Below are 72,089 nucleotides of genomic sequence, written 5' to 3' on the forward strand. Positions count from 1 at the left end.
ATATAATAACTTTCACTTAGGACTGCCTATGAGGAACGTTCTCTGCCACTGCACACTGAGGATATGCTGACCTTTATCTCACACTAACCCCACATACATGTTTCAGACATTCAAACTTGTGGTGTCCAATTAATAAAAACATTCTATATGGCAGTCAATCCAGAGGCAGTTTCTGCAAAGTAAATACCTTTACGTTATAAATACGACATATAAAAACATATGTACTCACATGGTAAAGATTATTGATTGAGGCATTAAAGAATGATGTTAACATTCTAAAGAAAATTCTTACTTCTGACACAACAGGTGCACCTAGTAAATGAAAATATCCTTAAGAAGTTATTGTATTTAAGTAATTCAGTTCAAAAAGTTAAACTCAGCTATGACATATATCCATTATGCAAAAGTAATATTTTTTTTGTGTTGATTTTGATGATTATTTTTTAGAGCTATAGACAATCCAAATGCTGTTCTTCCAAAACCTAGAATATTACACAAACTCATATATACAAACTCAATAATTGCTTGGAGGTTGTTTGTATAAATTACTGCATCAATGCAGCGTGGCATGGAGGGGCTCAGCCTGTCGGTCTGCTGATGTGTTAGAAGCCCAGGTTGTTTTAATAAATAATCTGCATTGTTTCTGGTGTCTACCATCTTCCTCTTGACAATACTCCAAGGGTTCTCTATAAGGTTTAGGGTAGGGTAGTTTGCTGGTAATTTAGGCACATTGATACCATGGTCTTGAAAGCAGGAATTGGTGTTGAGAAGTATCGAGTTTTGTTGGGAAATTAAATTTGCCTGTCCATAAAACTTCCAAGCAGAAGGAACCATGAAGTGCTTTAAAAATTCCTGGTAGATGACTGTGAAGACTTTGGACTTGCTTAAAACTTTCTAACACCAGCAGATGACATGACACCCCAAATCATCACTGACAGTTGAAACTTCATACTGAACACCCAACAACTTGCATTCTGTGCCTCTTCACTCCTTCCTCCAGCAGAGCTTTGATTTTCAAATTCAATGCAAAATTAACTTTTGTCTGAAAAGAAGACTTTGGACCACTGAGCAACAATCCTGACCTGGATCTCTACTTCAGGAATGCCCCGAAACAACGACTACAACAGTAGGAGCCCATGTCTGGCATACCTCTGTGTCTGGTGACTCTTGAAGGACCAAATCCAGCTGCAGTCCACACTTGATCATTCTCCCCAAACTCTTTACTTCAAAAAAAGCCTCAAGACTGCACTTTTCCTTGTTACTTTTTCTGTTCTACTTTTATTTTTCCACTAAACCGGTATTTGCATACAGGACTTTGTGAACAGTCCATTTATTTAGCAATGACGGTTTTTGGCTTATTGCCATTGTGGGTGGCAGTCCTCCCTATAACTGTGTAGGCAACGGGTGCCTATACAACATAAAAAAGAAATCATTACTTGAGAGCTAACATCTTAAACTTTTCGATGCATCCCTTCTCCAACATACCTGAATAAAAAAATGGCTCATTGCCAGGTCTCTACAGAGTTCAATGGTATTATGATGTGGGAATTCAGGTATTTAATTCAGGTGTGTTGGAGAAGGAATTTATCTACAAGCTGCAGGATGGTAGCTATTGAGGACTCAACTTTGGCATCCCTGGTTTAAGCCATAACATAACTCTAATAAAAGTCCATTTTTATCAGTCTTATGTGTTATTTAAATTTTCTGACAAACCAAGCTTTGTTTATTTTATTATTAGCTGTAAGCCACAGGGAATAAACCTATATATTCTAATATATCAAGCATGTGTAAACAATTACCAAACACTGAAAATCTTTATACTGAAGTCAACCTTTTTTAGTTTAGCAGATTTAGTTCCCTTGAATTTGTGTTCTGTAAGATGAGGACCAAAAGGATTATAGCATCCTGATATATCACGTCTCTTATCTTAGACAGCTGTCTTTGCAAACATAAACATGTAGACACCTACAGTTTGAACATACACACAAACTGCCAATGTGTGCAATATAATCGTGGCTGTCTGCCGGCACACATGCCCCTAAAGAGAGTTGTCAAGTCTCTCTGTTTGACGGCCCCTGCAGGAAAATAAATGAGCTCCAGCTGGTGCCTCTCAACAGTCCACTTTTTCTTATATCGTAGTGACATATAAAGAATTAAAATTTAATGCGCTATTGTGTATTGATTGAAAAAAATACCTGCCACGGTAATGGGCCAGTTGATATTTCTGAATAAAACAATGACAAACTCGTTATCAAAGGGCATTTTTTAAACATTTATGACGACTGAGTGGCTGTGGAGCAAAAGGCCTCACGTGGACAATAAAAGCATGCAGATGAAGCCGGTGCCCATTTATGTAGTTCCTCCAAATGAGAGGTACGCATGATAAACAATGCCTGTTAAACTCTATTAACCTCAGAAAACCCGACACTATTGATTCAAAGGTGGTTATTTTGCTGGATTTGCCAACACTTTCCTGAATGCATACAGTTAAAACCAGATATTTACATGCAGTATTTTGTATAAAAAGACACAAAACCTTTCTTTTATTTTTGTTTGACATTTAATCAGACTAAATCTTTCCTGTTTTAGGTCAATTAAGATTACAAACATTACCTTTGCTTGCTATTAGCCAGAAGAATTTTCATCATTTTATTTTTAATTAATACAGTCAAATTACTATGCATTTAAATCATTTAGTAAAGCTCACATAAAGACTTTGTAAACGTCTGAGTTCAATGGAGTCAAACTTGTGGATGTATTTTAGGCAACACTTCAAAATAACTGCTTCCATGTGTTACATCATTGACAAGTTAAACAAGCAAGATGGCTCATACCTGGGTACAATTTCCTAACGTCTAAAGGATGCTGCCTCTATCTGCTCGAACAATTAAATGCAAGCGTAAACCCCATGAGGAAGGGGATGGGTTCTATGTCCCAGAGATCAACGTGTTATGGTGTAAATGAACCCTAAAACAAAAGCAAAAGATCCAGTAAATGTGCTCGGAGAAGCTAGTAAGACTGTGTCATTATCCACAATGAAACAGGTCCTTTTCTAATATGAGTTGATTGGTCACTCAGACAGGAAGACGTCATTACCCCCAAAAGCAACATAAAAAGCCAGGAAAACAGTTTGCAAATACAGTCATTTTTAAGACATGTTCTGTGGTCTAATGAAAATAAAAGGGAAGTGCTGGGCCAAAATGATCATAGTTCAATTTGGCGAAAAATTGGGGCAGTTTGTTATCCTGACAACAACTTCTATAGTAAAATAAGGGGGTGGCCACATTATGATGTTTGGGTGTTATTTGCTGGAAGGACTGGTGAGCTTCACAAAATAGATGGCATTAAGAGGAAAGAAAGCATTAAGGTAAAAATATTGAAGCCACATCCCAAGACATCAGCCATGAGATTTAAGTTTGAACACATATGGGTCTTCCAACTGGAAAATTACCTTATTCATAACAGACAAAGGGTCAATGTTTTGGAGTGGCCTTAACAAAGCTCTGATTTCAGTCCCATAGAAATTTGTGGTAAGAGATGAAAAGGTGTGTGTGAACAAGCTGGTCTACAAACCTGACTAAGTTATAACAGTTCTGTCAGGAGGAATGGGCAAAACCTCCAGCAAACTATTGTAAGAAGCTGTGGAAGGATAACCAAAATGTTTAATCTACGTCACACAGTTTAAAGGCAATTCTACCAGATACCAAGGAAACGTTTGCAAACCTCTGAATTTGCATAAAGTAAAAAGAAAAAATAATAAATCTTCATTATTAATTCTCCCCTATGCAAGCAGAAATAATTTTTGTCATCCTGACTGCCATGAAACAGGAAAGGTTTTGTCAGGCAGTGAGAAAAAAAAGAGTCTTTTTATACAATGTGGGTTTCAAATGTTATGTCATTAAACACTGAGTTACTCCTAGAAAAAATTTGATTTGAAATCCACACAGAGAAAAAAGTCCCATTGAAAATGGATAAGGGACTGGACTGGAAAGTTTTTAATTTTTAAAAAGAGGCTAAAGTGTGCTGCACTGATGCTTCCTTTGTTCGGCTGACTCATGCCTAGGGAATGGAACTTTTGTGTGTGCGTAAAGATTTCACCACAAAAAGGGAGAGAGATTCCTCTTCAGTCGGCAGAAACCAAACAAAGAACGTCTTTAGACATGCCAGTCCAGGCAGTGGAGAGTCCAGTGGAGCTGAACTGTCAACAGTGGAGTACAGATCTACTCCTAAACATGAGAGGACTATGGTGTGACTGTGAGAAGCCACTGAGACCACTTTTCCTTCAGGGGAGGACTAAGTAAGACATTGGTCGTCTACTGCACCGGCTAGCAGGTCCTCGGAGGTGTTACCTCCACACAATGTGACAAACCCCTCTGGTAGGACCCATCTTCACACTTCCCCCATTCCCTTTCTTCCCTGTTTGTAGACAAATGAGTGAAGACCCCGGACTGGGCAGTACCACAGGCAAGGACGGATTCGACCAGTCACAGCTTCTCGCTCCATCACTTCACACTTAAATCCCCCCCACGCCCCTCTCCGTCCCCTTCCTTTATCTTTTCCAGGCCTTAGGCTTTCCTTGCTCATTTTGTGACTACAGGACTTTTACCAGGGTCTTGTCCAGACATACGCCACATGTCACCCTTCTGTCTGCAGCCACGCAGCCTGGAGCCAGAAGTTGGCTTGAACTAGATAATCATCACATGTCCATTACAACCCTTTCATTGTTTCTATCTCTTACAGTAGAGTAAGAACACACTTATCATTAAAAAAACATGCATTCCATGTACATGTTTAACAGGGATTTCACAAAATAATAACATGTAGGTAAACGATATTCTCTGTCATGTACCATGCTGGCAAGAATTATTGATCCTTGGTAAAGATGTGTAATATGCTTTAAAATGAATTATGCCAGTTTTGTTAAACTGGCATGGTCTCATAGAAAAGATTTTGGAAAATTTCAACTTTTAATTTGTGTACATTTATTCAGTGGGGAATATTCCAATAAAAAGAAATAACTGTTTTTAAGAAAATCAGATGTTTCAAAATATTTTCTGTTAATCCCTTGCTTAACCCCCCATTTGCCATTATTGCAGCACTTAGTTCTCTCTTCTAACATTTCCCAAGTTTGTAGCATACAGACAGAGGGATTTTTAACCATTCCTCATAGTAACATCTCTCTAGACCATCTAGATTCCTGAATCCTTTTAGGGTTTGCTTTTCATCAGTCTGGAAGGATTTGGGTCTGTGGACCAAGATGGCCATAGAAATAGGTTGATTTACTGCTTCATAAACCAGTTGTCTTCATTTGGCTAAATGTGTTGTATCATTGTGCTGCTGAATAGCCCTATTTCAATTAAATTTTCTTTCAGAGTTCATGTTGCCATGCACTGTAACAGGGTTCACAAGGCATTTGAAAAAGAAGCAGACCTACATCATCATACATCCTCCATCAAACATATCAGTGGGCATAAAGTGTTTTTCATTTAAACTTTGTTTCACAACAAACCCACCTGGATTGTTTGTTGATGAAAACTTCACACTCTGACCAAAGCAAATGGGCTTAAAGTCCCAGTAAAGTCCCAGGAGTTGTAAGTATTCATTTCAAGTGGTTCATCTCCTGTTCTGGACAGAGCTTAAAGTTCTGTAAACTGCAACCAGTTGAAAAACCAGTGCCAGAGTCCACAATGAGGCTAATATCCCCAGAACCCTGTTAGTCTATATTGAACATCAACATGGACTTAGAGTGTGCCAAACAAATTTATTCCAAAACTGAGATCTTCAAGACTGACTGAAATTTACAGCTGTCGACATGAACAAGCCAGTAAACAGTGAAACCTGGACAGTAAAACTTAGGCATATTTGATTGTTGAAATAGTACAAAGATCCCAAATACATCTCTAAGCAGTTTTTTTAATTAAGGGATAGCTAAAAGAGACTAACTTAAAGCTGTCGTGAAGCGACCTTTTGGACTTTGTTGTAGTCTTGTGTTTTCAATCGTTTATTTAGTTTGAGGTTTTGGTAGTCATGTTTGTTTATTTCCTTTTGCTCCCTGTTAGTTTTGTTCCCTCTACCGCCTCCTACTGTTTTGTCGTTTTCTGTCCTTTTCATTCTTAAGTTTTCCTTATGGTTACTTTCTCATTACTTTATATTATCAATATTATTATTATTATTATATTTGTTGTTATTCTAGTTCCCTTGTCTTGCTTGTAGTTTCTAGTTTAGTTTCCCATTTAGTATATCTGTGTTTATTTATGTTTTGAGATTCGTTCACTTGCGCTTTTATTTTACTAGTTTATTTTCTATGTCCAGTCTCGTCCAGGTTCCCTTTTTGTGGTTTAGTTTTTGTTTATTTACAGTCAGGGTTCCTTTATGGGTTCTTTGTTAATTATTAGGATTGGTGTTTCTTCTATTCCCTCTAATTTCTCAGTTGACTTTTAGTAATGATTATTTTAGGTTCTTATGTTTCTTTTGGTTTATTATCTTTGTCCATGGTTTTGCTTAGATCTGTTTCCCTGAGTTTTGTTATTTAGTTTTGTTTTTGTAGTCAGGTCCCTTTGGTTAAGTTATTGTCTAGCTTCCCTCATGATCCCTTTTGTCTTCTAGTTTGGTCACCTTAGCAACCACCCAGATTCCCTCAGTTCTCTATAGCCTGGTCCACACCTGATTTCCATTCTCATCTGATTACCTGCCTCAGTGTTTCAGTGGTCCATACCTCACTCCCCTCTGTTTATTAGCTCTCTGGTTATCATTGTACTTTGCTGGTTCCTTCCGTTCTCCACCCATGTCTATGTGCTTGTACCATGTTCCTGCCAAGACTAATTTTGTAAGTTCTGGACTTTTCGTCTTTGTTTAAGTACCTGCAATGCTTTGCTTCGTTTTGGAGGAATCTTGGGAATAAAGCTGAAGACTCCTTTAAACATGCTGCTGCCTAGCTCTTGTCTGCTTGTTGGTCACTCTAAACCACAGAACACGACAAAAGCTTCTAGAAAGGCCCTGACATCAACACTGTTAAAAACTTATTATGTTTAAAAGCTGGGTGTGTGTCTAGAAACCAGTCAGTGTTAATTAGTTCAACCAATTCTAGCAAGCAAGTTGTTTAAATGGGCTGCCAGAACTGTGTCAGAACTATGCTGATGGCTTCTGACTGGCATGGCAATGATGGCCAGGTTAAAGTCACTCAAGCAACACAATAGCATGTTGTAAAAAACACATGGGTTATAAGTTTCTCCTTATCAAAACATTAAAGAGGATGTGACTGGTAAGATGTTTGTGAGCTTTCCAGCTTTAATAAAAGTGATGAAAGTTAAGAAAAATTGTTGCTGTTCATCCATTTCTGCGACAGAAATTAATTTAGCAAACTGAAACTTCTCGTCTCGTCGTCTTCCGCTTATCCGGGACCAGGTCGCGGGGGCAGCAGACTCAGCAGAGACGCCCAGACGTCCCTCTCTCCAGACACCTCCTCCAGTTCCTCCAGGGGGAGCCCAAGGCGTTCCCAGGCCAGCCGAGAGACATAGTCCCTCCAGCGTGTCCTGGGCCGTCCCCAGGGCCTCCTCCCGGTGAGACGTGCCTGGAACACCTCCCGAGGAAGGCGTCCAGGAGGCATCCGGTAAAGATGCCCGAGCCACCTCAACTGGCTCCTCTCGATGTCGAGGAGCAGCGGCTCTACTCCGAGCCCCTCCCAGATGGCCGAGCTCCTCACCCTATCTCTAAGGGAGTGCCCGGCCACCCTACGGAGGAAGCTCATTTCAGCCGCTTGTATCCGGGATCTCGTTCTTTCGGTCATGACCCAAAGTTCATGGCCATAGGTGAGGGTAGGAACGTAGACCGACCAGTAAATTGAGAGCTTTGCTTTTCGGCTCAGCTCTCTCTTCACCACAATGGACCGGCACAGCGCCCCCATTACTGTGGCAGCCGCACCGATCCGTTTGTCAATCTCCCGCTCCATTCTTCCCTCACTCGTGAACAAGACCCCGAGATACTTAAACTCCTCCATTAGATGTTCTACTCCAGGCCTCGGTCTCTAAAGCTCTGTCTCTGATGCAATGCAACAAAGTTAGTGAAAACATTATTGAAAAGCTTTGGAAGTAAAGTTTTTCAATAATTTCTGGGCCATTTTTATTTTATTTAGTAAAATATCGAGGTGCTTACTGCCTCATCGAACAGTAGCAATTTCAATAAATTATTGAAATAAAACCAAATCAATGCTTTGGAGGACACTGATATGACTACAATTAAAAACCCATAACACCCCAAAAATAATCAATGCAAAAAATGTGTTTTCTAAAACTTTAGTTTCCTCCCTGAGCATGTTAGCCAAAACTAATATATAGGAATGCAAAAGAAATAAAAAAACCTCTTACAGACTAATCTTGTGCTGAGTAGAACCATGATAATGATGATGGATTAGAAATACAGCAGTGTATTGGGATTACAGTGCTATTACCCTGCCAGGGAATGAGGACGAGGAGGCTGACCAGTATCAAGCTAATCAATCAAATAATCGGGACAAGCCCTTGTCTACTAGAAACAATTAGACCATTTCTCCAAAATCAATACTCCTGCATTCTGTTTAGATACCCACTGGTCACTCATTCAATAAAACTGCCGTGGGTTTTGATAAGCCTGGCGGTCGGCAACGGTCATTTGAGGCTCTGAGTGGAAACAAAATACATCAAACTGGCTCCAGGAAGGTCTCATAAAAATTGCAAATCGAAAACAATATAATTTAATGTGGCAAAGGTTATTTTTCCACTTGTTCATTATCAGACGTCCCATGTGGAAGCATTGCTATAAACTGGAAAAAATCCATTCTGTCCTGAGTGTTTGGGGAAAACAGGGGGGACATGTATTTTATACAAAGGAAACAAACCAATGATGAAATCAAAGGTCTTCATAAAGTTGCTCTGAGAAATACTCCTGGTAGTGGAGATGTCTCCTGTTTTCTAGAACGGCTCCCATACATAATTAAAACAGGAATTTGTATCTGTCTTTACACTGTGGCCTCCTGATGAATTAATATCTGGTGGAAGTCCTACACAGCCATCAGATTAGCTCATTTATTTCTGTCAGCTGCTTGCTCCATCAGCTATTTGTAAATCAGAAAGGGTGGTTGGGTGGGTGCTGGGGATGGGGGAGGGGATTGTTGGACGTGTATTTATTATCATAAATGGATGTTATGAATTAGGGCTGATTCAAACGTCCCAGCTCTAGTGCCGCAAGTGTAAGTGCACAGTGATGACTGTTCCCCCCCTCTTCCTGGGAGAAATGTTACGTTGGTTGTTATGCTTGTTATACTTCACATCACATCCGTCATTTGTATTACCAGTAAAGACACACATAAAGTTTTCACCAGAGTAGTACCAGTGATTGACCAGTGTATGCTTTTAACTGGTTTTTATAAAAAATAAAATAAAATACAATAACCAAAGAGCCACCTCTCATTTTTTACTGTTCAGGTTATGGAGCAAAAAATATTTTAAAATACATGTACAAGAAAAAAATAAGCACAAAGCTGCCAAGGATACAGCTAGAAGTTGCAGATGAATGATGAATATATGTACGTAACTTGAGATCAATACATAACACAATATCGACCCAAGAAGAAAGTAGTGCCATCAAAGCTCTTCAGCTCAAATTTGAGCTGATAGTATGAATATTTATATACAATACAATTCAGTTTATTTATATAGCGCCAATTCACAACACATGTCGTCTCAAGGCACTTTACAAAGTCAATTCAATCAATTCATAAAGATTTATGGTTAAGTACATACATTCCTATTAATCCTAACTATCAAACAGTGCAGTCAAATTCAATGTATTTAAGTTTTTCTATCAAAGGAAACCCAGCAGATTGCATCGAGTTAGTGGCTTGTAGTATTCACTCCTCCTGCATGAGCATGTAGCAACACTGGGCAGTCGCTTGCATTGACTTTGCAGCAATCCCTCGTACTGAGCATGCATGTAGCGACAGTGGAGAGGAAAAACTCCCTTTTAACAGGAAGTAATCTCCAGCTGAATTAGACTCAGTGTGATCAGCCATGGGAAAGAAAAGTAAAATCTTTACAGTAGTAGCTCTTTTAGTGGCTTAATTTAGGAGGGAAAGACAGCAAATCACTTAAATGATCACAGTTAAAGATAATCAAGTATCTAGGCATGCATACTTCTAACAACAAATACTTGTGAAAGAATGGATCTGTCAGGGGCTCAGTGAATTCCAGTGATAGGATGCAGTGAATTCCAGTGATAGGATGCTACCTGTGCCATAAGTCTAGTCATAAATATTCCACTGTAAACTAGGACTCAGATGTCACCAAACTTCTGCAGACTCAATTCCTACAGACCTCCAAACTTCCTGTGGCTTTTAGATTAGCTCATGATTATGTGTGGTGATCAGGTGATATGTTTAAAAGCAGTGGTTTGGAGAGACCAGACTAGATTTCAAAGTTTGCTATATCGAGGTCTGCTTGTAGGGAAGGACAACTTATGCCAAAGACTGTAATAAAAAAAAATAAAAAAAAGACAGCAATCTCTTACTTGCTATTTCTGCTCTGGTTCTGACCAGCATTCTTACTCTGGTGGGAATTCCCATTCCTCCCATTGTTACCTGAACATTTAAGCTGAAAGCCTATCTTTATCCATATTTTCTCTCTGGTTTGCATTGTTCTGGACTGGTTCCTTCTTTCATGATTTGTTTTAAGGTAGGACCCAAGTGCATGATTGAGTGGAGTGATGAAAAGATTTAAAAGGAAAATAAACTTACAATAGACCAGGTACAGGAACTCAGGCAGGTGAAAAACAACATAAACAGGTTGGAAGCAAGCGCATGAAAATCCAGGCAACAGACATGGATAGATTCAGGACTGGACCAGGGCAAAAATACTGGGTAGATAATGAGGTGTTAATGGAAGGAACCAGTCGAGAACGACGCAAACCAGAGAGCTTATAAACTGAGGGAAGTTGAGTGAGAACAATAGAACAGAGAGACAGGTTAATCGGAGGAATCTGAAAAAGGTGTGGATCAGGGCTACAGGGAGACAGAGGGAGTGTGACCAATTAACAAGATAAGCACAGAACAGAAGGTAAACAAGGGACCAGACAGAACGCCAAAACAGATCTAAGGGAAATTAAAACAAACGCAACCCTAACAAAAAGTTTGTTATTCCTACGTTTTATTAATCCTGATGCTCTTTGTTTTATACTCTGTCTCAAATTAAGCTCATTTAAGGCAAAGCTAACTTTGGACTTAAGCCACCCTCTAGCACTGTTTTTATTGGGCCCAGAGTTGGTGCCCAAGCAGTTGAGCTCTGGATCTAGTTTACTGGAGAAAAATCATCTTTATTCATGCATGGAACAAGAAAGTTAAGGCAAAATGTTACAGGTTCAAAAAGAAAGAGATAAAACAAAGCCACCAATAAAACTGTGGACTGTGGATATTGTACTGATCAAGTATTTTTGATGAGTTTGTGTTAAAATTAGAGTGATTGTCACCTTCTGCTCCCTGGCTGTGCAGTGAGGGGTTCATATCCTCCTCTGTTGTGATTGCTTCCTGAATATGGCATCCTCTTCCACGTCACAAGAAGATGACCTGACGCGATCCTGGAGCTCCACATTGACGAGGCCGGAGGTGTCTGAGTATTATGTTCCTGTGAGAGGTTGAAAGGCTAGGGAGGGGAACAAACAAGACGACTGCATTAACCTTTGGTCTGCAAGGGAGGGGAGGGCACAAGCAGGCAGGGCTGGTTGAGGGGACACCCCATAATCAGGCTCCTGTCAGTGCTCTTTTCCAGGAGATTAATTCAGCTGGTTTCAATTCCACACTGCTTGCCTTAGCCTCAGCACAGGGTGCACATATTGCTCTGTTTAAAACACATGCACATGGCACTGACTCAATTTACTAAGGGAATAGCGGGTGGAGATGTGGGGGTGGTTGATATCGGTAGCCTTCATTTCTTGCAAATACAAATAACATGCATCAACAGGAAAGCAGAATGCCCAGTCTTTGCCAGGTCTGAGGGGAATGTGATCATAATTGAGTTGCAACATCTAAGACAATGAGATGATGTTTAATAAGAGAAGGACAACCTTCGCCATGACATTCCTCAGGTGGGGCCAGTTGGAATAAACGCCTCCTCTAGACTCCACATACCACCAGACAGAAGCTTGGATGTTGTGGCCAGAACCTGACATGTACTGAGGAGCAGGTGATACAGCGGGATGGTGACAGAGACGTAGGGCTCCACCGTTAGTTACCTGTAATAGCCCGGGATGACGATGCGCACCCCAGCAAGGCTCTGACAGATGTCGTGGTTCTTCTGATCATCCATTTTCCACAGCACTTCTGTAAAAGGTCCCGTGGCATTGATAACACATTTGGCTCTGACATCAAATTCCTGCCCTATGAAAGAAAACAGCATCAATCACCAGGGGCTATTCATCTGAGGCTGGTGACAAGCTGGATTATTAATTTATCAGCGAACACCCCCCTCTTTCTGTAATAGAGTGGCTCGAGTGTGTCCATGGGAGACTTCTCAGGATTGTAATTAATAGGAAACAGACATACCTAATTTCACTTTTGCCTCTTTGTGTCACAGGGTAGCTTGGTGGCAGTGACTGAGGGTCCTTTGAATTTGAGGAAAGGAAATCTTTGTTAATGTGATGCTTGATGCTGACTAGCTACAGTATATAATGGGGGCCACATCAAAAGATACCATGCAAAGGATTTGTTGTGGCAACATTATGAATAACAAGATCCTCTTCAAAAAAAATCTTATTGTCCAAAGAGAGGACGAAAAGATAGACACTGATGTGCACTCTCTTTTCTTTAAGTAACAGTAAGACCAGAATTACTTAAATGGGGAAAGTAAATAAACTCTTCTTCACATAATGCCTATAAAACACTTACACACGACAGTAATGGGTTACTATAGCCGTGCCACATTTTAAACAGAAAAATCAAGAATGTCTGCCAGTCTACCTCTGGACGGTTTATTGTTCTTCCTACTGGGGCGCTGACCATAATGTGCCAAGTGATCAAAATTATGGTCTCAAGAAAGTATTACAATTAATGTAGTTAATATTCAAAATGCTCTATTGTTCTATCCAGTATAAATTAGTATAACGTCTGTGAAATAACGTCAGAGGTACAAACTGTTGGGTAATGCAATTTAACCATAATATAATTCCATGTTTCAGGAGACTTTTGGCAATCCTAAATGTAGTATTCAAAATGTTTTTTTTTGAGGACACCATCTGTTATGCCTCTCAAACCTTTCGAGTGTTTCTACAGCTAGTTTTTGACTCTAAAAAGACATTTCAATGCTAATGCTACACATGTGGTAGCTGTGGTAAGTTAAAATAGCTATATACAATTAGATGGCAGCTGCAGTTAAATTCTCTGTCTCATTCATTTGGCTCTGTCCTGAGAAAAAAAAATTCACTGTTGCGGTTAGTTGTTGCAGGTAAAGCGGAAGTAAGGTCTGGAGGGACGGTTAATAAATTGTATAATAATCAATGAAAGACAGCAGATTTTGTTTTACTAACAAAGGTCACATAATAAGTAAAAACCTTGGAAAAAAACAAATTTACCTAAGCCATGTCAAGTCAAGTTTATTTATATAGCGCTTTTCAGCAACAAGGCACCCAAAGCGCTGTACATGAGGAAAAATACAATGATACAGAAAATCGAACACAGAAAAACAAATCAAATGACACTAATAATCTTTGGAAGTAATAATAATTAATAATCCTTCCGGGTTTACTGGTAGAAATTGGTTCCAAGCCACTCTTAATAATAAAGCATCTTATGCTAAAAGAAGATGATAATATTGATAGTCTCATCATTCCACTGAATTCTAACTAAGGATGCTGAGTCACTGGTACAAAACAGCTTTAATCCACATTTTCAGGTGCTAATGTTTGGTTTTCGCTAGTAATCCTTCTGATAAAACTACAAATCTATGAAAAAGTAATGAAATCACGCAATTAGGTGCAGGGCTAAGCAACACACAAGAAGAAAAGATTTTGCAAGAGTGCGGTGGAATCCTTGGGGTGTGAATATATAACTGTGAGTGTGTGTGCAAGAATTAGACTGTCAACACAGATAGATCGCCATTGTCCTTGAGGAGAAAGATGGAAGTTTTTTCAATCGGCCACAATGTCTTATCTGGGTCACAGCTTTTCGGGGGTGCTGGGAAAGAGCACCATGTTTACATAACATCCAGGAGATATTTTGTCGACAGCCACTTAGCAGAAGTTGCCAAAGCCACGTTGGGGCACCAGATTTAGAAAAACAATGAATGTTGTGGTTTAAGCAGTTGTGTGGATTTCCAACAATAGTTTTTACTGTTATCTCTCAATTGTGAATCCAAATATCCAAATTTCTGGGACTTTCCCCAGTTCTCGAGCGAACAAACTTCTCCATGATTAAATCCTTTCAGCTCTGTGTCCAAAAGCCGCTTCCAGGCTACGATTCTGTTCAAGACCCGTATCCACCTTGCGGATTAGCTCTCTAAACAATTCAGTCTGAGCATTGATCGCTCTGCAGATTCCATTCAGCATTGCTTTGGGATGCTTTGAACAGCTGCCCACGTTTTGCTACTCACTCGATAAGTCAGGTAACCGCCGGCTCCAAAAAGCAGAAATCCTGTTATCAAATATCCAAATATATAAACGTCTTGTGCATCCTCAACCGACATTGTAGTCAAGCACACAATCTTCCACTGTTGCCAGGAATCCATTATGTATCCAGAGAAGAATGTACCGGCTGGGCAAGAGGGTTCTCCTTTACCCTGTCTTCCTGTGGAAAGAATTTGATCAATTGCATTGAGAGACCAGCTGACCAAATCCATAATTTGCAAGTTTGGAATATATGTAAAGTGAGGCTCTGAGAAAAACACAGACAAAAGCAGATGCAGAAGCAGGCAAGAGGGAGGGAGAGAAAACGCGTGCGTCCTCCACCAAGAGCAGAGCAAGAAAGAAACTAGGAAACTTTAAGCTCACAAACAACACCCATGGTCACATTAGTGGTCTGTCTGTTGACTCATCAAGAGCTATCTGCTTGAGCAGTAACATGAACTGAGTTGAGTCCAGGTTCCCCAACCTTGAGTTATTCTGTCCCTTGAAGCCATAAATTCTGCTTTAGATTTAAGTCCTAAGACTTAAAGTTGGTTGTAAATTATTCAACTATATTACATGCACGTACAGTGCCTTGCATCAGTATTCATACCAATGCTAAGTAGCATATATTTGGTTTTTTTTTTTCAATAAAAAAAGAAAATCCTGTGAAGAGGTGAACACCCACTACACTGTGAAGTCTTTTGCATGCTCTAAAAGGTTTTCTTTCAAGATTGAAAGCAATTGCATGTCACACTTTTCAGATTTGTGTCTACAAAAAAAAAAAAAGAAATAGAAAACCATGTGTTATTTCACTTCCACTTCACAATTATGTTACTTTTTATTTGTCTATCACATGTAAAATTTTTATTTTTATATTTAACCTTCATTTATAAAGGTTGTCTCATTGAGATCCATTGAAATACATTCAAGTTTACTTTAACGTGACCAAATATGAAAAATGTCAAGGGGTATAAACGCTTTTGCAAGGCGCTATATATTATGCTCCTAAATGTTTCTCAATGCTAAAGAGGCGGAGGAACAATTATGCACAAAGTAGGCTCATCAGCCTGAAGAACATATTTTTCTAAGTAATAAGAAAAAAAAGGAAAGAGAAGAACTGAAGACAAAAACTGTTACTATTATCCTGTCAGTCTAAGCCCCCACTATGTGAGGCACCTCCTTTCCCATTATTAAAGTGAGACATCTCCTCCAAGAGCACACTTCCGTCTTTTTAAAACATCAGGGGGTGCTCATGTGTTGGATCCCTAAATCTTGGTTATTCATGAAATGTTTCAGAATACCATCTTTTTCCCCCCCTTAACTGCTTTAGTCTTCCAAAGCCATCCCTATGCATGACATTTAAAAGGTAAGTAAGGCCATTTGGAGTACGCTAATTCTGTCTTATGTTCCTCCCTACAAGATCTGAAGCCACTCTCTACCCCATAAAACGCTTATGAAATATTAAAAGCCCCTGCATTAAATGTGCAATGACTATGTGCAAACTAGCACTGAGTAAGAGGTGCCGGGTGGGCCCCTGTTGTGAGAGCCAGAAAAAGTGGGAACAGAGTGAGGTGGGAAGGAAGGAAGCGGCTTTTGTTGGATTTACCTGTGATCATATCTCTGCAGTGTGCTGCGCAAACCCTCTCCTTTCCTATCCGAAGGTCTGCCCTCTCCACTAGGTACACCACTTCAGTGTAATTGGCTATGGCAGCCCCATACCTGGCAGCAGTGAGGGCGATAGCGAGGTTCACTCGAGCATTGTTGTGTTGTCCTGCAGCGGGGGGACAAGACCAGAGCAGGGGGATGTGAGTCACCCCGAGCCTGTGACTGGTGGTATGGAAGTGTGTCGGAACCGATATGTCACATCTGTCCCTGTCACATTGCATCAGTGCGATGGCTGCTCTGGCCACACGAGGAGCACACTTAAAGCCACAGTGGCCCTTTGGCCTGAGTGTGCACACCCGAACACCCACCTCCCATGTCCCTTCTTGCACTGGGAAGGGTAACTGCTCTTTAGGAAAAGACAAGGAATGTCCGTATAATGAGCAGATACATCAACTGCTTAAAATCAGCAGAGGAGTAGAAACTGGAGCATATGACAATATTTTTATTAGTGTAACTAGGCATGAGCCAGCATAAGATTATCATGATATGATAACCTTGAATGAATAGATGCAAATTAATTATGTTTACCCTCAAATTGAAAACAACATATAACATAATATAAACGATTTTATTGAACATAAAAGCAACAATTACTTTTACTGCTGCTGAAATAATATAACATATTGATTATTACACTTACAATGATGTTTTGTATATATTTATTGTTATTTTGACAAATAGAGTAAAGCAAAACGTTTTCCAGCTACGTTTAGTTTTATTTTTTTAATAAATGTAATTATTGCACAGAATATTATACATGTTTGCTGGCTTGCTCTTTACAGAGTAACACTGGTATAATAGCTGATATTAGCTGGGTAATTAACGAGGCGTTGTGCTCTGGTAGCAAGCCTGCAGTCAGCTAGCGAACACACAGGGCAATCATCAGCAGCTGGTTTTGATACGGGCCACATGGCTCACCACCCAGGGTGGAACGGCAGAAGGGATGCCTAAAGTGCCCAAGAAAAACAAAAAATCTGTAAGTGGCATGCAGAACATCCTTTCTGTTGCTGATTTGCATGTCCAAGACTCCTCATCCTGTTGTGCAGAGTGGCAGCAGTTACAGAAATAGTTTTTGTTTACTGTCATTAGAGGCAGAATCTGACTCCATTTGTCCATCTAAAATTCAGAATCTAAAATACTAACCTGAATTATATTGGAAATTTAAAACACAGTATGAGATTTGTCAAGTTCAGATTTATCTAACCATCGTTGTAATTGTTAATTTCTGTTTTACTCCAAATATCTATCACTATATATCAATATATTTGTATATATTTTTATGTCTTTGTAGCTATTGAAAATACATTTTTATTAAATAAAAGATTAACATCAAATGGATCTGTATAGTTTTTAATCTTTCTGTTTTTTGTAGAACTTTCTTCATCAGGGGTGTGTGTGGCTGTGGTTAAGCAAGTGGACGTGGTATACAGGAGAGGCTCACCATGGCGCCAAGAACCACCACCACTGCTGTTCATAGGTTTTAACAGGAAACATTTCCAAACAGCCAAGTTTGTATTTTCTTTAGGCATTGAACAGCAACGTGTAGGGGAGGGGCAGCACTGTATTGTATGCTTCAAACAGCTACAGAACACATAGACCATTGCAGGACTTTTCTGGGATCTTATTAAAAGGACTTTAAGCCATAGGATTGGTATAATATGTCAAAATGTAACACTAATGTAGCCGAATTAGAGAAGGAAGGCTGAGTTACTGTTCTAGCAAAAAAAAATAAGAAACAGTTGCTAAATTTTAGATTCTCAGATTTTACTTTTTATGGGTTTGAATGAAACAAACTTTTTAAAATGTATTTATTTAAAATGTTATTCTAGAAACTTTCTACCTGACTCCTCTGTTCAAAATAAAAATATTGACATTTTAACCTTTTATTTTCTGAAACTTTAAATGGTCAAAATAACAATAATAAAAATGACGTTTTCAGACACCCCAATCATGCAAAGAAAAAAAGTTAATGTTGCTGTTTGAACAACAGAACTTGTTATTTAACTTAAGAAGAGTTAAATCTAAATTTCTTGGAATAACTCTGATTTTCAATCACAACTTTCAAGCAACCTGGCATGCTCTCACCAAACTGTTTGGGTTAGTGTGATCACCTAATCAGTACCTCATTAATTAGAAAGATATGTGCTTGTATTAGAATCCAACAGACACTGGAATGAAATAGCTATTATATGCGTAGATATGCTAATTAAAGAAAATTGCAATGGTGTATACAGTTTCTCCATAGCTGCATTAGAATACCTTTTGGGTTATTTTGCCTTGATAGTTGGTATCTGCAGCATGCTACAGTGATAACTGTAAACTAACACATGTCCTTCTGATAATCACTTTTTTTAACATGTCTGTGTGATCTGCTTTTCTTGTTGCAAAATCCTTGTTGAAGAACAAAAAAATGTACCATCAAGATTTATGGATTAATTCCTCTTCAGCTCCAAAATACCAGAGATCTATATTCAGAGTCACAAGGTCACAAGTTTTGTAATTTAAATGAAAGGGTCCAAAAGGTGACAAATGAACAAAGCCCAGTTTCATTAGGAAGTGATTTTTATGTACATCTTTGAAGATTTATTGCTAGACAATCCCTTGGTTCAAAAGTAAAAAAGAGTGAATGGAGATGATTAATCACGTTTAATGTTGGTGTCTTGGGTGACTTTCTTTCTATTTGTTATTGCTGAGGAAGTTCAAGTCCACATTGTTGGCCAGGGAAAATGTTGCTCCTTTGCAGGAATGAGCCGGGGTCCTTTGTGCCCTGATTTATTTTACGTTTGAGCGACTTGAGGCTAGCTATCTGGTGGGGCTCAGCTTAATGCTACGACACGCTGGAAGCCATTCCCTCACTATGGAAAATATATAAATAAACTGAAGGCAAAAAAAGGACGCAGAAAGGAAAAAAAGAAAAAGAGATTTAAAGGCCACATTTTAGAATGAATTACATACAAGAGTATGCAGCCTGCCATGATGTATTAAGAAGACCATGGAATCCACTTCTTCATCTCTATGGGGTGAATGTGACCATTATAGTTTGTGGTTAGCAAACTTGTGCCACCGGTGGTGAATGAGCGCAGGCGTGCAAACATACACACACACTGGCTCGGCACCGGTAGGCAGCGTCTGATCCTCCATGATTGCTGAGCCTTAAAATGACCTCTGAACCTGTGATTCACAGCTCTCTGTTGCAGCGCCTGTCACAGATTGGCACCGGGCAAAGAACAGGGGGGAATTAATACTATATTAAATGTCAAGAATTCAAGGATTAGTCAGATCGTAGTAGTGCGGGATTTATGAATGAATGGAGCATAACGCAGCTATGATAACCTGACACACCGGTGATGATAACAATAAAGATGATGATAATTATCATCAGCAATTAAAAGCCAAAATGGTCGAGTGACAGAGCTGAGCTAAATGAGCATCAAAGCTCCCTGGAGGACAGGAGACCCCCCCTCTTCTTTTCTCCATCCCACCACTTCCCCGCCCTTCCCTTCACTTGGATCACACCAGTACTCCTTCCAGCCTCCTGGAGGTACAAAACCCACTGGAGTGAGAGGAACTCTGTGGCTGGACAAAATGCTGCAAAATGACAGAGACAATAATGACAATGAATTTCATGTCTTCCAGTCATAGAGCCATAGATGCTTGGCTGGGCTGACTTGTCCAATTAAATTGTTACAGGTACGGCTAGTGATCAGCTTATTATCCCAGATTTGTCTATCATTTACCTAAAAAGAAGCCACATTTAATTCTGTGTAGATGCAAAACAGTAGGACATATTTCCTTACAATTTGTAACAATAACAATAACTAATCTGTTTGTAGCATATCTTCACATGATTTAGGTGCGTAAAGTGTGACAATCTGTTGTTTCCTACTAAATTAAATGTTTGCCAACAGTACGTTTTCTGCGGCTAAAAGATGTCTATCTGTTCGAACTATCTGACTGTGATGGCTTGAAAAATCCCGAGGAGATGAACCCAAGCAGTCAAAGCCCGATCCCCAGCGAAGAAGGTCAGGACGGAAAATGTCACTGCCATAATGTACCCAGCTGCATACGGGGAAAAGGGGTGGAAAAGACAGCTGGAGGAAAAATTAAATACATATTATGTTTATAGTGTTGTCCGCTATAAATATTATGGTGATTTATTTACTTTTAACATCATTACAGCCATATCTAATCAGATGTATAACATTCTGCTTCTTTTAAAGCAGAGAAAACATAAATAGCGCATATACAAAAATCCCCCCCTCTCCTACTAGCTTCTGCTAAATGAATAAGGTTGACAGATCACTGCTCAGATAGTGGCCATGTTCCCTCAGAAGTATGTTGCCTTTTTGCAGTGCATGGGAATCCACATGTCCTCTAATGCTAAATGAAGTCTGACAGATAGCCTAGAGAAACAAAGTTGGGAGTTTGAAGCTACAAGGGGGGAGACCTTGAGTGAATGGGACATGCTATGTACACTCTGGCTAACAATCAACATATGCTTTGTTTTTTCTGATGCCAACACGAGGCGCATGTAGCCTGGAGAAAAAAACGTATGCTGGGACCAGTTGGAACGTAATCCCTGGTGGCTGTTTGTGTTTTTTCTTCTTCTTGTTTTAAATAAAACAATTTCAAATTTGCTCATGCGCACACAGACTGCAATTAAACAGCTTTAACATTATATGAATATATTACATTTGAAGCCTGACTAATTGAGATCAAAACATTTTCCTATGTAAATTTGAAAAAATCCGATTCTAAATTAATCCTAAAAGTGAGTGTGTTGTGCTTTGACAACTCATTATGAGGACAAATACACTGCCTGTCAAATGTACTCTCCTAAACTTTAATGCACGTTTTGAGATTTTATATTATAGACTATTATCAAGTAACACAGAATTTGGATCTGAAAGGCAAATGATGCAAGATTTTCTGATTTTTGTCTTTGCAGCTCCTCCAGAGTTACTATTGGCCTCTTGGTTGCTTCTTTTATTTAGGGACATCAGTTTAAGAGAGGTTGAATAGAAAGGTAAACTCCACCTTTCAGATTTTTATTTGTAAAAAATGCTGAAAAGCATGTATCATTTTTCTTTCACTTCACAATTATACACTACTTTGTGTTGATCTATTAAATGCCTTTCAATTAAAATACATTATAGTTTGTGGTTGTAGCAAAACAAAAGTGAACAATTAATGGGGTATGAATAAGTGTGCAAGGCATTACATATATTGCTCTTCAGGTTGGAGTTTTCACCTAGTTTTCTTCACGTTTTGCAGACATAATTTATAGTTTCAATCAAACTCTCTAGCTGTGATAAATGTTGCAATTTTTCACATTGCACAAATTTATGCACATGTTTTTATTGTGTATGGAAATAAGTAAAGCACATTTTATACTGCTTAAAATTAGTCGATTTAAGGGTTAAGTATGATCTTAATCAATGGCACATCAGGTTGCCATTTATGAGCCTGAACGATTACCAACATCCCTACCATGCCAGGAAAAATGCAGCAAATGCAAGGCTGGGGATGCATGCTGTGGATCACTAGCTTCCACACCGTCCCACTCCTTTATTTCATATAAGAATGCCTTCTGTATTCCAGGACTATTAAGGTCTTCATTTCATGAAAGTCTTGGCTCTAATTTGAGGCATGTTAGTTAAAAATTGTGTTTTTTGTGAGCAAAGGAGTTCTGAGATGGTGACAAGGAGCATGATGAGGTAAGACGCTGCCATGGCCCCGAAATGAGAGCGAAATCAGAAAAATCTCCTCGTACCCCTCTCAGTAATGAACCACACCTGTACACTGCTTTAAATATCAGAGAGAAGCTTTAAATGTCAGGTGCAATTAAAGCTTATGATTCAAGTCTGCACCAATCAAATCAAGGCCTCCAAGTTCAGCGGGCTCACACAGCTAAAGGCGAACTGGCGCAGGAGATGCCACGGACCACTCTTGCTTTGCCATACAGCTCAATGAGCCTGCCAGCCCAAAGGTGACAGTAAAGTTTACTACCAATCAGTTGAACTTCCCCACCCTTTCAGTGGTTTTATCAAGGCAAAGACTTGGCTGCTTCTCCTGGTATATGAGGTGAAAAATTAACAGAGAGCAGGTGACATTAAAGGAAAGCTAAGTTTGTTTTACACAAAGAGACTAAATGTGGTTCAGTAAAGAATAGTATAGTTCAAAGAATAATTAAATAATTATAGTTTTATCGCTAAAATGAAACTATAAGAAAGCATAGAAAAAACATAAAAATATTTTCTCCCATACATTACAGTCTATAACCTCAGTTTATAATAAATATTAAATCCTGAATGATTAAAATATGGTAATGATCTGGCAAAAGAGTGATAGTGGGATTGTTTGTAAGGCACTTTCTAAGCACTGCTGTTTAGTTTAAATTTTTTTTGGTCATTTACTGAAATGCAATTGTATTTGGTTACTGTCCTGTTCAAATCTTTGGAGTTTTTGAATGTATATCAAATGCTGCGTTGCAGACGGCAATCAGAAGGAAATGACAGAGAGAATTTTTAACCATTGAAAGGAGGGGCAGCAGGTCTAAAATATAGCTGAAATTTTTTACTGTGTGATGATGTCCTTTTAATTATATTTTTGTGCAGAGTACAACTCAGGCAATTCTTTCCTCAGCAGTCGTTTGCCGCCTAGAGGCTGCTGCTAACTTAGTTAACTTATAACCCGATGTGTCTAGACTTCAGAAGGATCTCTTAGTCTATGTAGCAGGTTTATAGAGAATGGGAGTTTGACGTCACACTGCAGTGCATTCTCCATTGGGAGCTATGCTATCTCTGACTACTGTGTAGTTCTATGGCCAATCTAGGTGTTGACATCAGGTAATGTATAAGACTAATGTGTGCTAAGAACCCAGCATTAACCATCAGACACTGTCAGTTTGAGTACAGGAAAAACAGAACATTTCTCATTTCCACAATTATCTGGAGAGTTTATTTCCAGCATTAGCAGAAGCACACCTTGTTAGCTGCACAGTTACCCAGAAGCCCTGTGATAGACTGGCAACATGTCTGTCTCGCTCAACAGACTGCTGGAGTTAAGCACCAACCCAATGGATGGATGGATGGATGGTCCCAGTCATTATAGTTGTTCAATGTAACAGTAAGGAAAACTGTTGCTGTTTGCTGTGCTCTGGCCAACTTATATCCAATAGGTGTTGCAAAACTCCACTAAATTTTAAATTAGACAAAGTAATGTCAACCAAATAGGTTTTTAATCTTGATTTAAAGCAACTTAGGGTTTTGGCGCTTTTACAGTTTTCTGGCAGTTTATTCCAGATTAGTGGAGCAGAAGAACTAAAAGCTGCTTCTTCATGTTTGGTTCTGGTTCTGGGTATGCAGAGTAGATTTGAGCGAGAAGACCTGAGAGGTCTGGCTGCTTGATACACTGACAACAAGTCTGTAATGTATTTTGGTGCTAAGCCATTCAGTGATTTATAGACTAACAGAAGTATTTTAATCTCTATTCTCTGAGCTACAGGGAGCCAGTATCTGGACTTTAGAACCGGGGTGATCTGCTCCACTTTCTTAGTTCTAGTGAGGACGCGGGCAGCAGCGTTCTGGATCAACTGCAGCTGTCTGATCGACTTTTTAGGCAGACCTGTGAAGACACCGATGCAGTAAACATATTTATCAAATAAAAATATGCCTGACATAATTTGGCAAATTCAGACAAACATTAAAATCTGTCTTAAAAAAATCTTTGGCCTAAATTCTTAGCGATACGTATGCTTTTACATAGGGAAATACCAAGATAATTGTGATAAGATATTTTATTATATTACCTAATCCTAATTCAGTTACACAAAGACTACAATGCTGGCATTATCAGTCAATTTAATTGTAGTTTGTGAGGTTACTCTTTTTTTAAAATTGTAAACAAATGACAGTGGTGAGTAGATCTGCAACTAGTTTAAAGTTTAAAGTACTCAGACCCCAGAATATTGTTGCTTTAATTTGCCTTTTGAAGCACAGTCTACATTTTCCCGTTGAACTGCTGACTATGCAGCTGCGTTTCCAGCAATCACACTAATTGGTCTCCTCTGCTGCTCACCTTCAGCATCCTTGTATGTTCCTACAGATTGGAAAATAAGGCTCCTACAGAAAACACAAGGAGAGAATAATGAGATATTTGAAAGGCTTTGAAATGTAACAGAAAACTGTGACATTTTAGTTTGAACCCAGCTGACTCTTCTTAAATAACTCATATCAAAGGAGGACACATCAGCTTCATCTCACCTATTACGGAGGGATAATTTCATGAATTAAGCCACTTCTTCTAACAGTAGAGGTTGGTAAGTCGCAGAAATTCTTTAAAAACTACTTCAAAAAATATATCCAGGCAGTCAGTCATTCAAAGAAAACATGTCAGGGCTTTCCATGCATGAAAAATGAACAAGGGGGGGTAAATAAAGCAATATGACCAGAGGGACCAGGAATTCTGCGGATAAGTGTCAGCTGCGGAGAAAAAATGAAGCATTTACCTGTTTGTAATCCAATTTCCTGATGGCTTTCTGTAGATATCGGACTCCTCCGTGTATGAGCCTGGTGCTCGGGCTGCTGGTGCCTGATGAGAAATCGTTCTCCTGCACGGGGGCAGTTCTGAGATCTGACAGTGGCAGCCATGGAAACGCATCAACATTTGGATACTTATTGTCCCAAATCTTCAGAGTGGATCAAGGAGCCATGCGCATATGCACAACTTTCTACTGTAATATTCATGACGGGAACAATATTGTGGGGCCATACATATTCCATTGGTTCAAAACAACAATCACTTCCAACCAGTTTGACAGTGTGAAGCACAAAAACAAACTTGCTTGTTTTTGGACCATATTTAAAGAAACTAAACTTAGACAAAACAGCTAGAAATTATCTATTCATTGAGGATGATTTTATTAGATGTAATTGAGAGAAACCAAATTTTTTATTTTAATTTAATTTATAACACCATTAACAGTACATTTGTAGCTTACTTTGCTTAATGGAAGCATCTTGACAGTCCCACTTGGTCTGTAAACCCGACTTTTAAAAATGAAAGGAAGAATAACGGAGGATTAGATGAGAGAGTTTGAAAAAAGACTATTCTGCCATTGGACAAGAGGCATAAATAAACAAGAAAAATCCTTTCAAGATGCCTCTTACTAGCAGCACAGATAATTGATTTAATATGTAATCGTAACCACAGGAGGATGCCATTGAACAAAAGTGTTATCCTTTATTTCTATGGTGAGTAAACCAGAGGCATAGACATGTTCAAAGACAAAGCAGCTCTAGGCTGTACAGCAGACTTGTGAAGGGTTTTAAAAATGAAGCCCCAAAAAGATAGCGTGGAACCTCTCAGTAATGAAAAGGACGTTTTGAAACGTGAAAACAAAGATGTCCATTTAATTTTACAAAAAGCAGCTTGACAAGTTTGCCAAAAATTCTTTCTGGGTGTTGCTTTCACAAAGGATGACAGTGGCTATGTAGTAAAAAAAAAAGAAATGAAATATCAGATCTTCTTTATATGGATCACGTTGTCTCATTAAAAAGACAAAACATTAGTCTGAGAAGTAAATTAGCTTTTGTTAAAAAATCATGCTCCCTTTGATTGAGCAAAGGAGTATTTAAATAGACCAGTCATGTCTCAAATTCTTATTTGTTTTTCTTTGTTCTTTTCTTTATTTCACATTTTTATAATTGGTGACAGGTCATATTGCAGGGAGGAAAGTCAAGGTGGGCATCGGCAGTTTTTGCATGAACGGCGCCATGGACAAACCTGCACGCAATCACACACCAACCTCCAATGAATCCAATTCAGTAAAAAAAGATATATAAGAGATTGCTAAAACAAGCAATGCCAGAGGATGCTTTTCCTGAAAAACGCTTCAACTCGCTTGAAACATACATGTTGTCTATGCCACTGAAATTAAAACATCTCTGTAAATTCCATGAAGGCTGGATATAAACTTTGTGAGGATGACAAATATGAACACTATATAACATAAAAAGAAGAGATTTAAATGAGGTGAAAATATATATATGTATTGGTAGTACTGTATGGTTTGCATTGTAGAGTCTTATTGTTGATGGGAGGAGGGATCTTCTGAAGTATCAGGTATGAAATCATTTTTCAGCTATCTGGTTAGCCCCCCCCCCCCCCCCCCCCCCCCCACACACACACACACACACTCCCACACTCCCACACACACTCCCCACACTCCCACACACACACACACACACACACACACACACACACACACACACACACACACACACACACACACACACACACATAATAAATGAAAATATAGACCATTTTTTGTGGGTTATGTAAAACTACATTAGTTGAGGTTGTGCAAATACATTTGTTGTTCTGGGTTTTTCCTAACAATCTGTTTGTTTGCGACCATATGCAATGATGTTTGGTGGAAGAAAGACTGTACTAAGTGCTGCAGTTTCCTGTATGTCCGTGCTTTGCTCTGTATTGTGACAGTGAGTGGTCTGAATAGCAGCTGAAACATTACTCTTTCAATTGTTACAACATCCAAAGCAAAGTGTCGTTTATGAAACAGAAGATGTTTTTGTGCAAGCTTTATTTGCATGTGATTAAGAGGAACTGCATTTACACAGGTTACCAAATTATCAATGGGTCATATTAAAACAAAAACAAAAACCTAAAAGCTGTGTTATGTTATAATCCAGATCCTTCTGTAGATTAAGGGCAAGACAACGCTAAATGACCATGAAATGTATTCTAATTATTGTAACTTTACTTAAGATATATTGTTTCTTTCTTTACCTTTAGCACTAATTTGTTCTTTAAATTATCTTCCTAAATGTGCACTTTTTACTCTTGTCTTGCTGCTGTGACAATTCAAATGTCCCCTTTGGGGATAAAAAAGTCTTATCTTATCTTAATAATGTTGAAATTGTCTCCATCTATGATTTAATATACATTTACCTTTGTAGTGAGCGGAAAAGTGTATTGTTTGTATATCACATTTAAAATGCTACAATAGGTAGGGTCCATATGTATTATAATGACAGAATATGTGACACTGTGTGGGTTGTGAGTGCATTTTAATACAAGCTAATGAGCTATATCAGGCTTTTTCTACATGAACAATGGCCCTTTTCCCATAGCATATATGTTGAATTGTCACGTTACAAAAGAATGCACACAATAACAATGGCTGCATAGCATTTAAGGGGAAACCCTGGTGTTATACCAACTGCTTTGCAGTCAGTACCTTTGTGCAAAAAGGTAAAAGACTATGAGAGTTCATTAATTAAAGGTTTTACTTTGCAGTTAAGACCTCAGAACCCACTATTCTTGGTCTGGATTTGGATCGCTTCCTTCAATGTGGACCACTTTTACCCATTCGAACACCTTCACATGCGAAAGAAAACCAGTCATCCATTTTATTGTCACATAACTCCAGGGGACAGTACACACTAATAAATGTGTTTCATTATTATGCATATTTCTTTGTACTCATGACAGATTCAGGAAAAATAAGCCATGAATTTTCTGTGTCAAAACTGTCAAACACTATCAAGCAATAAAAACAATACATCACATGCTTGTTTATATTCCAGTCTCAATAACATGTCTAAATATTATCTGTCTCAATTAATCATGAAATCTGCATGTGGTGCTCAGGTGGACAGTACTAAAATGTGGTAACAAGTAAGTTTGACAAACTGTTAATCAAGAAAACGATGGAACTGAGGTCTCCGAGTGCAAAAAGACAAATGACATTTGTAAATTCACTGCAGTTGTGAGTTTTGCATACATTACAGAGACAGCACATGCTTCACCATTCGCCAAAAACTGATAAAATGCAAAGTACGTTTAATTAGTCCCCAAATTCCATATAATTTGATTCATTTATGGTTAGAGCTTGTTTAAAATGTGCGATCTTTTATATTATTATTTAATAAGACTTTGTTAACAACACAGCACACTAAGCATGGCTCCGGCTCTGGATATACTTTTACCTGTTTTGTGTTCTGTCAGTGTGGCGTAAGGGCATAAAAAACACACAAGGCTCCTCTTAGCTTTGACAGCTGTTCCAATTACAATGTCGAATGCCTTGCCTCTGTTTGTAATGCACAGCTCAGCTGGTGATCCACAAAAGAAAAAGAACATCAGCAAACACTGCAATGTAAGTAATGCCTTGGTGAAGCAAACAGCACACATAAGGTCTGGTGCAACTGCTCGACTGCGTGCAGAATTAATGGATTGCCCCTTTTCTTAGTAAGCCAAAAGTTTGCACGCTTTTTTGAAGGAGACACGCAGGGATGCAAAATAACTCAAAGGACAGTGGCTAAGAACAAATCCAGGACACTCGTTGCTTACTGTTTAGGACAGCCCTAATACAAAGTATGGATAAATATTTGTTTCACAGTTATTACTATTTCATTTGTTACAGCAATGCCTTGCAAAAGTATACTTTCCTTTGGATGTTTTTCACATTGAGTCAGGTTCCAACCACAAACTTCAAAATAGTTTTTATTAGGAAGTATGCAGTACAAAGTAGTAGGAAAATGAAAAGTTTTTAAATGCTTTTTACAAATAAAGATCTCAGAAGTGTGCTATGCATTTGTGTGTAGAACCACATTTTGCAGCAATTACATCTGTAAGTTTCCTCATTCTTCTCTGCAAAATACTCAGCCAGACTGGACATGGAGCATCTGTGAATAGCAATTTTCAAGTCTTCCCACAGATTCTAAGTTGGTTAAAGGTCTGAACTCATACTGGGCCATTCTTAGACATGAATATCCTTTGATCTAAACATCTGCACTGTTACTCTGGATATAGCTTTAGGGTCAATGTTGGAAGATATATCTCCACCCCAGTCTCAAGTCTTTTGCAGCATTGTCCTGCATTTAGCTCCATCCATCTTCTCATTAACTCGAACCAACTTCCTGTGAATCCCAGCAGCATAATGCTGCTTCCACCAAGTTTCCCCAGGATAAATGTTTTCAGAGAGATGATAAAAAAATAAAACAATTCAAGCTGTGTAAATACTGTTGCAAGGTACTGCAGGTATAACTTGCAGTAACAGTAGAAGGAAGCTAACATTAAAAGTAACTCTGGTGGTTTAAAAACATAAATATTTCACTTTTCCAGAGGTATACAAGTCCTATATAAAATGATGTATTTTATGTTCACTGAGCTGTTGATATACTTTCAATTTAAACAATAAATGCAAGACTTTTTCTTCAGATTAGTATGTATAAATTTATATATCTATACACTGATGGAAGACGTATTTAAATTGTTTTACATAGGATACTCTTAATACAGCTACTGAAAATGTCTTTGCAAGTCGCTTTGAGGTAAAACTTCAACTTAGATTTCATTTTTTTTTCACCTTTTTCCCTTATGCACCATAACTGTACTGTTAATGCATTAATATGTTACTTTGTAGTGTTGACATGTGGACCTACTTTGGACTATTTTTTATATTCAGAGCAGCATATACAGGTCCTTCTCAAAATATTAGCATATTGTGATAAAGTTCATTATTTTCCATAATGTCATGATGAAAATTTAACATTCATATATTTTAGATTCATTGCACACTAACTGAAATATTTCAGGTCTTTTATTGTCTTAATACGGATGATTTTGGCATACAGCTCATGAAAATCCAAAATTCCTATCTCACAAAATTAGCATATCATTAAAAGGGTCTCTAAACGAGCTATGAACCTAATCATCTGAATCAACGAGTTAACTCTAAACACCTGCAAAAGATTCCTGAGGCCTTTAAAACTCCCAGCCTGGTTCATCACTCAAAACCCCAATCATGGGTAAGACTGCCGACCTGACTGCTGTCCAGAAGGCCACTATTGACACCCTCAAGCAAGAGGGTAAGACACAGAAAGACATTTCTGAACGAATAGGCTGTTCCCAGAGTGCTGTATCAAGGCACCTCAGTGGGAAGTCTGTGGGAAGGAAAAAGTGTGGCAGAAAACGCTGCACAACGAGAAGAGGTGACCGGACCCTGAGGAAGATTGTGGAGAAGGGCCGATTCCAGACCTCGGGGGACCTGCGGAAGCAGTGGACTGAGTCTGAAGTAGAAACATCCAGAGCCACCGTGCACAGGCGTGTGCAGGAAATGGGCTACAAGTGCCGCATTCCCCAGGTCAAGCCACTTTTGAACCAGAAACAGCGGCAGAAGCGCCCGACCTGGGCTACAGAGAAGCAGCACTGGACTGTTGCTCAGTGGTCCAAAGTACTTTTTTCGGATGAAAGCAAATTCTGCATGGGTTAGGGTTAGGTTAAATTTGCATCCGACCAATAAAAGAAAAGTGTTTTTAATACAAAAAACGTCAACCTTCAAATAATCATGTACAGTTATGCACTCAATACTTGGTCTGGAATCCTTTTGCAGAAATGACTGCTTCAATGCGGTGTGGCATGGAGGCAATCAGCCTGTGGCACTGCTGAGGTCTTATGGAGGCCCAGGATGCTTTGATAGCGGCCTTTAGCTCATCCAGAGTGTTGGGTCTTGAGTCTCTCAACGTTCTCTTCACAATATCCCACAGATTCTCTATGGGGTTCAGGTCAGGAGAGTTGGCAGGCCAATTGAGCACAGTGATACCATGGTCAGTAAACCATTTACCAGTGGTTTTGGCACTGTGAGCAGGTGCCAGGTCGTGCCGAAAAATGAAATCTTCATCTCCATAAAGCTTTTCAGCAGATGGAAGCATGAAGTGCTCCAAAATCTCCTGATAGCTAGCTGCATTGACCCTGCCCTTGATAAAACACAGTGGACCAACACCAGCAGCTGACACGGCACCCCAGACCATCACTGACTGTGGGTACTTGACACTGGACTTCTGGCATTTTGGCATTTCCTTCTCCCCAGTCTTCCTCCAGACTCTGGTACCTTGATTTCCGAATGACATGCAGAATTTGCTTTCATCCGAAAAAAGTACTTTGGACCACTGAGCAACAGTCCAGTGCTGCTTCTCTGTAGCCCAGGTCTGGGGAATGCGGCACCTGTAGCCCATTTCCTGCACACACCTGTGCACGGTGGCTCTGGATGTTTCTACTCCAGACTCAGTCCACTGGTTCCGCAGGTCCCCCAAGGTCTGGAATCGGCCCTTCTCCACAATCTTCCTCAGGGTCCGGTCACCTCTTCTCGTTGTGCAGTGTTTTCTGCCACACTTTTTCCTTCCCACAGACTTCCCACTGAGGTGCCTTGATACAGCACTCTGGGAACAGCCTATTCGTTCAGAAATTTCTTTCTGTGTCTTACCTTCTTGCTTGAGGGTGTCAATAGTGGCCTTCTGGACAGCAGTCAGGTCGGCAGTCTTACCCATGATTGGGGTTTTGAGTGATGAACCAGGCTGGGAGTTTTAAAGGCCTCAGGAATCTTTTGCAGGTGTTTAGAGTTAACTCGTTGATTCAGATGATTAGGTTCATAGCTCGTTTAGAGACCCTTTTAATGATATGCTAATTTTGTGAGATAGGAATTTTGGGTTTTCATGAGCTGTATGCCAAAATCATCCGTATTAAGACAATAAAAGACCTGAAATATTTCAGTTAGTGTGCAATGAATCTAAAATATATGAATGTTAAATTTTCATCATGACATTATGGAAAATAATGAACTTTATCACAATATGCTAATTTTTTTAGAAGGACCTGTAGTTCCTAAGTAATGTAATTTAGGACACACAAACATATGAAGGCATAAGTACAATGCTTTTACAAAATGTATAAATGTATAAAACATACATGTTTGAAAAACTCTGTCTAGATTTACAACACAAATATTTGCAGTGCTTTTCAAGAGTACATTTTGTCACATTACGACAGCAAGGGCTGCGCAGTGGCGCAGTTGGTAGCACTGTTGCCTTGCAGCAAGTCTTTCTGCATGGAGTTTGCATGTTCTCCCGGACATGTGTGGGTTCTCTCCGGGTACTCCGGATTCCTCACACAGTCCAAAAATATGACTGTTAGGTTAATTGGTCTCTCTACATTGCCCTTATGTGTGACTGAGTGTGCGCATGGTTGTTTGTACTGTATGTCTCTGTGTTGCCCTGCGATGGACTGGCGACCTGTCCAGGGTGTACCCTGCCTCCTGCCCGTAGACTGCTGGAGATAGGCACCAACTCCCCCACGACCCACTATGGAAGAAGTGGTTGAAAACGACTGACTGACTGACTGACTGACGACCATAAAGCTTAAACTCATACATTTAGATTTTATATAATAGCCTAAGCAGTGCATGATTGTGGAAGAAATAAAATACATGATTTCAAAAGTGTTGTTTCTGAATAAAAATCTGAAGAATGTGGTATGTATTTTTATTTAGTAAGGTTGAATCAATTATTTGAAGAATCATCTTTATCTGCAATTACAGCTGCAAATATTTGGTGGTATATCTTTACCAGCGTTGCAGACCTAGAGGTGAAACAAGGCTAACGTTTTCTTCCAGGATTACCCTATATTAAGCTTAATCAACGTTTCTATCATCTCTGACCAGCTTTCCTAACTGTGGTAAAGAAAAGCCTTCCCACAGCATGACGTTGCCATCACCATGAACCATTGTAGGGATGGTGTGGTCAGGAAAATCTGTTATTCTAGTTTTCTTTACCACATGCAACTTTTTGCATTAAGGCCAAAAAGGTACATTTTCGATTTGGTTGTTTTGTACCTGAATTTTATTTAGTGGGATAAGAAGAAAGAAGAAAGAATTTGGGGATTTTGCCATTTGCTACTTTATCTTGGAATTTTACATAAATGACAAAATGTGAAAAATTCACAGGGCATGAATACTTTTGCACTACGTACTTGATAATTCTCCCCAACTTCACAGATCTGAACCCGTTCTTCAGTACTGGAAGCATAACGGATGCAGCATCTTGTACTGGTGAAGAACCCAGTCCGCCTCCTTTGGATGGTTCATCATTTCAAGTGGGACCCAGGAGAAGTAAAATCCTTCCCTCCAGCTACTTAGAGGGAAAAGCCTTGCAGCTTAGGAAAAGCCTTATCCAATGCACTCATTATCCAAGCCGCGACACTTTGGTGAGGCCGAAACGGAACAGCAGCAGATTCCAGCACAATAAGAGATCTGCCGCAGTGTGCAGACAATCAGAGCAAAAACCTCAGTGGAAACAAGATTGTTTCTGTGCAAACCTCAAACCTCTGGATTTAAAGGGGAAACAGCATAAAATAATCACACAAGTACTTGCTTCATCTCTGAGAACCATTACAAACGCTCTGCCTTTTACTTTTAAGAAATAACTGAATGTTGTGGTTTTTAACAGCTTGATAGCCAGCAGCATTGACACTGGTGGCTCTGTAAATCCACAGTCAAAGCGATTACAAAGAGCAGTCCTCTCATCTTTTTGTAATTCAGACATATTATTAATCAAACAAATTTTGAAAAAAAAACAAAAAACTAATAGTTTGTCTGATTTTCAGCAGGGCAAATCCAGCCAGCAATTGATTGTGGAAGCAAGGACACCTGCAGCTTCAGAATACATTTCCACTTTCAGGAGGATTGAAAAGGAACAGAAAAACACCAGCATGAGGAAATATTGCCTCACCACATGAATATGCAGGGACTTGATACCAGCAGTGTCATTACTAATGTTGCTGCCAATTACAGAGCATGTCATGACACTGTGATTCATGAATATTCATCACTGACTGATATAGACAGCAGCAGTATGCAGAGGCCTCTTTTCCCATTTTACTGTCTCATTGTGAATGGTGAACAGGTACCTTCATCATGCCATGGAGGCGCCTTCCAGCTGCAGGACAAGCTGCTCCATAAGGCATTGCTAGTTAACAGTGTGTTATATAAAGGTGTATAAAAGTGATGAAGTGCTTCCTGGCTCTAAAGAGCAGGCATTAAAGCATATTAAGTAGACGTTTAGGCTTGTAAAGTGGGAATCCAGGAATGGAAGGAAGACTCCGAACAAAGAGATGCCTTCAGGGTCGGGTTGTACAGTTATCGGAAAGTTTGAGACCTGCCGAAGGTTAGAGATAAAAACGAGGCTTGTGAATATGGAGAGCAGAATTTCTGTCATTGGCTTCATTTTAAAATGAAGAAAGCAACTAGTTTTTATTTATTTATCCCTGTTTGAGAAGAGAAAACAATCGCGGCAAAGCAAAATGACCGATTGTTAATTGTAAAATAAAAAACAATTAAAAAATAATTTCTGTCGAAAGGTTTTTTTGAAGTCCGGTTGAAAAGGTATATTTTGTGTTAATGCTTTTCAGGAAAAATGTTTTCTTAATTTCAGTAATTTACTTTGCAATCCACTTCAACAACTGCTTTGTCTGCAATCATGGCTTTTGTGTGGGAGAGGCAAAGGCTGAACAAGTCAAAGGGCCTTCTCTCTGTTTTGTACCTGTAAACAAACCATTTGATTCCCATGCACTTAACCTTTCCATATTACCTTTTTTGTTAGGTAATTGACTAGTTATGAAGAAAGAATTTGAAAAAATGATCAAATCTCATGTATACTTTTTTTAATTTCAATGTATAATATTGTTTTTAAGATATATTGCTCCCTATTTTCATTGATTTTGGTCCTGGGTGGTTAAGTCAAGACTTGAAATACAACTAAATAGGACCCCTGATCCAACTACAATAACTGTTGTGTATATGATTTATTGGAATTACATATAAACATAGCAGAAAATTATTTGAAGTCGTTTGTTGTCAAAGTATGGGTGTAGCAGATGGCCCCTCATATAGCAGACAGACCATCAAAACACCTTTCTTGTTCTTTTATTTTTATTTTATTTGTCAGGTTTAATGGTGGCTGCAAGGTGGCACAGTTGGTCGCACTGCTGTCTTGCAGCAAGAAGGTCCTGGATTTGACTCCTGGCAGGTTCTCCCCGCGCATGTGTGGGTTCTCATTGGGTACTCCGGCTTCCTCCCACAGTACAAAAACATGACTGTTAGGTTAATTACTCTATCTCAATTGCCCTTAGGTGTGAATGAGTGTGTGCATGATTGTTTGTCCTGTATGTCTCTGTGTTGCCCTGTGATGGATTCACGACTTCTCCAGAGTGTACCCTGCCTCTTGCTCGTAGACTGCTGGAGATAGGCACCTGCTTATCCCGCTTATTCCCACTATGGAATAAGCGGGATAGAAAATGAATGAATGTAGATTTAATGGTCCACAGATTTTCAAGCTCTTGCAAGATTAAAAATTCGACTTTGAAACATCTGCACGTTTCTAAGATGCTTTGGTGCTCATTCTGCACCTCTCTACCTGTCTGAGCATGTGAACAATTAAAACTGAATGGCAGAAAAGATATTGCTAAAATGAAGTAATCACTGCAAAACGACAGCAATGTTGCAAGCACAGACAACATATTGTAGTTTAAGAAATGTTTTCAAACATTTTCTTTTTTTACCTTTTAAGAGTATACAGGGGCTTCTTTGGAATACTTTTCTAACTCTTCTAACTCAGTGACACTAACAGTTATTATAGACTCCTTACTGTCATTATTTATAAAATCAAAAGTATAAATATTTTACAAATCCACAAGGGAAATGCTGCAAGTGAAAACTAAGATGTTTCATATGATTTAAGAAGTAATGTAGCAGCCAGATTAAAGTATTTCATCCTATCATCAGCAATTGTTTCCACTTCTAAAAAAGCTGCATTTTTGGTACTTTGATGATCTTTGCTGATCTTTTTTGCAAAGAATATGGCAGCACAAGTTAAAACTGCAAAGGACGAATGACCAGACCTTTGGAACAAAGTCCTTTGGACTGAATAGACTAAGTAGAGGCATAATGCACCGTCCCATATTCAACAAAATCCAAACACAAAACATGAGATCAAATACAATATACCAACTGCCAAGAACAGCTGCAGGGGTGACGATTTGGGCTTGTTATTCAGCATCAGACTCTCAAATCTGAATTGATGTGAGAGTCTGATAAAAGAGTGGGAAAATAATTAAAATAAATTATTTTATATCTGCTATGTACTTAGTTTTTCATGCACAACTTAATTATTTTAGTTTTATATTTATTTAATAAAATTGACAGAGTTTAATATGCTGTGTGCTACTGTACACTTGAGGGTAAAATAAAATATTTAAGAACCTGGAAAACACCAGATCATTTTCAATGTGCCCTGATATATAAAATCAATGTTCACCTTGACAATACTTGTAATATTTCACTGGCTAGAAAAATACAGTATAATCAATCACACGTGTAAATTAATCCTTGCACTTTTGAAATTTACTGTGCAACCAGCTTTAAAATCAGCCAAATCTGGGGAGTGGTTATTGGAGTAGGGCGCTTGCGTCCTCGAAAGGCTGCAAGTTTCCGGATTTAAATCCCACAGACTGCAACTCTGGGTCCTTAAGCTAGACCTTTACCCCAGAATGATCCTGTTGCACAGTAGCCCACTGCTACTGAGGGATGGGTTAAATGCAGAGTACATGGGTTAAACTTGAATATAAAAGTTGCAATGACAAATAAAAATTAGGATTATTATGAAATAATACCTTGTAGAGATGCATTATCTTTATTCAATAGACTAATTTATTAAAATTGCATAAACTGGAATATAAACTTCTTATTTTTGTTCAAACATGTTTAAACTAAGGACCATCCCATTTTATTAGTTGATCATGTACAATTCTTAAATCTATATATCTATATCTATACTGTTTTTGTTTTTTTTCATCTGGGCCATACATGGAGTTGGAGTGGAGTCAGTGAGTTATATGATAAGCAAACAGAAATAAAGCCTTTTACTAGAGCATGAGGCACAGACTTTGGGATCTAGCTCTAAACATTTGTTACATCTCTAGCTCCATTATCTTCTGTTAAAATACTCTTTAATAAAATGTATCGCTTAGATTTGTGAAAGAGAATATTGAACTTTAATTACACTATATCACTTTTATGTTTGAGTACATTACTGGAAAAGATTTATTTCCAACATTAAAGCAAAAAAAAAAAAAAAAACTATAATGATTTAACAACATAAGAAGATATCAGCGGACCGTCCGGAGGCATACTGTAAATAAACTAAGCCATCCAGACAAAAGCCCTCAAATTCAATTTCATTTATGTATCTATATCAGCCATTTGTTCCTGTTTGTTTATAGTCAACCATATCAAAATAGAACAACTATATCAAAAACAGAATGTTTAAATTCAATCCATTGTTTCTTTGAAATGCACATTTAGTTTAATTTAAGATTTTTAAGGAAGTTAAATTAATTAATCAAACATAAGTTTTCCATGTAAACAATGAAAGTACAGTTCAATTGTAAAGTTAGTGGAGTCATGATTTATGCTGCTAATCTAATTTATAACTTTCTGTGGCTTGTGTCACATTTCATGCACACTGCAACAGTTTGCATATATTTGTCTTTACAAGCAACTGACACTTTTCTTTTGTGTGCTTGTAAGAGCAACCAATTAAACCTGTCAAGAAGTAATGCAATCTCCACAATTTATTTGCTGCTTTTACCTTTTGAAACATTATCCTAAGTTTAATTTCCTCATTAAACTATGCAATCAGTTTTTGGAAAGTTTGAAATTTGGATTTTCTCAACTGAACCTAGTCATAATAACTAAAAACAGAGGTTATTTTATTATTTTTGGGTTTTTTTGTACAGGAAAATATATTAAAGTAAATACAAGACATTCGACTTTTATCTGGTCAAAAATAAATAAGTAAAAGTTTGAATTTGATGTGACTCTCTCCACATATTTAAAGCAAAAAAAAAAAAAAAAAATCCAATCACCATCAAGGAGAGACAAACATTTAGCTCGTTTTATATAGACACAGACATCACCTTGTGATGGAGCAGTTGGGGAATCAACTTTTTTTACGAATCTGAAAGCAGACCTGCATGATTAAGATGTGCATTAAAGTAAACTGATGCCTTAAATTCTTTCAAAAATGTTCTACTTTTGTCATAAAATCTGCCAGCAGTATTGATTGCAATGAATTATATTAAGTATGCTAAACTGCTAAAAAATTAGACCATAACGAAAACCAAGAGCAGACCTTCCGAGTAATACATCCAAAGCTCACCATCAACATGACAAAGAGGGAGATGTAACAAATAACCACCATTTACACATCATTTGTTCCTCAATACAGATACAGTGTTTGAAAGAAATGTTTTACATCCTCCAACCTGTTATTTTGTCTTTCTTAGTGGGGTCCAAGCCTTAACTGAGGGAGTCAAACCACATCTATGAAACCTATACAAATTTTAGAGATATGTTAATTTTATATGTTCTTCTCCATCCATATTTGTTTGGAGGTGAAAAAAGTGAGAAAATGCCTTTGAGATGTACAGAAGAAGCAGCGCCTCCTACTGTCTGTAGTGTAAGATGGATGCAGAATTAGGTGCCTGCCTAGGAAAATTTAAAAATATTGATATTTTCCATCTCCTTTGTTGGCACAATTTTTTTAAACATGAAAAAAATAAAAAAAATGTATTTCTACCCATGTTTTTGACCACAAAAAAGAAGAACAGCGTGTTTTTTGATTTTTGTTTTCATAATTACTACATGCATGGACCCCAATTGGACTGATGTCATTTCTAAAGTGTCGATGTACAGAATTCATTATTGGAAAACTAGTTAAGTAAAACATCTCCTTCACAATGTGTAAACAATTAAATAAAGTAATACTAGGATGTCTTGTCTGAAAGTAGGCACCTAAATTGAATTCTGCCATGGGCCCCATTCAACCTTGGGCCGGCCCTGCATATCAGCCGAACAGGCAACAGGATGAGCCACAACATGCAGCTGAAAGGGCTCCACCGTGGGTCTGTGTGTGTCTAATTACATGTTTTGCATCACTGTCAGATTTGCAGATGTTATACTGATAAAACTGGCACTCTTATGCTGGCCAAAAGCTAAACAGTGCTGATAGAGGCCAACACAGTGAGGATCGCTGGCAAACTAAAGGCAAATGACGTAGATAGCTGACGTAAATTGAAGGTTGACACAGGAAGTTTGTTTTGCATATCGGGCGCATTTTCCACCATGAAAGGTGCCCACATGGGGCCACATGACAGGGGAAAACTGCACCACGGTGAACAGCAATGGAGAGAGTGGTGATCACCGTTCAGACTTTGCATGGATCCCCTGAAGCACAGCCGACTGCTGCTCTGGCTGTAACTGATACATAAACACTGTTTGAAATAGACAAGACGAGAACGCTAAGATTTTGTTACATTCAGGAGCAAAATAAATAAATGAGAGCAACTGAAAAAGATAATCCCTTTGTTTTTTACTTGCATGCATCAAACACTGTGACAAATGATGGCAAGAGATTTTCTTAAAGTGAATATTTTAGTCTAGACAAACCTCTGTGTGAACATACAAATATGTACTTTGTATGCATTTAGAATGATAATAAAATATGTAGCTAAATGTTTCCATATTCTGTCAAATTAAAGCCACAAATGTGAAGTGTTATTGTGAATGTATGTATATTAACAACGCAACTAGGACATAATAGGGAAATAGGATAGTGATACATAGTTTTGATTTTTTTCAAAAAGTGTGATTTACATTTGTACTTAGCCCTCTTTGTAAGTGAAATTTTTGTCCATTCTGTTTTGCAAAATAGCTCAACCTCATTCAGATCGGATGCAGATCTTGCCACAAATTCTAAACAGGATTTAAGTCTGGACTTTGACTGGACCATACTAGCACATACAAATGTTTTATTCAGTCTACAGTATTCCATTGTTGTTCTGGTTGTATGTTTAGGGTCGTTTTTAAGTTACTCCGTATTCTTTATAGTTGCATTTATATTTAGGTTAAATTAAACTGAAAATGGCTTTAAGAATTAGGTGACTTCCAATGTCAACTGGCTGTGCTACGTTTGGTTATGGATGTTAGATTAAAAGGGGCTGAATATACATGCATGCCACACTTTTCAGATTTGAATTCCTAAAAAATAAAAAAAACATATATCATTTTCCTTACTCTTCACAGCTATGCTCTGCTTTCTGTTGATTTATCTAAAAGTATGTGACAACGTTTGAAAAAGTTCAAGTATCATGCGTACTTTACTCTGCAACCTCCAAAGAGAACCGACTGGTTTAATGGTGAGAATACATCTTTGTTAATTATGGCTGATGCACAATAGCGTCCTCTAGAGGTGAGTGCAACCATTATGTGCAACCCCCCTTCCCTAACCCCTGTTCACAATGTTCCTGTGTGCTGTTAGTCTGGGCTGCTGCTTTAAGACTGATGGCCGCTGTGACTGGTATAATAAAGCAGCACCACACCAGCATTATATAACGTTGCCTGGTATGCCATGCTGACTGTAGCATGTGGAGCCAACTCTCTGCACATGCACTCTCTGTTTGCTCTCTCCCGTCATTTCGCTGCACAGGCCAGAACTACATCTAGAAAGATTTAGGCCACAACTCTGCTGGCCACAAGGTGCTGGTGTAAGATTACTCTGAGATCAGTTTGTTTCATCGCTGCAGAACAATAAAGCCTGAAGATTATTTTGGCCACTGCGTCAACCTGAGCGTTTTCTACGTCAGTCCATTCTGCTAGCTCCTATCACACTTCCCTCTCTGGGGATTAAATTGGGTCCCCCGTGAAAACTGGCTACAGGCCCACTAATTATCCTGCCTTCCTCTTCCAGCAGCTCACCGGTGCTATGAATAGGCTAGTCCCACCCCAACTGAGGTCTAAATTTGGAACACAATTGAAACAGAGAAATCTCATCAGGAGATAACAAAGAATAACATTGACCCTTGTTATGCATTAGGCCTGTTTATTACAGTAGTGAGAGTGGTGTGTCACCCTCATTGTGACATAACTTACTTCAGATATACCAGTATACACTAAGCTTTATACCACTCTGATATCATGATAGTGAGGAAATAAAGAAAAGTCAGCATGTTCCCTCTATGGATGTATGATTTATTACCCGATCATCAGCTGCTGTTTAAAAAAAAAAAAAAAACAAGAAGCTGATTGAAAAGATATGACAAAAGAAAAAAAGTAATTATCTCTTTTGAAAGTCAAGTTTAATCCAACATACAGAAGGAACAAAAGGCATCCAGATTTCATACACATTTTTAGGTGAAAATGCCATACAACAAAAATCCCTATTCTCAGATTTCCATAACTGGAGGGAAGGATGGATGATGGAAGGATGGATGGATGGACAGACATGTTGGGAAGAGATGGATGGATGATGGAAGGATGGATGATTGAAGGATGGATGGATGGATGGATGGATGGATGGATGGATGGATGGATGGATGGATGGATGGATGGATGGATAGATAGATGATGGAAGGATGGATGGAAGGATGGATGATGGAAGGATGGATGGATGGACAGACATGTTGGGAAGAGATGGATGGATGATGGAAGGATGGATGATTGAAGGATGGATGGATGGATGGATGGATGGATGGATGGACAGACATGTTGGGAAGAGATGGATGGAAGGATGGATGGATGGATGGATGGATGGATGGATAGATAGATGATGGAAGGATGGATGGAAGGATGGATGGAAGGATGGATGGATGGATGGATGGATGGATGGATGGATGGATGGATGGATGGATGGATGGATGGATGGATGGATGGATGGATGGACCTTTAGACAGTGAAAAGAAAAGTCCAGAAATCTAAATATTTCCATGCTTATCCAAACGTGGAAAAAAAAAATAATTAAAATTTCCAACTTTTCCAGGTTTTTCTGGTTTGTGCAGGAACTCTGGCGATCAAATGATGATCAACCACCAAACAATAAAGCTTCATCTCATCAATTATCCAACATTACAGGTAAGGACAGATATTAAATCCACATCCCAGAGCGTAGAGGTATCATCTGTAACAGGCATGACGCTGAGTCCAGAGCAAACATTGAGTTTAGCTGGGTTCACTCACCACTACATCCTCTGCTTAGGTCCATGTGGGAAAAAGCGCACAGAGCGCGCACAGCACAAGACAAACACACTCAAGGGGAACATTAGGACTTGGGAAAGTTCCCAAGCGGATTGGTGGGCGTCGCTGTCGACGCCGATGACGTTGCGTCTCGAAACACGTGGGCCAATGCATCCAGCGCTCACATAAACAAAGCCACATTGAAGCAGACTGGATAGTTGGAGCTGGTGTCGCTGTCAGTGCGCGGAGTCACACACAGTTTGCCCGTTTGGCGTTGTTACCACAGACCGCTCATGTTTTGGAGGTTTTAAACAAAATTCATGGTTACCAACTATATGCTTATCGCATGGACTGAGAGCGACGATCCTGATGTGAAAGAGGTAAGATCTGCTGTTTTTCTTCTCTCCGAAGCAGAAAATCATCGTGCTTGGTCCTCTCTTAAACATTTCGGGTTAGATGGTTTTTTATTATTATTATTTTTAACTCAAACTACACAAAATCTAAATCTGAGTATAGTTCTGGACATTAAGGTGTGTTGTTTGGTGTTATTTGGATGTGTTGATTTTTGCTTTGCAAACAAGTTGTCACTCGTGCGTAAAGTTCATCACAACCACTCTAAAACATCAAAACTCAAAAATTATACAAACTGGTTTAAGATTAAGAAATATTTTAGATTTCGCGTGTATGTTTTGTAATCTCTGATTTCTTTTCTTTAAATCATTTACTATCATTGCACATTAAATCCAAGAAGTGTTTGCTTTTTAGGGGAAGGTCCAGAAAAGAGGCGCTCTCTTCAATCCTGACATCCACACAACTCTTAACATTGCCTGTTTCAAGTGTCACCGGAAAACTGTTAAAAGCTTGAGGTAGGATGCGGATAAATTATCTATCTTTGTAAAACAGCCAGACATGCATCAGGTCATGTTTGTTCTAATACTTTAAATGCAGTTTCATGTGAGTCGGTTGAAGTGATTTCAACGGTTTCCTTCTAATATTTGTGCTTCTTCTCCCTGGTTTGCAGCCATGCCCTGCGTTCAGGCTCAGTATGGATCATCACCTCAAGGAGCCAGCCCCGCTTCCCAGAGCTACAGCTACCACAGCGCAGGAGAGTACAGCTGCGACTTCCTAACGCCCGAGTTTGTTAAGTTTAGCATGGACTTGACCAACACTGAGATCACAGCCACCACTTCTCTGCCGAGTTTCAGCACCTTCATGGACAACTATAACACCAGTTACGACGTGAAACCCCCCTGCCTGTATCAGATGCCCCACTCGGGAGAGCAGTCCTCGATCAAAGTGGAGGACGTCCAGATGCACAGCTACCATCAGCAGAGCCACCTGCCTCCCCAGTCGGAGGAGATGATCGCTCACTCTGGGCCTATGTACTTCAAGCCGTCCTCACCCCACGCCCCGAGCACGCCAAACTTCCAGATCCAGTCCAACCACATGTGGGAGGACCCCGGCTCCCTCCACAGTTTCCACCAGAACTATGTGGCGGCCACGTCTCACATGATAGACCAGCGCAAGAACCCCATGTCAAGGCTTTCGCTCTTTTCGTTTAAGCAGTCCCCGCCCGGTACCCCCGTATCGAGCTGCCAGATGAGGTTCGATGGCCCATTACACGTCTCCATGAATCACGATGGCCCGGGTGCAGCGCACCGCGGCCTGGACGCGCAGAGCTTCGCCGTGCCCAGCGCCATCAGGAAGCAGGCCGGCCTGGCCTTCCCTCACTCCCTGCAGCTCGGGCACGGGCACCAGCTGGTGGACAGCCAGGTGCCGTCGCCCCCTTCCCGGGGATCGCCGTCAAACGAGGGTCTATGCGCGGTGTGCGGGGACAACGCAGCCTGCCAGCACTACGGAGTGAGGACCTGCGAGGGTTGCAAAGGATTCTTTAAGGTAAGCTGGAAAAAGAGAAACCATGTAAGATAAATCGTGTCTTTAAAATGCGCAAAAATTCTTAATCGAATCACACTTTAACCATTTAGGATCAGATTATAAACACACAGCTGAACCTCAAAGGGACGCATGAAATATGAGAGATCACGCGTGTGTGTTTGCTGATCTATTCCCTCTTGTTAGTTCAAACAGGACACACAGATAGCGCTGATATTATATCGTTTTCATCTTTACATCTTTATGTTGTGCAGGACCCAGTGCGTTTTGTGCTCTTATTATGTGTCGTTTATAGCAGGCCTACAGGGTAACAGTACATGTGCATCTGGTTTCTTTGCAGCGCACCGTTCAAAAGAATGCAAAATATGTGTGTTTAGCGAATAAAAACTGTCCTGTTGACAAACGCCGAAGAAATCGCTGCCAGTTCTGCCGCTTCCAGAAGTGCCTTGTCGTCGGAATGGTGAGAGAAGGTATGTTTTACGTTTCAGCTTTATATCTGTCGCATTTGTATGATTAGAATATTGTCTTTTATTCTGTTCAGATTTGTGCTTTTAAGCACACCAAGAGGAGTATGAATATCTTTTTTTATTTGTGAAATTTCTCTGGACACAGTTGTCCGAACGGATAACCTGAAAGGACGGAGAGGACGCCTACCATCCAAACCTAAAAGCCCACAGGAGCCCTCCCCGCCTTCGCCACCGGTGAGCCTCATAAGCGCGCTGGTTCGGGCCCATGTGGACTCCAACCCCTCCATGTCTGCTCTGGATTACTCAAGAGTGAGTAAAATACACTCTTACCAGATTAAAAACGTGAAAAAACAAACACAGACGGCCTTTTGCTTAATTTAGTCCTGGTGAATTTATCACTCTTAAAGTTTTCTGTTATCCATTCAAACGTTGTCAGGCTTTTATTTTAAAGTACATCACATCGGAACTTAATAAAAGACATGAATTTAATAGTGAGCAGCTCACTCTCTCTCTCTTTCTCTTCACTTGGAAATGGGCATTTGCAATTTCACGGATTATATATTTTAAAGGGACCTCATTAAGGCGCTGTTTAAATTAAATTCCAGTTTCAGGCGAACCCTGACTACCAGATGACCGGAGACAACACTCAGCACATCCAGCAGTTCTATGACCTCCTGACGGGCTCCATGGAGATCATCCGAGGCTGGGCAGAGAAGATTCCGGGCTTCTCAGATCTCCCGAAGCATGATCAGGATCTCCTCTTCGAATCCGCCTTCCTGGAACTCTTCGTCCTGCGGCTGGCTTACAGGTGAGTAATTACAAAATAAAACAAAGCGGGCTTTTTAGATAACAATTCTTCATGCTTCATTGCTCTTGGCTTTATTAGCTGGCCAATAATTAGAAAGGCTCTTAAATCCCCCCCCCCCCCCCATTTATTGCAGTGCAGTAATTAATGGCGTTTTTGTTTTTAATTGCAGGTCCAATCCGGTGGAAGGGAAACTTATATTTTGTAATGGAGTGGTGTTGCACAGACTGCAGTGTGTCCGCGGGTTTGGAGAGTGGGTGGACGCTATCGTGGAGTTTTCTTCCAACTTGCAGAGCATGAACATAGACATATCGGCTTTCTCCTGCATCGCGGCTTTGGCCATGGTGACAGGTGCGTAAAAGCGCATGGAATATGCCTTTTGGAAAACAAACAAACAAAAAACGTTTCAACACAAATGCATCGTTAAGAATTTGGTTTTTATTACTTTCTTTTTTCGTTGTTTGCAGAGCGACATGGGCTCAAGGAACCCAAAAGAGTCGAGGACCTCCAAAATAAGATCGTCAACTGCCTGAAGGATCAAGTCACATTCAATGGCGGCGGGTTGAATCGGCCCAACTACCTTTCAAAACTCTTGGGGAAGCTCCCCGAACTGCGCACACTGTGCACCCAAGGTCTGCAGCGTATCTTTTACTTAAAGCTAGAGGACCTAGTCCCCCCGCCAGCAATAATTGACAAACTTTTCCTCGACACCCTACCTTTCTGAGGCGAAACCTCAAAGAACTTCCACAAAAAGACTGTCTGATGCGAACTTAACAGATGGTGTTTTCCTATTTGTTTTTTGTAAAACTCATAAGCTAATTGAACAATTAATGAGAATTCACAAAAAATAGAAAGAAGCTGAGATTTTAATCGCTATATACCTAGGATTTTCTTTCTTTCTTTCTTTCTTTATTTATTTATTTATTTCTTTCTTTCTTTCCAACACAAGACAGTGTAATATACCCCATTTCTATATACAGCGTATATGAATCCACACAGTCACACGCACAACACTGTATATTACGATAGAATACATGATGCCCTAAAACGCATCGGTTTATAACATGTGTACAGAGTTTGTTACAATGAAAAAAAGACTTTTCTCTCCTTTTTTCCCTTTTGTTTTGGACTCGTGCCTATATATGTGTTTCTGACCGGATTCCCAAAAAGTATCCAGATAAGATAACGCATGTTCCAACTTTCTGCTTTTTTCATTTTCATGTTCTTTTATAGGCACTTGCTGAGGTGATGTCTATATATAGAAAAATATACCGGACACTATGTAGTCTGCTAGATTTGATACAGATTCGTAGTTATGGCACTCCTTATATGGACACAAATATCTCATCATCTGTATAGAAAAACTTGAGGGGACCCCCATGGTGTTTGTAAAAAAAAAACCTGTCAGACATTCCTTGTTTGTATGTGCTGTAAGTATTGTTGCTGTTGAATATAAACGTTTCTATATATTTATTATTTCTATTGCCAGGAGCTACACTAAAGCATGGTGCAATTTAAACGATTTAAAAGAAAATCCCTCCATCAACGTTCATGCTGAGCACGTTGTCTGTGTTTTTATGTCTTTATGAACGTCTAGGTAGCTATGATTTAACACGTCTGGAAGCGGAAAGGGAAAAAGTGTGTGATGTAGGCCTCCATCTTTTTTGGCATAATGATGTAATAATTACAACTTGTGTAAACGCTTTCGGTGCCGACTTCAAAAACTTTAGAGATAAAGAAATATTTAATGTTTACAAATAAAACTTTGAAAACAATTCTTTTCTAAACATTTCATCTGACATTAATATAAATCCTCCTAACAGATATGCCAAACTTTGGCACAGTTTTCTTTTTTATTAAACTGATTCATTAGGATTATTGTTTTTTCATGGGTTATCTATTGCGCTAATAGGTTGTAATTAAAGGCAGAGCTTAATAATGGTAGTAATATTTTCTTTGTATTTATATATTTTTAAAATTTTAATACTTTTTATTGATGTCTTTTAAAATAAACCAAGATATTGCTCTTAATTCTATGGGTAATTTCCAAATGATAGACTTATAGATCCATTTGTTAATAATTTTCATTTTAGTACTGTTTGATTTTCCATCATTCCTCAACGCGCTCATTTGTAATTTTAGCGTTCAATGGTTTAATTTACCTCAGCGGAGCGACTGTTTTTCTTACCGATATTACAGTTCAATGCGAATATTTTTAGGAATCCGTTTTAATCAGTTTGCTGCAAGCTTGCCAGTATTTCTAAAAATATTGGAAATGTAAATTTTTTTTTATTATTTATACCTCCTCGCTTCATGTAAAAGATTAAAAAGATTCATCTTAACATAAAACCAAACATCTCTAAAATGTAAAAACAAAATCAGATTTTATAAGTCTATTGGGGGAAACGTAAAAGAAAAGAAAATTTGCAGTTTTCGCTCATTTTCATTAAATAACTTCTCTAGTTTAAATTTTTCGTTTCCATACATTATTTACTTTCCTCAGTCTGATTCCCTAAACCAACGTTCCACATTTTAAGCGGCAGAAATGTGATTTAAAAACGTGGCTGTATTTAAGTAAATAAAACTTGACGCATAAAATGCAAGGGCAAATACGGACAAAACAAGAAAAAAAAAAATTGCAGCTGATATACATTCAGGCTTTTAGAAATTAGAAAGCTGTTATCTCAAAGCGCTGCAACCGACTGTTAAATTTATTATTTTAGTGAAAGAGAAACATGTTATGATTTCCTCCACAAATGGCCTTCATGGAGAAGTTGCTATAAAAACTATTGCGGAAAAAAACAGAAGTCTTCTTTATAGGTTGCCACAAGCCTTGTATGGGAAATAGTAAACTTGTGGGAGAAGGTATTCTAGTCAGAAAACTTCAAATTGAACATCTTTTCCCTACAAGTTAATTGCTGTGGTGGCAGCATCATGCTACGGAGATGCTTCTCTGCGGCAAGGAGAGGAAAGTTGGCCAGAGGTGATGGAAGACGGATGTAGATGAATACGCGGGAAGCCATGTTTGACGTTTAAGGGTGTTTTAGGGTCTGTAAAAATAAAGGTGGCGCGACAGTATTTGTATTATCGACCCCCCCCCCAAATATTTGTTAAATTTAGAAATGATTTCCTCCAAATCTGGACTGTAACATGTGATAATTTTACTAATTTATTAATTTTAACAGTGAATAGTGTAATTCCGTCCTCCTGTTTTTAGTCTATATTTCATTTTTCTTTTAAAATAAATTAGCAATTTGGCTTAAATGGGCAAAGGCGGAAATAGAATCAAGTTAGATCCGCGCAAGAAAACACAGCAGATATGGGCCGATTAGACTGAAGCAGGGCCGCTGTCACAAAGCGTCTCCCTCACACTGTCAGCTCAGAGAGGTGAGGCCGCGCAGGGCTCTGAGGCATGACTTCTCCACATTTATCACATGATCATGGTGAAGGGAACAGCGTATTTTGAGAGATAATAGCAGCAGGCAATAAATTGTCTAAATGATTAGATCGTCAACGTAAAAGCGCTAATTCCAAGGCAAATTGGGATTCCGTTCAGAACCAGTTTGCTGACATTTAGCAGATCTGCTGGAAATGGGAGGAGGGACGAGGAGACAATGTCACAAGTTTCCCTTTGTTGACTCTAAGTACAGTTGGGGGTTTACACATGTCTATCTTGATACAATAAAACATGACTCGAGCTAATATTTCTGCCAGAGTTTGTGCATAATTACACATGCCAGAGGAGTTTGTCTCTAAATTCATTATAGACCCTGATGGTTTTTCACTCTTCTTTCTTGACATTAGTTGAAGCTTTTGCGGGACTGTGCGAGCCTAAACAGGGAAGGATAATGTCTTTTGAACCCATGATCAGTGCAGCCTGAGCCAGCAGGTGAAAGAGGCCGTGTTCAGGAAGAAGAGGATGTACTTTACAGCTGCTGCTAAGTGCTTCTCTCAACGGTGTGAGAAAGGCGCCGAGTTATAGAGCTGAGTCTTGCTGCACGATTACAGCACCTGCATGCATGTATACTGCCTAAAATGAAGCAATGGATTATGTTGCATGATACACATCAGCTGCACTTATTGACTTATTTGGTGATGCATTAGACCGTGTGGCTGCGCAGGAGATGCACTGAAGTGATTGGGCTTTGGATTATCATTTTTACTGCTGTAAATCCTCTTCCTGTTTAAATTTCAGTACTCCACTCATACACGTTTACAAAGAATTAAAGCCACAGTCATTTTAAGATATTTCTTTAATTTCTCTTTTTGATGTGAGACCGGTAGACATTTAAACTGAAGGTCCTCCATTGTTCACAATACTTTGAAGCTGCATCAAACTGAAGTGTTTTATTTTAAGTAGCAAAGAGATCCTTAAAGGACTGCAAGCACAGATTATAATATCATGTAAACGTGAATTCATATCAATAATTCAGTAAAAAAACAAAAAAACAAAAAAAAAAATTTAACAAAAAAAACGAGGTGCTGTAAATACAGAGTTACATGTTTTAGGCATTTATTAGTACATTTTGATGGTTGTGCCTTATAGATAAAAAACTCCCAAAATTCAGTTTTCAGAAACCTTTTATATTACCAATAAAATAATGTTTTTAATACAAAAATGTTGACCTTCTGAAAAGTATATCCATGTACCGTACAGTATTTACACTCAATACTTGGCTGGTTCTTCATTTTAATGAATTACAGCTTTATTGCAGTGTGCCATGGACCCGATCAGCCTGTGGCTTTGCTGAGATGTTAAAGAAGCCCAGGATGCTTTAGTAGCAGCCTTCCATTCATCTGCATTGTTGGGTCTGCTGTCTCTTATCTCTGCCTTGACAAACTCCTTGGATTCTCAGTGGGACTTAGGTCAGGCCAGTTAGCTGGCTAACTAAGCACAGTGGTACCATGGTCATTAAAGCTGCTATTCATACTTTTGGCAGTGTGGGAAGATGCCAAGTGCTGCTGGCAAAAGAAATCTGCATCTTCATAAAGGTTGTCAGCAGAGGGAATCATAAAGTTCTTGGGAGGCAGCTGAACTGGTTTTGGACTGACCAACATTAGCAGATGACATGGCTTCCCATATCATCACCGACAGTGGAACCTTCACAATGGACCTCAGCTAGCTTGGATATATGCTTCTCCGTTTTTCCTCCAGGAGCTTAATTTCCAAATGAAATAAAAAACAAAACAAAAAAAACAACAACTTTCCTTTCATCTGGAAAGGGGACTTTGAACCACTGAACAGTTCAGTCATTTTTCTCCTACTAGCCAAGGTAAGATGGTTCTGACATTGTCTCTGGTTCAGGAGAGTTTAATGCAAGAAGCAAAACACATTTAACTCACATCCGTGTGTGGTGGTTCCTGAAGCAATGACTCCAGTCACAGTCAGAATCAGAATCAGAATCAGAAAAGCTTTATTGCCAAGTACGTTTTTGGACATACAAGGAATTTGTTTTGGCATAGTCGGTGCAATACAGTACAAGTTAAACAGTACAAACATATCTACAATATAATATAAATATAAGTGCACAGTTTTAAGTGAGTGAGAGTAAATATAGAGCAGTATAAGATGCAAGAGCAATACAACAGTGCAGGTGATCATTGTGCAAGTAAAGCAGTGCAAGTAAGCAGGAGTCCAAGCTGAGCGTTAATGTAACGCATAGAGTTACAGGTTACAGGTGTCCTGTCAGCAAAAAAAGGGGGGGTGTGGGGGAAAGGGGGAATGTCAGGGTGGTTTCCGGGCTTTGTTAACCAGGCTGGTGGCAGATGGGAAAAAACTGTTCTTGTGGCGTGAGGTTTTGGTCCGGATGGACCGCAGCCTCCTGCCAGAGGGGAGAGTCTCAAAGAGTCTGTGACCAGGGTGGGAGGGATCAGCCAGAATCTTCCCTGCCCGCTTCAGGGTCCTGGAGGTGTACAGTTCCTGGAGCGACAGTAGACTGCAGCCAATCACCTTCTCAGCAGACCGAATGACACGCTGCAGCCTGCCCTTATCCTTGGCTGTAGCAGCGGCGTACCAGATGGTGATGGAGGAGGTGAGGATGGACTCAATGATGGCTGTGTAGAAGTGCACCATCATAGTCTTTGGCAGGTTGAATTTCTTCAGCTGCCGCAGGAAGAACATCCTCTGCTGGGCTTTCTTGATGAGGGAGCTGATGTTTGGCTCCCACTTGAGATCCTGGGAGATGATGGTTCCCAGGAAGCGGAAAGATTCCACAGTGTCAATTGTGGAGTCACAGAGGGTGATGGGGGCAGGTGGGGCTGGGTTCTGCCTGAAGTCCACAACCATCTCCACTGTCTTTAGAGCGTTGAGCTCAAGGCTGTTCTGGCTGCACCAGTCCAACAGATGGTCCACTTCCCATCTGTACGCGGACTCGTCACCATCAGAGATGAGTCCGATCAGGGTGGTGTCGTCCGCAAACTTCAGAAGCTTGACAGACTGGTGACTGGAGGTGCAGCTGTTGGTGTACAGGGAGAAGAGCAGAGGAGAGAGAACACAGCCTTGGGGGGAACCGGTGCTGATGGTCAGGGAGTCAGAGACGTGCTTCCCCAGCCTCACGCGCTGCTTCCTGTCAGACAGGAAGTCAGTGATCCACCTGCAGGTGGAGTCGGGCACACTCAGCTGGGAGAGCTTCTCCTGGAGCAGAGCTGGGACGATGGTGTTGAAGGCAGAGCTGAAATCCACAAACAGCATCCTGGCATAGGTTCCTGTGGAGTCCAGGTGCCGGAGGATGAAGTGAAGGGCTAGGTTGACTGCATCATCTACAGACCTGTTGGCTCTGTAGGCAAACTGCAGGGGGTCCAGGAGGGGGTCGGTGATGTCTTTTAGGTGTGAGAGCACAAGGCGCTCAAAGGACTTCATCACCACAGAGGTCAGGGCGACGGGTCTGAAGTCATTAAGCCCTGTGGTCCTTGGCTTCTTGGGAACAGGGACGATGGTGGAGGACTTGAAGCAGGCTGGCACATGACATGTCTCCAGTGAGGTGTTAAAAATGTCTGTGAAGACTGGAGACAGCTGATCAGCGCAGTGCTTCAGGCTGGCTGGTGAGACAGAATCCGGACCAGCAGCTTTCCGGGGGTTCTGTCTCCTGAAGAGTTTGTTGACGTCCCTCTCCTGGATGGAAAGAGCCGTCCTCGGCGTGGGTAGGGGGCTGGTGGGGGGGAACTTCAGGGTGGGGGTTGGAGGTGCCAAGGCCCCTCTTGAGGTTGGAGAGATGGGGGTGGTGGATTGTGGCTGCAGCTGTTGGGGGGCGTCGTGGGAGATGGTTGCAGGACTGTCCCTTTGTCTTTCAAAGCGGCAGTAGAACTCGTTCAGGTCGTTGGCGAGGCGTCGGTCGTTGATGGAGTGGGGGGCTTTCGGCTTGTAATTGGTGATTTGCTTGAGCCCTTTCCAGACAGACGCAGAGTCGTTGGCTGAGAACTGGTTTTGGAGCTTCTCAGAGTACAGTCGTTTGGCCTCTTTCACTGCCTTGCCAAACTTGTACTTCGCCTCTCTGTATATGTCTTTGTCCCCACTCCTGAAGGCCTCTTCCTTATCCAGTCTTAACCTTCTGAGTTTAGCTGTGAACCAGGGTTTGTCGTTGTTGTAACTCACCCTGGTGCATGATGGTACACAGCTGTCCTCACAGAAGCTGATGTAGGAAGTCACAGCCTCTGTGTACTCGTCCAGACTGTTGGTAGTAGTCCTGAACACATCCCAGTCTGTACAGCCTAAACACGCCTGGAGATTCTCCACAGCCTCACTGCTCCACTTCCTTGTCGTCCTCACAACAGGTTTGCAGAGCTTTAGTTTCTGCCTGTATGCAGGAATCAGGTGGACCATGATGTGGTCGGATTGGCCCAGTGCAGCACGTGGGACGGCGTGATAAGCGTCTCTGATGGTGGTGTAACAGTGATCCAGAATGTTGTCCTCTCTGGTCGGACATTTTATAAACTGTCTGTATTTGGGAAGTTCGTGGGTCAGATTACCTTTGTTAAAGTCACCAGCGACGATTACTAAGGAGTCCGGGTTGGTCCGCTCCACACTCAGTATCTGGTCGGCGAGCATGCGCTGTGCGACCTGCACGTTAGCTTGCGGTGGGATGTAAACACCGACCAGGATGAACGAAGCAAACTCACGGGGGGAATAGAAAGGCTTACAGTTTATGATGAAGGCTTCCAGGTCTGGAGAACAGTGCTGCTGAATCACTGTCACGTCGTTGCACCAACCACTGTTGAGGTAAAAACAGATTCCTCCACCTTTCGCTTTGCCGGAGAGTTCCGTGTCTCTGTCCGCTCTGTAGAGCTGGAATCCTGCCAGCTGCAGCGCAGAGTCCGGTATTAATCCACACAGCCACGTCTCCGTGAAGCACAAAACTGCCGATGAATAAAAGTCCCTGTTTTTCCCCAACAACAGTTGTAGTTCCTCCATTTTGTTGGGAAGTGAGCGCACGTTAGAGAGAAATATTCCAGGTAACGGTGTTCGTAGTCCACGCTGGCGAAGACGTACCAGCACCCCAGCCCGTTTCCCTCTCTTCCGGCGTTTCACCGTCCAAACTCTTGCTTCACAACACTCCCAATGCTGTGGTTAACCTTCTTGCTTGTGTACCTTTTTCAATATTTTCCCTCCACTCAACATTCTATTAATGTTTGAATACAGAATGGTGTAAACAACCAGCTACTTCAGCAATAATCTTTTGTGGCTTACCCTTACCTGGAGGGTGTCAATGACTGTCAGAGAACTATCGCGCCAGTTTAAAAAAAATCCACTATAGTTGTTGATCTTAATACACAATTTCCTGTCATTGTTTTTGCAATAGATCTGACCCACATACAGAGAAACACTCCGAAGAACAAAAAATCAGTAAAAGGTTGTTTATTTAAAGGAAGATAATCAGGAACGTAATGGTCGAAACTCCAACTGTATGGAAAGAACGAGTGAGAACAGGGAATCGAAAAGTTAATGAAACTAAGAACAATAAACTAATATGATCGAAAGTTCTGCTTACCAAGTAGCTGTGGTCAGGTCGCCAGGGGTAGAGAGATTCAGGATCCAGGTTAGACGAAGGTGAGTCTGTAGGAGGTTCCTTAGATGCTGTTCAGTGTGAGCTCGGAGCAGACAGGAATGAGTTCGGTGTGCAGGTGTTTACGTTGGAGGGTGGAAAGGTTACCCTTACGGTTTGGTCCAGGAGACGATGGGAACAGGAAACTGCCAGCTTGATCTGAATCCAAATGAAGACAGGAGATAGAATATGAAATCCACAAAGCATAGATAGGCTTGATCATTCAGAGTAATTTCCAAAGACGTAGTCAGTACACAGTGACATAGATCCAGAGCTTAGGTTTTCAAAATCTGCAAAAGGAGCAAAGACAAAGTTACACGAGGTCGAAGACCGAAGCATAAACTTAGTGTTTGGCTTGAGCTTGTACCACTGGTGGCAAAACACTCTGGCATCAAAGTGCTGGCAGCCTCCTGCTTAAGTACTCCTCAGAGTAATCAGTGGAATAAGTCGTACCTGTCACCCAGCACACCTGAAAGCTCCAGCACCACCTGAGAATGAACACATGAAGCAAGCACAAAAACACAAATACAACTCAGATCCTGACATTTCCTGAGAAACTGAATTTATATATGTATATATATATATATATATATATATATATATATATATATACATATTTTTTTTTTTGGATGATTCCAGTTTTTTGAGGGGCACTTATAACAGATTTAATCGGAGATTAAGTTTAATTTGAATTTTCTGACATTCTCAGCGACTGCACCAATCACTTTTTTGAGTTTAGTTTTGTCTGAATTATGCGCTCAGGTTCTTATGTTTGGAGTTATTCCTGTGTTATTTTTCTATTTTAGCTTTGTTTCGTTAGCACTCAGATTTGTTTTATTAGTTTCCCTGTTAAATCATTTAGACTAATACCATGAGCCGTTTCCTCAGTTTCCTCTAGCTCCAAGCTTTCACCCAAAGCCACAATCTGTTTTGCATTCCAATCATCACATCCTCACGATTTTAAGCCTGCAGCTTACAGTCACCTCTTTCCAGATCCTCTCATTGCTATGCCTACTTTCTGATACTTCTGCCATGTTCCCCTCCAGTGTGATACTGGCATTGTTTTTCACCACCTTACCTGTACATTTTTCCTTAATCTTCAATAAAAAACTTCAGTCATGAGACTGCCAACCTCTTGCCTGCATTTGGGTCAAGTTACATGACAAAGCAGGACACTTTGAGGTCTGGCCTGCAGATGCTGATTATGGCCGATTACAGTTTTCTTTTTAATAGAAGTATAATATGTGTGTGTGTCCATAACCTTCAGCTGATCATACTAAACCCAAACTTAAAGTGCATTACAGAACCACCAAAAAAACAAGAAAAGCAAAGGTTTTCCTTTTTGATGGACAGTGAAATATTTCTTTTTAGTATCTTACCTGCCAGTCATCTGCCAGAGCCAATCAAGAAAAAATGGCCAGTTAAATGGTGCATCGGTATTTGTTTATGGGTGACATTAGGAGCCATTCCTACAAACAGATTAGAAATCTTGAGAGTTTTTGACCCTATTCATACAATGACAAACATCACAAAGTTATTAATGTGAGATGTCTTGCTCTGTTGCAGCTCCTGCTCACATAAGTCTACTAAATGATCCTTCCATGTTTCTTTCACTCAGATTTCACTCAGCTTCACTTTTCTTTGTGTTAACTTTTCCTTGGTTTGGTAAGGTGCTCTGCTGTCCAACATGTTTATTACACAATCCCATAAGTCCTGCCAACTAAACAAAATGAATGAATGATGAGCTGAGTGATGGCCCTTTAGATGCAAATAGCTATAGTTATATTACTGTGACTGATTCACCACATTTTGAATGTTGATTATTGTCCAATAAATAATGCAAAAAGCTTATTTGCAAGGCAGGCAGAGAAAAAAAAAAGAAATCCACCTTGTATATAGAGGGGAGGTGAGCCGTGTCTGTCTGTCTCAGCCTGTGGCCCCAGAGCAGCTTTATCATTCATAGGACTAAACAGACAATCAATTCAGCAGCCATGTATGAAGGATGAAGGGATGCGACAAGCTGTGAATGATGAGAAGCCAAAAATCAAAGGCCTAAGTCCTTCTGAGCTCTAATGGCCATTACCAGCCCAGACAGCAGCAGTAAAATGAGGTTAATCATTCGCATGGAGCCGTTCAGAGAAGATTGACTGAACTTGATGTCCAGTCATATCACTCATAAATATTTACCTCACATTAAACAGCTGTGCTTGCTCTGTTGCTGCGCGTTGATTTCTGATAGGTGCCATCAAATTATCTTTTCAAGTGTGGTCAGTGAAATCCATTAAGGTGATACTTCTACCAAGACTCAATTATGCTCACCAGAAGGAATTCATAAAATACTAAAGTGACAGAAAATAATGACAAAATGTTTCCTCTTCAGGTTCCTGCTAGGAAACTTGCAGTGCCTTGTAGAAATATTCAAACCAAATTTTGTCATGTGCCAACTAAACACACCAATGTTTTTCACTGGCATTTTATGAGAGACTGAAACAAAGCAGTATGTAATTGGGAAATGGAAGGAAATTATATATGGTTTTATACATGTTTTTCCAAATAAAAAGTGTATTTGTGTTGAGGTGCCCTCTACTCTGATGCCTCTAAATAAATCCTGTGCCTTCAGAAGTCAGCTAATTAGTCATTAAAGTTTACACCATTGTTAAATCCATTGTTTAATGATTAACAATATAAAGTTGCCACAAGCCATGTGGGGGCCACAACAAAGATGTGGAGAAATGTTCTCTGGTCAGATGAGACCAAAATGTAACTTTTTGGCCTACATGCAAAATGCTACAGTGGTGGCATTAGAAAACTAGTATTGCACATAACCCTGAGCACATCATCCCCAAAGGTGGTGGCAACATCCTTCTGTGGCGATATTTTTCTTCTGCAGGCAAAGAGTAGTTGGTCATAATTGATAAGAAGATAAAAGCAGGTAAATACAGTAAAATCTTGGACAGAAACCTTTAAGTTGAATCCACAAGATTTCACTGTGTTGTGGAGGTTGACCTTCGAGCTGGATAATTAATTTAAACGTACAGCCAGACCTGCAATGGAAAGGTTCATATGAAAATTTTTTGTTTGAATGGGCCAGTCAAATTCCAGACCTAAGTCCAACTAAGAATGTGTCAAGACTTGAAATTGCTGTTCACCGACACTTTACTGAAACAAGTTTGAGCTATTCTACACTGAAGAATTGGCTAAACATTTAGCCTGTAGACATGCAAAGTTGGCAGAAATATACCCCAAAAACCTGCAGCTTTAACTGCAGCAAAGTATTGACTCAGGGGTTTGAATACAAATCCATGTAATAGGTTCAAGATGTTTATTTGTAAATAAAATTGAAAACCATATAATGTGACACAACTGGAAAAAGGTCAAGGTGTATGAATACTTTTGCAATGCACTGTACATTTGTATTGTTTAGACAAATAAAAAACAGCAGAAACAAATGACAAGCTTATGGATAAGGTATGCTGCAGTATTGAACACTTGGGCCCAGTCCTTTGACCTTATTGACAAAGTGAAATCAGAAATTTCCTTTATAAAAGAAGTTAATGTTTCCTCAGGCAGACATGTTTCCAATTCAATCAGTTTTAATGAAGCCAGTGCTCAGTGCTTACTGAAGTGGAGAAAAAAAAAGGCACAAATGGCTGATGGTAATAGAGGACATATTACTGGAGGAAGGGGTCGGACACAATGTGCGTGTATCTAAGTGGCGAAAAATGCCTCCATCAGGCTGGTACGACCCAATGGCTTGGGAAGCAATGAATTGCATGAGCTTTAAATGATGCATTTGGTCTCTGGGGCGAGGCTGGAGGAGACTGAAGGGTCAACTGTAAAAGTACACCGATGGACGACATGGCTCAGATGATGCATGAGGGTTATCACTAAGTGGCCAATGATACTTGTGTATTAAACTAATTTACATAAATGTATTAAAATGGTCTAAAAAATGAAGTTATAAGAAATGATTAGAATTGTCCTGAAAACTTGAAAGATTCTGCTTACCACTGTTACAAATGTGGGATGCTTTGTATGTCTGCAACTTGCATATCAGCATGGTCAGATGCACTGGCTTCCTTCCCACAGGAAGATGCCCTCAGCCTGTGTTATGGCCGGTGCTGCTGCTCCATGGTGAAGTGAAACATATTAAGCACACTCATGCATGTGTAATCTGCTCATGTCTTTGAGTCGAATCATGTGCATGATTTGTCATTTGCTCGGTGTTACAGTACTTTGTCTGCTGCCTTCTTTATACACATCCACTCATACTAAATGAAAATAATCTTTAACGCTATGTTTTAGTTGCTAAACATCTAACTGCAACATCCTAGTCAGAAAATGCATTTCATTCGGACAAATGCAAAGTAATATAAAGATTTTATATGTATTAAGATATTTAAAACATTTAGTAAAAAAGTGTGATCTTGCAGAAGCCAAGAAAAATAACTCTGTTATGTCTTTGGTTCTAAAAGATGTCCATGTATGTCTTTTTAACCCTGAATCCTGATTCTGTGTTGTTTTATTTTAAAGCTAAAATATAGTGGACTAACGTGTTATTATCATCCTATTTTTCCCAGTTATGAGAGGCTCCACAGCTGTCTTCTTTTCTTCATCCCCCTGCAACTGAAAATAATAGCATTAAAACCTGTCACTTGCTTTTCATTTATTGACTAATATACCTAAATTCTACTGCAACAAAAAATCTCACAGGCTGGCATCCACATGATAAAGGTAACATTGGCTATTTTTGATGAATTTTCCTATTACATTGCATTGTATGATAAGATAAACACTTACTTGTCCCTTTATTAGGTAGACCTTGCAAGTACATTGATGGACTTCTTTTTACCTTCAGAACTGCCTTAATTTTTTGTAGCATAGATTCAACAAGCTGCCAGAAACATTCGTCAAAGAGTTTGGTCCATGTCAGCATGATAGAAGCTTTTTGGTTGCACATCCATGAGGCCATGGAGGCCATCCGAGTAAAGTGAACTCATTGTCATTTTAAAGAGCAGTTTGAGAAGATCTGATGGTGCATTCCTGCTGGACACATCACAAGATTGGTACACTTTGGTCACGAAGGGATGGACATGGTAAGCAACAAAACTCAAGTTGGCGGTGGTGTTTAAGCAATTGTTAGTTGGTAATAAGAGGCTCAAAGTGTGACAAGAAAGTATTCCCTAGCACCACTACGTCACCAGCAGCAGATGCCACTGATACAAGGACGGATTCAGGCCTTCATGTTCTTCATCCCAACTTCTGACTATCTAAATGTTCCAGCTGAAATCGAGGCTCATCGAACCAGGTAACAGATTTTCAATGTTATTTGTCTGTGTGAATTAACAGTTTCTTGTTAACAGCTGACAGAAATGGCTCTTCGACCACCGTACCCCAACTGATTAATGGTTTGACACCCTTTGCGAATCAAAGGTGGTATTCTTCATACCTGTGTTGTAACAAATTTATTGAGCAATTTTTGCTTTTCGATCACCTCAACCCAATCTGGCCATTCTCCTCTTGCCTCTGACATTGACTAGACATTTTCATCCACACAACTACTGCTTCCTAGATATTTTCTCTTTTTCCCGAGCATTCCTGAGAACGTCAAGCTTGTCTGGCACCAACAACACCATGTTCAGTCACTTAAATCTACTTTCTTCTTCATTCTGATGTTCAGTAAGTTGTCTTTATCATATCTAGATGCCTAAATGCATTATGTTGTTACTACTTAATTGACAATATATGTGTTAGGAAATAATTCAGAAGGTGAATCTAATAAAGTAACCAGTGTGTGTAGAAGTTCAGTTCTAACCTCTGAAACTACACTGTCGGAACCTAGAGGCAGGATTAGTACTTCCCAGAAAATATTTGCTATGTAAATTTTGGCATCTGTATCTGCCATGACTGCGGCCAGTACATTTGTGATGCACCTGATTAAGCGCGGTAACTATTGCAATGAGGGACACTCCTTTAAGAAGTTGATAAAACATCTGTTCTCACTCATCCTAAAGCTTATAAAGTCATATTGCAAACATCTAAAGATATCAAACTAAACATTACAGTATTTCTTTTATTTTAAATAGTAAATTTTAAACAGAAATATTTCATCTTTTTTTCTTTTTAAATTGTATTTATTTTGCTTTTAGCAACTATTTATAACATTAAACAAAATACTCTAAAATGTATTAAACTACACCTTTTTATTAGTTGGTAAAATATTTCAAATGTATAAATATGATTTATTTTGCTATTTTGTTAACTCATAACAATTTTATTTGACCTAATATAATGTGATGTTAATGTGATATCAAAACCCTTTAAACCAGACACTACTGTGGTTACTGTGGGAACAAAAATATGTTAAATGAAAAAAATATTTACATTTTTGAGTGTGTCACCCCTTTAATTCCAAGTTTGTTGCTGGATTTTTTTTCTTTCTCTTTGTCTTTTTGGCTTCCTTTCTCCTACACCAAAGAAAAAAAAGGACTTCCTTGTCATAGAGTGAACAGATATTGGGTTAGAGCTAAGACTGAGGTGCAAAGGATGACCAAAACCATACCAAGAAAAACATCACATGTGCTGGCTTTGTACAAACAGCACATGAGAAGATTCGCTCATTCACATTTGGACAATTTATCCCTCAAGGGAAACAAAGAGACAAAAAGGCAGTCAAATTGCTGGTAAGAAATCACTCAAACATCTTGTACCTGTGTTTTTATTTACCGTTTACAAACTTGGTCTGGTTTGGTTGACCCAAAGATAGTATGATTTCGGTACAATTTAGGTCTTTAAAGATTATGCTTGTGTTATTGCAATGTTTTCCAGGGCCCTAAGAGGAGATAAAAAAAAAACAGGAATCATTTTTTTGAGGTCTCTTTTCTTGTGCCCAGACCCATCTAGTAAGCAGGGCTTTCACAACACAAACTGATGGTTTAAAAAATCTTCCAATGGCAACACAAGTGTACATCAACAGTGACAACGTGCCATCAGATAGTCAAGGGCCAGATTCTTGAAGGGTCAAGAGGGGAATAATGAGCACATGTGTGTAGACAGAAGGGGAGAGCAGAGGGGGTTGTAGTGTGTGTTTGTGTGTCACAACCGACACAAGAGAGATCCAGCCCAGTCTCCCACACAGCTTTGTCATATCATTCAGAGATTAGGAACACACATGTCAAGCCCGGCAGAGCCTGCTGCAATAATGCACCTGCCAGCTCTCAAGATCCACTCAGCCCTCGCTCAACCCCTGCTTCTGACGCACTCACACAAAAGAGCACACACACACACACACACACACACACACACACACACACACACACACACACACACACACACACACACACACACACACACACACACACACATAAATACAGCAACAATATTTATTTATAAGCGTAAAGAGATACAAAATGTTATGAGATTATCTCATGATATTATTTGTCCAACATGAGGAAAAAAAAAACACGGAATGAGTAATTTCTGTAAAGGGAAAATGCAATCCACTACATGTATAGAGAAAAATCACACCACATATCAAAGATATGAAAAGGTTGGAAGCTGAGAAAAGTGGATATTTTACATGAAAAGCCTGATGGGAGAAGGTCGGCGTCTTTCTTCTTGACAGTCTTGCGTAAGAAAAAGGAGAGCGAGAAGGCTGAAAGAGATTCATTTCCACTAGGATCCAGGGTCATCCAACTAGTCATCCTAGAAGCACTTGAAAAATATAGAGCGAAGACTGGAGATATTCTTCTCTCCAAAAAGGACTATGACTGAGGAGAATCACTGACCTTCAAACAAGCTCTCTATCCATATAGAGTAGGGGAAGACATGCACAATCCATCAAAAATGCACATGAACTTTCCCTCTTCAAATAGTTCCCACTCGAAAAGCAGTCAATGGATCAACTATGAATATTGCATGTAGTGAATTGCAGGTCTTCAGAATTCACACTGAAAGAAAAAAAACAAAACAAAAAACAAACAAACCAGTGATTTTGGAACGTCATACATCAAGATCTTACATAAGGGTTTTCTCAGGATAAAATGTTCACATGTGGGTGAAAGACCCATTTTGATTCAGCTCATTGTTTTGAACAAAAATCCCATCACTTTGTTTTGAAAAAAGAATCCTAAAGCATATAAAAATATCACCCAAGTCAGATTGGCTTTTTGCCACAGTCTTTCTTCAGGATTGGCAAGATCAGTGTTAATTTTCAGCTGGCCTTTGATTGGATGAACCCGCCTCCCTCATGCACGACATGGATAGCACAGGTCAGTGGCTGGTGCAGTGTTGCATGAAACAAACAAATAGAAAAAGGCACCTTGTGGCACTTGGCTCTCGCCAGAATGCAACTGACGGCAAGCCTGCCAGTATCCCATAATAATGACCACTAACCAAAGAATCGGGGGTTTGGAGGAGGTAAAGAGAGGAGGGGTGGTGTGGAAAAGACCTGGGAACCTGGAGAAAGAAGAATTCAAAAAAATGGACATGGTTTGAAACTGACATTGCGTTTTATTATGGTAAAAACTCACAAAAAGGTGACAACAACTATTAATTGTGAGAAATATATCTGAGTAATTTTACACTGTAGGTGTGTTTGACATAATACATAAAATAAAGAAATGCAATATTCATTGAACCACAAACTTTAATATATTGGGATTTGTGGTGAATGGGCATCACACAGTAGTGCATATTTCTAAACAGGAAAGAAAAGGATGCATTAGCCAAACCTTTTTTTTTACAAAAAATAGTGCCATCTATTTGCACAATGTTCAGCAGCCCTGATACAATACTTTGCAGAACCACCCTTTGCTATAGTTTCAGTCTTTTGCGGTAAGTTTCTACTAGCTTTGCAGATCTACAGACTGAAAAGCGCTTCTTTGAAAAAATAGGTGCTATTCATTCAGATTAGAGAGAGAGCTTCTACAAACATACATTTTCAAGTCTAAACAATAATTGAAAATTGTATTAGGTCTGGATGTTGGGCCATTCTTACATGAATATACTTTGATCCAAACCATTCCATTGCAGCCCTGGCTGTATGTGTAGGCGTGATGTCCTACTGGGAGTTGAACCTCTGCCTCAGTCTCAATTGCAGCCCCTAAGAATGTTTTCTTTCAGGACAGTCCTGCATTTAGTTCCAGCCATTTTACCATCAACTCTGACCAGCTTTCATATTCCTGCTGAAAAAAAATGTTTCCACAGCTTTACTGTCACCACCAACTGTTTGCTGCGTCTGCTACGTGTCTTGTGGCCAACTGCAAACAGGAGTTTTCTAAGACTTTCTTTCAGCAATGTCTTTCTGCTTGCCACTTTTTCATAAAGGTCAGATTAGTGGAGTGCACAATGTACAGTTGTCTTGTTGACAAATTCTGCCTCCCATGCTGTGGACCTCTCCATCTCCTTTAGAGTTACCATTTGGCATCTTGGTTCCTTTTATGATTAATACCCTCGTTGCCCGACTTGTCTGTTTAGGTGGATGGCCACGTCTTGGTAGTTTTGCAGTTGTATCATACACTTTCCATCTACAAATGATGGATTAAAAGGTGCTTCATGAGATGTTCAAAGCATAGGATATTGTTTTATAACTTAGCTCGGCTTGAAACTTCATAACTTTCTTTCTGACCTCTATGCTGAGTTCCTTGGTCTTCACAATGCTGGTTATTCACTAATGTTCTTTAACAAAGCTCTTTGGCCTTTACAGAAAATTTGCATTTATGTTCAGATTAAGTTACACATGGATGGACTCTCTTTACTAATAAGGTATCTTCTGAGGTAGTTGGTTGAACTGGACTTTACTCAGGGAAATTAGAGTAAAACGGAGAATAGAAATTCACTCCAATTGTTTCAGAAATGTATTTGGAAAAACAATCATATACATGTAAACCATGTATTCTTTTTTTCTTCAACTTCACAGTTATAGTACTTTGTGTTGATCTAACTGTCATGAGTTGTGGTTGAGACCCAAAGGCACAGCAGAAGGGTCATATTGTAGCTGACTATTTATTAAATGAGGACAAAAAGACAAAACCAAGGAACAGAAGCACAAGAAAGGAGCTGGTAGGCAAATGACTGGAATAATCAAACCAAGAGAGAAAGGAGCAGAGGCAACCTGGCATGGATGCATATGAACAACGGCAGAATCTGGCTTGGAGGTATGAAACAAACTGGATTTTAATTGCTGGAAGGGGATTGAATGCTTTGAGAACCAAATGAGACTAATCAGAAGAATGCAGGGCAGCTGGGTGAGGAGCTAAACTGAGGAGCTGAGGACTAATCATCCCAGAAACTGGCACAGAGGGAACTAAACAGGACACCAAAGGATCTTAGGAAACTAAAAGATAAAGATTTAAGTTGGAATAAGAATCTAAACCAACACACAGAACAGAACAGAGCACAACGAAGAGCTAAGAATCTCACCACAAAGGAATTGTAGTCTATGAAACACCATTAGTGACAAAATACAATAAAACACAAAGAACCCCAATTTCTCTTTTGGAAATCTGCATTGTTTGTCAAAAAGGTTTTCCAAGCATAACACAGAAGATGTCAAACATCAAAATACAGCAAATAGCAGGCTCTAACAGGTTGTTCCACAGGAATGTCCTGTCTTTGGCCCTATTTATCTTCACATCAACTCTGACCAGCTTCCATGTCCCTCCTGAGAAAAGCATCCCTACAACATGATGCTGCCACCTCTATATTTTACCATAGGGATGGTGTTTTCAGGATGATATGCAGTTACTTTTCCATCTCACACAGCGAGTTGTAAGCAGGCCTTTTCTGCAACTTTATCCTTGAGCTGTATGCTGTGCTCAATTGCCATCATGCAACTGTTTGTTAAAACATTCTCTTGACAAACCTCTGAGGCTTTTGCAGAACAGCTGTATTTATACTGACGATAAATTACACACAGGTGGACTTTATTTACAAATTAGGTGACTTCTGAAGGGCATTGGTTGCCATGTTTTTATTTAGAAGTATTAGAATAAATGCGACTCAATAGAGATGCACAATACAGTTTTATAGTTTTTTATATTTTAAAAACCATTTTTCATTTTCCATTCACTTCACAATTATTCAACACTTTGTCTTGATCTATGGCATACATTTCCAATAAAATACATTTAGGTTTGTGGTAGTTAATAAAATGCCAAAAGGTGCAAGGGGTTTAAATAGTTTTGTTAACTCAATGTAGTACTGTTTTACTCGTGAGAATTTGCATCCCCTGCGTTGGGAGTGCGCATTCGGCAGGAAGAGTGGGCCCAGTAGTTTTCACCTCAGTTCTAACCTGTCAGGAGATGGGGTTGTTGGCTCTGTGCTCTGTTTGGTTCCAGTCCTGCAGATTCTCCACCAGAGGGCTTCCTGTAGTCGGCTGCTGGGGTGGGTGTGTCACCTCCTGCTGCACCTCCTCGCAGGTTCAATCAGCTTCATTTCACTGGCAGCAAAAAGGAGCAGGAAGCCAGTCACTCTTCGTCTGAGTGTTAACCATCACTGGTAATGTCAAGCCTCCTTCTGAGCATTTCCCTGAGCTTTATTCTGAACATTATTCTGAGTTTTTTGTGAACCCACCTGAGCATCCTACCAGAACCATCTGATCTCTTACCTGCATAACCTGCAGTAATCCTTGTGTCTCTCCTCTCCTGAAGATATTACCCAGTTCCAGTTCCATCGTGAAGTTTCTCCTGTGAACTCACCTCTGCCATTACATGGACCTCCGTTGTTACCTGGATCCCATTCCCACGACTGGCTTCCGTTCCGCTGACCAACTTATCCATCTTCAACCTTGTCTTCTGCACTACCTGTTCGCCCAGCACCACTGCAGTCTTCATTACCCTCTGGACTTCATCACTACTGTGGAACAAACATCCATCGTCACGACACTGCTGAACCTTCAACCATTCAACATCCCAGTTGTGTCATTGGCTCAGTAACCTGGGAGATTGAGGACATTGCTACCCATGCTCTTTATAAAGAACCTGATCGTAGACCTCCTCCACAGGCTACCCTCTATGTTCCATCTTCTGTCCGTTCTCACATTATTCACTGGTTTCATACCTCCACATTCACCTACCATCCTAGTACCAGTCGGACCATCGCTTTCATCTCCCGTAAGTTCTGGTGGCCATCCATTCACAAAGACGTCAGAGAATACATCCAAGCCTGTTCCATCTGTGCTCGCAACAAGACCAATAATCAACCACAAGCCAGATTGCACCAACCCCTCACCATAACCAAACGCCCCTGGTCTCATATCACCCTTGACGTCATCACAGGATTGCCTACATCTCAAGGTATGACTACCGTTCTTTCTATTATTGACCGTTTCTCCAAAGCCTGCCATCTAATCTCTTAAAGAAAATTACCTTCAGCTCTCCAAACTGCCAGGCTCCTTGTGAAACATGTCTTCCGCCTCCATAGGATCCTTGTTGACGTTCTGTCTGACAGTGGTCCTCAGTTCTTGTCTCAAGTTTGGAAACATTTTTGCTCAGCTTTTGGTTCAAAAGTCGGTCTCACCTCTGGTTATCATCCCCAGTCAAACGGTCAGACAGAGCGTCTGAACCAAGAAATAGAAGCCACTCTCCTATGGCTGACCTCATCCAACCCATACTGGAACCAGTATCTTCCATGAATTGAATATGCCCACAACTCACAGGTATCTACTGCCACCGGTTACTCTCCTTTTGAAGTCTCCCTAGGTTAGCAGCCTCCCCTCTTTCCATCTGATGAAAAGGAGATCTCAGTCACGTCTGTCAATCATCACATCCGTCGCTGTCGAAACATCTGGACCAATACCATTGCAGCCCTCAACCACACTGCTGCTCAGAATAAAATAATTGTCGACTGCAAACGCACACCAGCACCCGAATACCGACCAGGACAACAGGTTTGGCTTTCTTCACAAGACATACAACTATAATCAATGTCAAAGAAACTTTACCCCAGATACATTGGCCCTTTTAAGATCCAATCCATCATCAGTCCCAACACTGTCCATCTTTAGCTGCCTCCCAGTTTCAGGATTCATCCCACATTCCATGACTCCCAGATTAAACCAGTCCTTTCCAGCACCTTGTGCCCTCCTTCTGAGCCCCCTCCACCTGCCCGGGACAGTGATGGGAACCCAGTTTCAGTTTTCCGAAGGATCCTTGCCTCTCGTGGACGAGGTTGTGGATACCTTTATTTTGTGACTGGGAGGGTTACGGTCCTGAGGAGCGTACCTGGGTGCCCCGCTCATTCATTCTGGATCCCTTGCTCATCAGTGACTTTGAGGCTTCTATGCTGTCTACTTCATCCGGGCCGCCAGGTGGTTGCCATTGAGGGGAGGGTGATGTCAGGAGATGGGGTTGTTGGCTCTGTGCTCTGTGTTCTGTTTGGTTCCTGTAGTTGGCTGCTCACGTCACTCACCTTCCCCCTGGGAACCATCACACTCTCTCTAGTAAGCTCCTTTCTTGTCCCCTTCTGTGTTCTCTGGATTCCCCTTCTCACCAGTGTCTCTCTTTCAGAGCTCCCGGTTCTCCATGTCGCTGTTTCCCCCCACCAGATTCTCTGCTGCACATTACCCATTGTATTTAATAATAAAATGTAACTGATTCCGATTCTCCTGTGAATTTTCCTGCATGTGGGTCAGAAGTCTTAACAAAACAATGACACAACCAACTATACGTTGAAGTAGTGATGTTTTACTTTTGTAAAACATGATTTAGTTAATCTTTCAGTTAGTGGTTTACAACAGAAAATGACGCATTTAATGTTGTTCTTACGTGGTGACAGACGTTATTATTTGAACAAAACGAGAGTGTTTGCCTAATATAGGATAATCACTTCAATATAAATTCAATTCATAAATACATTAAAGCTTGATATACCACATTCTCATCATGTAAACTGATCTGGGATCATTACCAGATCACCATATTTTTGTCTGCTGATAACAAAAATATATCTTCCTGAGTACATCATTGAAAAGTTGTCTACTTTTTTTCTTTTAAAACACATTTTTGTTGCTAGAGCAATATGAAAGGATCATATCAAATAGATCTCAAATGAAAACAAAAAATAAACACTGAATAAAGTTAACCCTGGCATATCTAGATTTAAAGAGATTTTAATTGGTAGGAAACAAGGTAGGTATCTTTCAAAATTTATCACAGTGTCTGTTCTAACATCTTCAGTCTAACATTCTTATTTCATTCTACAATGTCTGAATCTGTATCTACATTCTACTCCACCTATCTAGTATCTTAATTTTAATATTCTTAAGGTTATAATTAGTTACTGTTCTTTTTCTTTGTCTTTTTAAATTGTTCTGCCTCAATCTTGCACAGAGTCATCTCATAGCTTTACCCTATATTGGGCGGAAACAAACTCTATCGGGCTGACCCTGCCATAATTTGTATTCCCATCCAAATAATTGACAGTATCACACATTCTTGATTTTTAGTTCATGAACACTTCTTATGCTGCCCAACTACTGCTGTCAGTTGATAGCTCTTTATACAGTAAAGTTAGAAGGGGATACCAAAAATATCAGGCTGACCCGGCCAGAATTTGTATCCCCATCCAAAAAATGGACAAACAGTATCCCACATTTTCGATTTTTAGTTTACAAACACTTTTTATGATAACCTACTACTCCTGAAATTATGGAGCTGATAGCTCTTTATACAGTGGAGTTACAGGGGTAAAAAAAATATCATAGCAATAAATCAGGTAGCTTTTGAGCTAAGCAGCAAAAAATAAATAAATACGATTTAACTTGCTGTTGGACTGCATGGTGGCGCAGTTAGTAACAATGTTGCTTTGCAGCAAGAAGGTCCTGGGTTCAACTCCCAGCCAGGGGTCTTTCTGCATGGAGTTTGCATGTTCTCACTAGGTACTCCGGCTTCCTCCCACAGTTCAAAAACATGACTGTTAGGTAAATTCGTCTCTCTAAATTGCCCTTAGGTGTGAATGAGTGTGTGCATGGTTGTTTGTCCTGTATGTCTCTGTGTTGCCCTGTGATGGATTGTCAACCTGTCCAGGGTGTATTCTGCCTCTTGCCCATAGACTGCTGGAGATAGGCACCAGCTTCCCTGCGACCCACTATAGAATAAGCAATATAGAAGATGAATGAATGAATATTTGCTGTTAAAGACTTGAGTGCAAATACAGTTTATGATCCTGAACGAATAAACAGCACTTTCAGAGATTTTCACAAAAAGATTTACAAAGCGTAATGCTCACCACAGATAGACCAGTCAGATAATGACATTGATCAATTTCTGGATAAAGTAACACTTAAATTATCAAATAGTCAAACGATGACCTTGGATGTACTACTGACATCAGCGGAAAATCAGGAACCTCTCAAAAGCATGCCCAATAAAAAGGCTTCAAGCCCAGATAGATTTCCAACAGAGTTCTACAAGAATTCTGGAATTTTATAGCTCCAATATTCCACAGAATGTTCCGGAAAACCAAGGAAAATGGCAGTCTGCCAAATATAAATTCTGCCAACATTACTCTCCTGTTTAAACCAGACAAAGACCGAATACTTTCTACCAGCCAATTTCCCCTATCTCTTATTAACGTTGATCTCAAAATAATCTGTAAAGTCCTTGCAAAAAGACTACAAAATGTAACTCAGAATCAGCTTTATTAAGTTTGTATGTACAAAGAAGGAATTTGACTCCGGTACACTTTACTCTCAGTGAGGAGTTTTTTTTTTTGTATGTATAACAGTGGAAATAAAGAATATCTTTTTAAATGTACATAGATACACAATTTACTTTGCAGTAGAATATAATTTGATATCAGTCAAAGTATGCATGGTGTTGTTCTTGAACTCTGACTGTCTAGTGTTCATCAGAGAAACAGCCTTGGGGAAATAATGATCTCTGTGGCGGCTGGTTTTAGCAGACATCGCTCTGTAGCACCAACCTGAAGGCAAGGAAGAACTTCTCTCATAACACATTCTGACCAAACTGGTTTTATAAAAAGGGAGGCATTCATCCACAAATTCACGTAGATTGCTTAATTTAATAGACTATTCCTACAGAAAAAATATTGAGGCTAATATATTATCTCTAGATGCAGAAAAAGTATTTGATAAGAGTTAACTGGAAATTCTTGTTTACAACGTTGAGTAAATTTGGTTTAGGAAACTCTTTTAAAAACTGGTTAAAATATTAAACAGTTCCCCAACAGCATGTATCTGGACAAATAACCAAACATCTTCCAGCTTCTGACTTCAGAGGGGCACCAGGCAGCAATGCCCACTTTTCCCCTCATTATTTGCTTTTTTTTTAACCTCTAGCAGCAGCAAACAGGCAAATTAAAGATATTAAAGGCATAAAATGCACGAATATTGAACATAAAATCAGTCTTCGATGATGGATTACTTTTTCTCCAGCATTCACATACCTCTTAATCACCTAGTAGGGGACCTTTGGTTTCGTCCTGTGGGGCGTTGTTGCAGATACGGGAGGTGTCTGGGTTTGGGGCATCAGGGGTGTCCCTAAGTTGGGGTTGCTGTGGGGTCTGGTGCCGGGGCCACCAAAGTGGCTCTTGGGGGTGACATCTGGTGGCTGCATGCGGTGCTTTTGGAGGGCCTTTTCTGTGGTGCCCTTCGGCTTGCTGGACTGGCGTCTTTACCCTGGGCACATTGGTGGGCGGGGTGGTGCATCACAGGGTCCGTTTGGCTTCCAGGCTGGTGCTGGCAGTTTTGGTTCATTTGTCTATGGGAGGTACATGTGCCTATGCTGGCTGGGGGTCTGCATTTGGGTTTGAAGGTTTGGGGCTGTGGGTGTCCGGTGGGCATTTTGGTCAGGTGCCTGTCTCTAGCCTTGGGCCCGGTGGATGTGCCTTTGCCTCCCTCCTTTGTTGGAATTCTGCAAATGGGTGTGCCTATTGGGGTCAGCTTTGGAGTTTGCTACCTGAAAGAGTGGCAAAACCCATTGTTTTCCTTTTTAAAAGCACTGTACAACAACACACATCAACACCACATTTGAGCGGGCAGAGGTAGGCTTGGGGTCTTCCCACACCCCCATTCGCTGTTTGCAGGAGCGGGCCTTCTGGTTGGGGTCTGGGCCGGGGTTGGGAGTCCAGTCTTGGGGGTCAATTGGTGCCCGGGCTGGCATTTTGGCTCTCTCGGGATCATTTGGATTTTCTTGGATCTTTGTCCCCAGGTTCAGTGCCTGGTCTGTCGGCTGGAGGAGTTGTGGGGGTGGGGTAGGGCTGGATTCTGGCAGGTTTTTTTTTTGCCTGGATGGTGTGCAGCGGTTATTGGGATGTTGCTTCGCTTTGGTGGAGGGGCTGGCTGGGTGGCCTGATTGGTGCGGCAGGTATGCCTTGTGGGAGTGTGTGCAGCCACCATGCTAGGACACCTGTGGTGGCCTTCCTCCAGTGCTTCCTTCTCTGACTCTGGACCCCAGCCCAGCGCCAGGCCCTTCTTGGCCCGACCCAGCATGGAGGTGTTGCAGCATGTGGGGTAGGGTGGGGGGTTGTGTCCTCTTTTTGGATGTGTGGTCACCGGCATATGGATCAGCTGAGTGGTGACAGTCGAGGTAACCTGGTTGGTGCATATATTTTATGGAGAAACCTGATATACACATGCACTCTCACACTTACATCCACAGGTGTTTGGATTTAGGTGTTAACAGATAGACTATATTGAGCCACAGTTCAATATCAGTTAG

General features: G+C 40.0%; 1 protein-coding gene across 1 annotated transcript; it reads left to right on the top strand.

Annotated features, from left to right (window-relative positions):
- Positions 1–42,401: 42,401 nt before the first annotated feature.
- On the top strand, positions 42,402–46,923 carry nr4a2a (nuclear receptor subfamily 4, group A, member 2a). Its single transcript, XM_047369859.1, has 8 exons — positions 42,402–42,585; positions 42,971–43,071; positions 43,227–44,101; positions 44,439–44,568; positions 44,711–44,874; positions 45,171–45,373; positions 45,543–45,721; positions 45,838–46,923. Exons 3-8 carry the CDS (start codon positions 43,229–43,231, stop codon positions 46,092–46,094), a joined length of 1,806 nt encoding a protein of 601 aa, XP_047225815.1. The 5' UTR covers positions 42,402–42,585; positions 42,971–43,071; positions 43,227–43,228; the 3' UTR covers positions 46,095–46,923.
- The last annotated feature ends 25,166 nt before the right edge of the window (positions 46,924–72,089 follow it).

This window comes from Girardinichthys multiradiatus, chromosome 7, assembly GCF_021462225.1.
Source record: "Girardinichthys multiradiatus isolate DD_20200921_A chromosome 7, DD_fGirMul_XY1, whole genome shotgun sequence".
Taxonomy (NCBI): domain Eukaryota; kingdom Metazoa; phylum Chordata; class Actinopteri; order Cyprinodontiformes; family Goodeidae; genus Girardinichthys; species Girardinichthys multiradiatus.

Coding starts and splice junctions, on each gene's coding strand:
- nr4a2a (XM_047369859.1), top strand. CDS start 43,229: ATGCCCTGCGTTCAGGCTCAGTATGGATCATCACCTCAAGGAGCCAGC. Junction 44,102..44,438: donor GTTGCAAAGGATTCTTTAAG/GTAAGCTGGAAA, acceptor GTTTCTTTGCAG/CGCACCGTTCAAAAGAATGC. Junction 45,722..45,837: donor GGCTTTGGCCATGGTGACAG/GTGCGTAAAAGC, acceptor CGTTGTTTGCAG/AGCGACATGGGCTCAAGGAA.